Here is a 71272-nt window from a genome sequence, read left to right as displayed (position 1 = left end):
CCAGTGGGGAAGAATGGGACAGAATGTGTCCACTGTCTCCTGTCTGCCATTGGTCAAAGGTCTGCTGACCTCACCCTTCGGTGCTCTGCATATGAAGTCCATCAGCGGCATCTCATACTTCAGAGACTGCAGGTAGCCCCAAGGCAGGAAGGAGATGTGTACAGTGCAGGTGTGAAGTGAGGGCTTTGTCAGGTCATGACCCCTGGGAGCTGCCTGAGCTGCTGCTGAGTTGATCACTCAGACACGGCGGGAGCACAACCAGCAGCCAAGGGCCCCAGACCAAGTGAGGCTGAGAGGGACTGAGTGGCCGTGAGAGGGGTCTCACCCATAGTGCCTGCAGCCAGCGCTCTGAAAACATGTGAAGAGGTGTAGGGGCAATGAACAGGAATTCAATTTATTTCAGTGATAGAGCTGGATTCCCCAACAGGACAATTTCTGTAAAGTTCTTGGCCTGCTACTTAGGAAAGGTCAACACATGTCAGCCACTATTATTACTATTATCATCCATGATGTCAGCATTGCTCCATCTCTGTAACCTGGAAGAGGTGTTTCTTGGTCACCCCCGGCACTGTTTCTAACACATGGCAGGTGGTCTTTTTCCAAAGGCTGTCTCTGTCCTGCCCCATTCCACCCATGTCACTCAGGCAGTGGATTTGATTAAGGAAAGAGAATCTGGGCCTGAGGGCAGGCAGGGCGGGGCTCACAGAGTGGGGCCTCAGCTGCATTTCCCCAGATGGCTTCCTCCTGCCCTGCCCAGGTCTGCTTCTGCTTCTCTCCACTTGGTCAGCAGACGTGAACCAACGTGGTGGGCCTCCTGCCCAGCTGCTGCGGCCGGGACCTGCTGATGTACAGGGCAAGTCTGAGGGTGTAGGCCCCTCCTGAGGCTGAGCAGTTGGGGAAGCAGAAAGCTGCTGGCTGGGTTAGCGGTCAGCCAGAATCAGGTCTGGAAAATGCCAGGAGCTCCTGTCTTGGGGCAGTTGGAGCCTGCCATGAAGCATCTCTTCCACATGGCTCAGCCCTGCAGCAGACCCTTCTCCTTATTCCATCCTGGCCTTGGTCTTTCCCACTACTCTCAGTCTGGAATGAAGGCCTGCTGGCCTTTGAACAACTTGGTGGTTCCAAATTGGAGACTAAAAGCAGGGTCCGGCTTCCCCAGGAAAACAGCTCAACTTGACAGTGATGGGGAGGGGTGTCCAGGGCTGAGGCTGCATTCCTTTCTGTCCTCCCCACTTCCCCTAGGAGCAAAGAGTCCCATGGCCTTCCCCACTCTAGAAGCCCACCCAACAGCCTGCATCAAAAAACTCCTCTAGACCTGTTTTCAGAGGCCCAGGAAAAAAAAAAAAAAGTTCTGGTCAGCCTCAGGGGTGCAGCACAAGGACTTTGTGTGTGACCCAAGAATCTAGCTCATGTGTTGTGGGGCAATCGTATGTATGTCCAGTACTTCAGAGTCACAATGAGATCCCCACTGTCTGGCCTGCTGGCCTTTGAACAATTTGGTGGTTCCATATTGGAGCCTAAAAGCAGGGTCCGGCTTCCCCAGGAAAACAGCTTGACTTGAGAGTGATGGGATCCCCATTGACTCAATTTTTTGTTCATTCGTCCAGTAAATAAGTTATCAACTCTAGAAGAAGGATGATCATGAAGTCCAGCAGCAGCAGGAAGACAGTTCACAAACAAGTAACTAAAATACCAAGGGAGGAGGCGCACTCTCAGCTCACAGGGCAGGAGAGATGAGCTCTGCCTGAGGGAGCCAGGAAGGAATTGTGGAGAAGAGCTTTTTAAACTAGGTCATGAAGGATAAGTAGGAGTCTGACAAGGGGAAAAGCGGAGAGGCTGTAGACAGGGTTGGTGCATTCCAAGTAGGAGGAAAAATATGCTACGCTGTGGGGTAGGAGGAATGTGTATGTGTTCATTCTCATTCCATAAAATTTTGTTACATACCTACTATGTTCCTGGTAATTGGGTTAGGTTAGGTTCCAGGAATGCAGGAAAAAAACAAGGCAAACATAATTCTTATCTCTTTCTAGTGGAAAAGGGAAATTAAACAAACAAAAATCACGTAGGTAATTGTATATTGACAATTGTGCCAAGCCCGTGGAGGGGAAGAAGAAGGAGCTATGGAAGCATGAATGGGGTGAGAGGAGCCTGTTTGATCTGAGGATCAGGAGAGTTCTGCCTGAGGAGGAGACAGATGAGCTGCCTCCTGAGGGATGAGTGGAATCAGTCAGGCAAGGCATTCCAGGAAGAGAAAACGGCACGTGGATGGGCCTGATGTAGAAGGGACACAGAGTCCAGAGTATCTCAAAGTAGTTCAGATTTGATACAGCAGCCAGACTTCCAGGAGGCAGGGGCGGGGCGGGAGGAGGGGGATGCTGGAGGGCCAGAAGGCTTTGACCTTTATTCTAAGAGCAAGGGGAGGGATGCAATGAGATCTGCCTTATGAAGAACACCCCTCTGGCTGTTGCATGGAAAACGGAGTGAAGCAATAATGGATGTGATGAGGCCAATTAGAGCAGTGATTCTTAATCTAAGCAGCAAATTAGAATTACCTGGGGAGCTTGTAATAAGGGTGATTGGAGCCCACTCGCAGAGACTCTGCTTTACTTGGTTTGGGTATTGGTAATTTTTAAAAGTTCTGCAGGCATCTTAAATGTATATCCAGGGTTGAAAAGCCTTCAGTTAGAAGGATATTGCTTTAAAGAAAAAGAAGGAAAAAAAGGAGAAGGGGTAGGAGAAAAAGGAGGAGGAGAAGAAAAACAAGAAAAAAGGAGGAGAAAGAGAAAGAGGGAAGAAGAATAATGGTGATGTTGCTCTACCACAGGTCATAGAGGATGGTAGCCTGGCCCAGAGAAGTGGTGTTGGAGACAGAAAGCAAATGCTGGATACTTTTAGGAGCAGAATGGAGAGTAGTAACCACGAACTGCCAGATTTTGGTCTTGGGCAATTCTCTGAGAAATAAAACAATGGAGAAATACCAATTGTGAGGTGCATGACATGAATTCAAGTTTGGACATATTGGATCTAAGGTACTTATGAGCCGTCTCAGTGGATAGCAGGCAGTTGAATATATGGATCTGGAACTCAAGCCTGGCACAGTGGCTCACTTCTGTAATCCCAGCATTTTGGGAGGCTGAGGAGGGTGGATCACCTGAGGTCAGAAGTTCGAGATGAGCCTGACCAACATGGTGAAACCCTGTCTCTACTAAAAATACAAAAATGTGCTGGGCGTGGTGGCATGTGCCTGTAATCCCAGCTAATAGGGCGGCTAAGGCAGGAGAATTGCTTGAACCCAGGAGGCAGAGGTTGCAGTGAGCTGAGATCGCACCACTCCAGCCTAGGTGACAGAGTGAGACTCTGTCTTAAAAAAAGATAAAAAGAATCTAGAGTTCAAAGATGTTTGGATCAGGGCTATAAATTTGAGAGTTAAAGATGCAGATGCAGAGATATTATTTGAGATGTGGCTGAGATTGCCTAGCAAAAGCAAACTGTATATAGGGTTCAGCGGAAGGGGTGGGAGGGTAGAAGAGGGCCTAGGACCTAGTCTGAGATACCCTAGCATTGGAGGTTGGGCAGAGGAGAGGAGTTGGCAACAGGGTCTATAAAGGAGAGCCCGGGAGAGTCTTGAAGCCCAGAGCAGTCAACGTTTCAAATGGTCCTGAACATCAAAAGACCTGAGGTGTGAAACATGTTTGTTTGATTAGCAGCCTCTAGGACATTGATGACTTTGGAGACAGGTGTTTTGGTGGAGTGGTTAGGGCAAAAGCCAGACTGGAGTGGATGCAAAGGGAGGAAATGTAGAGGACACAGCAAGAGTTTGGTTGCAGAGGAAAGTCAGAGCAGGTGGCAGTTGCTGGAGGGGGATTCTGGGATCAAGGAAATGTTTGTTAAGATGGGAGAGAACTGAGTGACTTGAAAGGTTGTTGGAAAGGAGAGGAAGGGGTTGAAGATACAGAAGAAAGGAGGGATCCTTGAAAATATAAAGAGATGGGACAGGATCCAGTTGCTGGAGGAGGAACTGGGATCAGCTTTAAGGACTAGTCCTTTACTGCAATAGAAGGGAGAGATGAGTGGTTGCATGCAAATATGGATAATTTTGTCCCTTTCAAGCTGAGAGGTTAAGGGACTTCTCATCTGATAACTTTCATGTTCTTGGTGATGTCATCTCCTGGGATTGAGAAGAGAGTGTTGGGGAGGAGTCTCTGAGGGTGGGTAGTCAGAGGGCTGGAAATGTGAAGAGAGTTGATGTGATCTGCTATATTTGTTGAGGAGAGATGAAGAGTTGGGTGGCCAGAAAAGCAAAATAGAATGTGAGGCTGGATGAGAGCCCTGGAGGAAATGCTGGTCAAGAATTTAGAGTGGTGCTAAACTCTGGAGTGGTTTTCTGGTACTTAGTGAGGTTGTATTGTATTAATTATTTATTGCTATTAATTATTTATTAATCTATTGTATAGTAGATTATCCCAAAACTTGTTAAAATTACGTATGTTTATTACCTCAGTTTTGCGTCAGGAATTTGGGCACAGCTTAGCTGGGTGCCTTTGCTTCAAAGTCTATCACAAGGTTGCAGTCGGAGTGCCAGCCAGGGCTGGAGTCTCATCTGAAGGCTCAACCAGGGGAAGGTCCACTTCCAAGCTCACCCATGTTGTTGTTAGTAGGATTCAGTTTCCCACAGCCTATTGGGCTGAGACCTTAGCTCCTCACCAACTTTTGACCTGAGGTCCCCTTGGGTTCCTTGCCACATTGGCCTCTCTGTAGAGCAGGTTACAACATGGGAGCTGGCTTCCCTCAGAGCAAAGAAGGGTGAGGGAGGGTGTGCAAGATGGAAGCCATGATTTCTTTTCAACCTAATCTCAGAATTGATATCCCATGGTTTCTGCCTTACTTAAATGGCAGAAGCAAATCACCAGGCACAGTGACTCTCCAGAGGAGGGGATTATACAAGGACATGAATACCGAGAGGTGGGAGTCACTAGGGGCTGTCTCAGGCTGCCTGCCACCCTGTGTGGAGAGTGGGCTGAGGACAGGTTGTGGTCACGTTGTGAAGAGCCATGTGTGCCAAACAGAGGGATTTGAGTTTCATCCCATCAACTTTTTGGAGTCATGGGTGATTTTTAAGGCATGAGGTGCATAGATCAGTTTGAACTGTTTGGTGCTATAAAGAGGAATCAACCCACAGGAACACAGCAGTGACGTACCCTGGACAGGCACGTGGAATGCACGTCCCAGCCATCCACAGAGCTTATTCTCTCACACTCTTCAGGTCTTTGCTAAAATGCAGTCTTCTCCATGGGACCTCCTCTGACCACCTGATCCAAAATTGCACTTTCCAGCCCCACCCAGCATCCCCTATCCTCTGCTTTATTTCTCCATTACCTATCCCTATCAGGCCCATTACAAATCTTGTCACTTATTTCTTTATTTTTTATTGTTGCTCTCTCCCCACTAGAATGTAAGCTCCACAAAGGCAGGAATTTTGGATTGCTCTGTGCATGTCTGTATCCCAGCGCCTGAGCATTTAGTAGGTACTCTATGAAGATTTGCTGAATGAACTATTTAATAAGTAAAGTATATCTTGTTTCTCCAAATGCCATTTCCTTGCAGGAGTGAATATAAAAGGACGGCACCCTGTGAAGTGTGTGGGTGCAGAGAAGCATGAGGAGGCGGTGAGCAGCATGCTCTGAAGGGATGAAAATATAAGGATTCTGAATCTAGAGGGAGACCTGTAGAAAGGAAATCTTTCCTCCTCTGATCCTGATGGGTTGCAGAATTAGCTAATGCTTTGGGAATGACTACAAATAGGACTTTCTAGTAAAATAAGAAAAACCACAGATGTGGCAAACTCGATGAGACGGTATGCGTGGTGTAAGCGTTACTACTACAGGCTGACTGGGGAGGGGTTCACCGAGGCCTCTCCAGGGCGCCCCAATGGGCAAACACCTAGCCTTTTTAGGACTAAACTGAACTTCCCCCAGCCTCTTTCCCTTAGAGATGCACAGCATGCTGCCAAGGGAGGAATCTGTGGCCCAAGATGATTTTGCCCAGTGTGCCAGGAGTAGAAGTCCAGCCTGATTAGGATGCAGATGGGGCTAGGCCTGGGGTAAGGCAAACCAGGCACCTGGCTCCTAGCATTTAAGGAGGCACTCACTCTGGGGATCATGACAGGGCAGGCTCAGCACTTGCAGGAACCTAAAAATGAAAGCCTCCTTAAATCATGTTCCCTGGACACCCCATTCTTCACAGGATGCTCATTTTCAGGGCAGAAATCATTATGACTTTTGGGGGCCCTAGGCACTTTTGCCTTTGTAGATTCCTTCCTCTATCTAAAAAAATACCTATACATACACACACAAAATTGTATTTTAGAACTGCATTGATATAGAGACAAATAATTCAAGCTGGATTCGATTTCTTTTTTCTGATTATAAAATACATTAAAACATTTTCATAGGCTCTAAACCTATCATGGGGCCTGGCACTGCTACTGCAGCTGGAGGACAAATTCAACAAGGCAAAGGAGGGAGAGAGGGACTCCTCCTGTCGTTTGTACCCTAGGTGTTTCACTTGCCTCGCCCTAGTCCCAATCCTGGGCACAGGAATCTCTAAGTTAGCAAACTTCATTGAGGGAATTCATTTTCTGCACTTTTCTGAGCTTCAATGTCTTTATGTTTAAAACGGTTCTAATAAAGTAGGAGTTGTTTATCACAATATAAATAAGAAAATATAATAAAATTGGCCCGGGCGCAGTGGCTCACGTGAGCCTGTAATCCCAGCACTTGTGGGAGGCCGAGGCGGGCGGATCATGAGGTCAGGAGATGGAGACCATCCTGGCTAACACGGTGAAACCCCATCTCTACTAAAAATACAAAAAATGAGCCGGGCGTGGTGGCGGGCGCCTGTAGTCCCAGCTACTCGGGAGGCTGAGGCAGGAGAATGGCATGAACCCGGGAGGCGGAGCTTGCAGTGAGCCAAGATCACACCACTGCACTCCAGCCTGGGCGACAGAGCGAGACTCCATCTCAAAAAAACAACAAAAAAAGAAAATATAATCAAATTACCACAAGATCCAGCAATTCCACTCATAGATATATACTCGAAAGAATGAAAAGTAGAAACTCAGGCAGATATCTGGACACCAATGTGCACGGCAACATTATTCACAACAGCCAAAAGGTGGAAATGACCCAAATGTCCATTGACAGATGAATAGACAAACACAATGTAGTCTCTACATACAACGGAATATTATTCAGCCATAGGGAGGAATGAAATTCTCATACGTGCCACAACATGAATAAGCCCAACCACACATGAAAGTCCAAATATTGTGTGATTTCACATGTGAGTTACCTACGTTAGGCAAATTCAGAGAGACAGAAAGTAATTGAGTTTTCGTTTGGAAAGATGCAAAAGTTCTGGAAATGGATGGGATGATGGTTGCACAAGGTTGTGAATGTACTTAATGTCGCCAAATTTTGCACTTAAAAATAGTTAAAATGGTAAATTGTATGTATATTTTCCACATTAAAAAAGAGAATGCTGTATCGGCATAAGCGCTTTATATAGGGTAAAAAGGCATACAGCTCTAAGAAATCCTTATTGTCCCCATTGACAATTACCATATTGCAGTGGTGAACGAGTCTTCCAAAGTTCACAGACAGATTGGCAGGCATAAAACTGCTGTGTAAACACAGCCTTCTCTAGCCCAGACCTGTTGCTCACCGCCCACTATGGCCCACAGATTTAACGACCAAGTTGATGAATGGACGATAGCCAAGATTCTTGAAGCTCTGGGTGGCACAGGGCGTACACTTCTTGGAAACCTGTCATTCCTTGCTGTCTGACGGCATTCCCTTTGGGGGCCCAGAGATTATGGTTTTGGCCGAGACATCTAAGATAGTCCTGGTGTTGGTAGCATAAGGAGTGACCCACAAGAGGCCAAGTTACCCACTAGGCCCTGACAGTGCACTTTGTACTGACGTTGGCCTGATCCAGTTTCCTGGTTTGGAAAGAATGTTCTGATCTCTGAATAAACTGAAAGGGGAGCTTCATTTTGACCTGGGACAGGCACCTGTAGGCCTCAGTGTCTGAGCTACTTCTTTTGCCACTGAGCAAATCCTACTTTCAAAAATCAAGTCTTAAAAAACACACAGAAGAGGTGACGTGGTAGAGAGGGATCCCCAGGACCAAAGGACCCTTTACAAAACAATTCACTCCAGGGTTTCTTCAGTAACAAGTCTGTCTAGTGCAAGCTGGGTTTTGGGGATGCCCTGCCTCTCACAGGAGCCTGTGGACTCCCTGGAATTTGTAAGCCTATGTTGGTATTTGCGGAGAGAAAATCCACAGTTTCCATCAGGTTCTCAAAGGGATGCAAGACTCCCAAACTCCTTTAAAACCACTGTTCCCATGAATTTAAGACGCAATCGTTGCCAGTTTTCAGGGGACATATAGATTGGCCAAACCAGATACTGGACCGCACACATCTAGTGGCAGAAAAGGTTCAGTGTTTCAGTGGGGCAGGGGTCGGGGGTTACCGCTGAACCCTCCTACCTCTTCTCCTAAATGAAGTGATTCATTTTTGAACAAACTATGACCGTGAAGCTGTTATTTCACATCTGTGCAAAAATGCTGGCCCCAAGTGACAGCAAAATCTCCTTGTTGACCATGACTCCTCCTCACTCAGCCAGACTTTGGTATGTGTGTGTAAATGACACGCCCAAGTCAACAGTTCAGAACAGAGTCTGAAACAATTCCTCCTAAAAGAAAGACGCTCCAGGCCTTGCTGATCCCTTTAATAGCTCCTTGTGGTCTATGGTAAGCCCCCAAACAGAGTCTTGGTTGGTCTGCAGAGTCTTTTGGCCTGGCTGGGAAGCACCGGGCAGATGGCAGCTCGCCGGTCCCTGCAAGGGAGGTTACGTGATGAGGAGAAGGGTCATAATGAATGGGTAATTTAAAGGCTCTGAAGAATGACTCAGACATTCCAATGGAGCTTTATTTTTTCCTTTTGTTGATGTGTGAAATGTAATTGTAGTCATTTTTTCCAATGAGTTGATAAACAGTGATTATCCATGCAGCTTGTGAGCTGGGTCATCGTGAACTAGTTCACATGCCAACATTTTTCTCTCCCTCACCCCCAACACCTGAGTTAACTGCTCCAAGCCTGAGGTTGGAGGTTTCTTGATCCCAGGAATTCTAGCAAAGGTGCAGGATGCAAAAGGTCAGAGGAGGCTGTCTGGGAAGGGTGGCCATAGGGAGAACTGGAAACTTGTGAGTTCTGGCTTGACCCATTGCCCTACCAGGCAGTCCCTTTGTTACCTAGGATGAAGGTTAGAGCAGAGAAGTGATTTGTTTGGCATCAGAAAGATGGTCATCAAGAAAGGGAGAGAAGGCAATATCTGGTGAGCACCTTCTCACCACATATGGGCCGGGTGCTGTGCTAATGAACCCTTTCCACAGCCATCAATTCATGTCATGCTCAAAATAGCAAAGAAGGGGTAAACCTGAATACATACTCATACCTGATCTTTGCAATAATTCCCCTAATGAGTTATTGCCTCCTCCCCGTTTACAGATGAGGAAACTGAAGCACAAAGAATTAAGTCACATGGTCAGATAGTGGGTGGTGGGGGAAACGGGACTTCAACCCAGGTCTGTCTATTTCCAAAATCTGTTATCTCACTACCACACGAGGCTGCCTCTCACCAGACACTGACCTCGCTGGTCCTACTGGCCCTGTGAGGAGGGCGATCTTATATGCCTGGCTGTGGCAATGTGGTAGAGCCACAGGTAGTTCCTCGGCACCAGCTGCAGAGATGCAGGCTGCCACAGTGAACCTGCTCTACCCATCACCTGGGCACTGGTTAACAGACCTGCAAGGGAATGACGATAGGCAAAACTGGCTTGGGAGCTGTGTGTCATTGATGTCTCTGTCCTCCTGTAGGTGAGGGGACAGGAGTGCAGCTCCTTAGATTGGCATCACAGTTGTATTTGAGTTCTCCAGAGAAACAGAACGAATGAGGCAATTTTACACACACACACACGAGCAGATTATTATAAAAATTGGCTCATGTGGTTATGGAAGCCCAAAAGTCCCACAATCTGCCATCTACAAGCTATGGAAACAGGCATAATTCAGTGGTGTATTTCAGCTCAAGCCTGAAGGCCTAAAACCCAGGCGGCTGAAGGTGTAGAGTCTGGGTCTGAGTCTGAAAGCCTGAGAACCAGGAGTACTAGTATCCAAGAGCTGGGGAAGCCTGACGTCCCAGCTCCGGCAGAGAGAAAGAATTAGTCCTTACTCCACCTTTTTGTTCTGTTTGGGCCCTCAGTGGATAGGATGATGTGACCTCCATTGGGGAAGGCATCAGTCCGCCAATTCACCAATCCAAATGCTGATCTCTTCCAGAAACACCCTTGCAAACACACCCAGAAATAGTATTTTATCAACTACCTGGGCATTCCTTAGCCCAGTCGAGTTCATGCACAAAACTAACCATCACAGCAATGCCAGAGCACAGCCTTCACTCTGTGGGGAAATTGTCTGTGGTGGCATTCAGCAATAGCAACCCTAAGACTACTGTCCCAGGACAGGATCCTGTAGTCCAAATCTCACTGCTGGCGTTGGATAAAGGACAAAGAGGTAAGCCAGGACTGGGGTGGTTCCGTTGGGGCTGTGTAAGGGTGTCCTAGCTGCACTGCTCTCTCGAATCCACTTAGTGAGAACCCCTGACACAGTCTGGGTGTATGGGGATGAGGCCAGCCAAGGGTGGAACAGTAACAGTGGTGAGAGATAGAAGGGCTTTGGGGAAGGAAGTCTTGGTATGAAGATTGGACTGGGCAGGGCAAGGAATTAGGGAAAGCAGAAATGAAAAAGAGATCTGAGGTAGAGATTACAAAAATGGAAAGATCTTTTTCAGTTAAGTATATACTAAAAACTAGGTGAGGTTTTGACCTCCAAGCTAAAATATGAAGCAGATTCACAAGCTTGATAATCACAAATTTGAAGGGAGAATTGGGTGAAGAGGAGCAGGTAACTTAGAAGAGCCTTGGAGCCTTGCAGCAAGAACTGCCACTAACACCAGGGGCCCTGAGCTACTGTTCCTCATCATTGAACAGGGGCTGTAACTCCTCAAAGCAGTTGATGACAACATTTCTCATGTAGAAGGCACATGATACATCATCATACCCTTTCTAGTAAGGGTGGGTACATCTATAATTATTTGGATGATGTGGAAGCTGCATGTTTAAAAGACAAACTGAAAAATAAATCATTGTAAAGTCCATTTATATGAAGAAGAAGAATTGGGTGCAGGAAGAAAGGGACAGGAGGCTTCTGTAGCTTTACGGCTCAAAGTGTGGTTTGTGGAGCAGAGGCATCAGCGTCCCAGCAGCTTGCTAGGAATGCACACTTTCAGGGTCCACTCAGACCTGCTGAATCAGAATCTGCATTTTAACCAGAGCCCTATAAGAGTCACGTGCACTGCAGTTTGAGAAGCGCTTCTGCTTTACAAATTTGGTAGAGAAGAGCAAAATCACCCGAAGAGTTTTAAAAATACAGATGCCTGTGTCTCACTCCCACAGATAGGGATTTCATTGGTCTGGGCTGAGGCTTGGGCACTGAGATTTTTCTAAAGTTCCCCAGTGATTTTAATGCACAGAAGGATTGGGAACCACTCCTGTGTAGCCATCTCAGGACGAAGGGGCATCTGGCAGGGGGAGAAGCAGAAGAAATGGAGAATGGCAAAAACCTCCCAACCAGGGCAAGTCAGCCCTGGTTTTTGTTCCAAGGGCACCTTGAAGATAAAAGGAAGGAGGTTGCCCTGGGATTCTGAGTTCTAATCTCAAATTTGCCTCCCCCAACTGGCTGTGTGTCCCTGAGCCCAGTTAATGCTGGTCAAATAAGGAACAAGTCAACGAACTGTCATTCTCTGAGTCCTCAGTGTCCTCACTTAAACGTGAGGCTATTTATTTCCTCCAGCCCAAACATCCTGTTTCCCCTGCCTTTTCTGTCCCAGATTCTGCTTCGTGATCCTGCTGAAGTGGAATCATTCGCAGCTTCCGTGGGATACGCTCCTAAGGGGCATGGGGGCCTGCTTCCGTTCACATGCAGGTCAGACTCAGCTATGTGACAAGGACAGAAGAGTGGTTACTCTTTGGAGGAGTGGTTGACAGCAAGGGATACTAGGGAGCCTTCTGGGGTGTGATAGCCTTCTGTGTCTTGACCTGGGTAGTGGTTTTATGGGTATACAAATGTTAGCTGAGCTAGTCCCCCACAATTGAGCACTTTGTGTAATTTATACAACAAAGAATGAGTGGTGCTCAACAGGCCCCCAGGAGAAAGCCAGGTCCTCAGAGTGTGATGGCGGAGGTGGGGTGGGGTGCGGAGGGGGTGTCCTTGCTCCCAGAGCTCCCAAGATGGCGGCGGGCCGCTTCCAAGATGGTGGCAAGCCTTGTGTTCTCTGACCTGGGGTTCTTGGCCTCACGGACTCCAAGGAATAGAATCTTGGGCCATGCAGTGAGTGTTATAGCTCCATTAGAAAACGTGGGTCATGGAAGAGAACCGTGGAACCCAGTGACTAGTGTTCAGCTCGATTGGTCGCCGTTGCTGGCTGGAATGCCTGGGTTTATATCCCGATCATTGTCCCCTCTGCTATGTTCTCAGGCGATAGATGATTGGCGGTTTCTTTACCTCCTGTTTTTGCCTAATTAGCATTTTAATGAGCACTCTTTACTACCTGATTGGTCGGGAGTGAACTAAGTTGCAAGCCCTGTGTTTAAAGGTGGATGTGGTCACCTTCCCAGCTAGGCTTAGGGATTCTTAGTCTGCCAAGGAAATCCAGCTAGTCCTGTCTCTCACAAGTGCTGGGAGACAGGAGCTGGGACATTGGTAAGCTTGGGAGCTAACACAGAAATTGGGTAGAAGGTGAGAGAGTGACAGCCAGAGACAGACAGATGGGAACAGAAATGGAAACTCAGATAGAGAAGGTGCTATGGGACTAACTTGACCCAAATTCCAGGCAGTTGAATTAGTACTACGTGAAAAGGGTGGGGTTTGGACCAACTGTACCGGTTTGCCCTGGGGCTTTCCCCCTTCTTAGCACTAAAATTTCTGTGTCCCTTGAAACCGCTAGGCCAAGGTAAACGGGGACATCCCCCTGCTCCCAGCCCCAGGGCTATGGGTGGCATTTGGATTGCCAGGGAGGGAATGGAACAGGCCCGGGGGAAAGCCACTCACACCCAGGGCCACCAAGCTGTTCCGGAGCAGCCCACGTCGGTATAGGTGGATGGGCTCTCTCCTCTCTGGCCAGGAGTAGGCTGTGAATCCGCCAAGGGTCTGAAATGAGGCAGTGGTCCCCTGTTTCTCAGCCCTCCAGATCTTACTCCAGCCCTCCCAGACTTTCCCAGTCATGCCATCTGCCCATACAGTCTCTGCCTTCACAGTATCCATTAGGCTAGTGTGCAGTTGTTTCTTTGCTTCTGGATATTTCTATCTGACTTTGAGCCCTTTAGGGGTAGGAGTGAATTTTCCTTGGTTTTGCACACTACTGTAGTTCTACTCAGGGCTGGAGCACCATCTTCTCGGAAAATTTAATCTTAATCTTTTTTGTGCTGAGGATCTCTTTGGCAGCTTGAAGAAGTTTTAATTCCCTTCTCAGAATAATGCTTTAAATGCATAACATAAAATACAGAGAGTTGCAAAGAAAATAGAGTATGCTGAGATACAGCCACCAAAAAAATTTTAGAAACATATTTGTAAAAAAAAAGTCAGAAATATCCTTCCTTATTAAAGCTTTACCTAATGAGATCCAGCAGCAGCTATAATTTTGAGGTAGCCATGACTACAAATGACATTTCATGATACCTGCAACAAGTATACTGTGAAAATGAAAATACCTGTGATTTTTTATTAGTGACAAATTGCAGGTGCTGCAGACACCACTGCGGTTTGTTGCCTGCATTCCTACGAACAGGAAATGCTGAATTTCACTTAGTAGTTAACTAAAATATAGATGCAATTTTTTTGTCCCATCCAATGTCACATGCACCCCTGAATTCTAGGAACCCCAGGTTAAGAAATGCTGTGTAGGTAGATGGAAGATAAGAACTGTGCTTTGTAAGCTGTCGAGTGGAAAGTCCTTGTGAATACTGTTCATCCTTGAGGGATGTGGGTGCTCTTAGGATAGGTAAGGGATGTTGAGAAACAGGCTGAAACTAGATGATTAACCAGCAAACTGTGAGGTCAGAAGCAAACAGGGGACCCTAGTTCCTATGTGTCAGAGCCAGCTGCTAATCCTCAATACACTTTGTTGTAGTCAAGTAAATGATAGAGTTGGATATTTGTCCCCACCCAAATCTCCTGTTGAAATGTAATCCCCAGTGTTGGAGGTGGGGCCTACTGGGAGGTCACAGGGGCAGATCCCTAATGGTTTGGTGCTGTCCTCGCCATAGTGAGTGAGTTCTTGCAAGATCAGGTTGTTTAAGTGTGTGGCACCTCTCCCATCCACTTGCCTTCTCTTGCTTCTCTTTCACCATGTGACGCGCAAGCTTCTGCTTTGCCTTCTGCCATGAGCGAAAGCTCCCTGATGTCTCCACAGAAGCCAAGCAGATGCCAGCACCATGCCTGTACAGCCTGCAGAACTGTGAGCCAATTAAAATCTTGTTGCTTTATAAATTATCCAGTCTCAGGTATTTCTTTAGAGCAATGCAAGAATGGCCTAATACGGTAACGTCTGATGTAGCTCTGCCTTCCACACCATTCATTGGTGTGTGGGAGGATGTGCCAGCTGGCAGTGCTCGGGAACCATGGGGGGCCTGTCTCTTTGGTCTGGAAAGAAAGGTTTGGAGAACAGCGGGAAGTGCTTTTGGGTCAGCACCGGGTCTGGGGTCATAGCCTACCGTAGCCAAAGGAGAGGCTTGTAAGGCTGCTGGGGCTTTCTGCACAACCCCTGCCTGGGACAATCCTTTGGGTAAGAACTGCTGGGGCCTTGTTTTAAGATGAGAGTCCCCCTGGGAGAGGTGGTGCATTCAGACCTGAAGGTCTTGGCATGAGTGATTTTTTAAAATACTACCTTGTGCAAGAGATCAGGGGAGGAAAAACTCTGCAGGCAAGTGGCCCCATTGCTGGCGCCAGCCCAAGTGACCTTGGGCAGGAAAAGTGCCCTCTAATTAGCAATCAGGAAATCAAGGCACAGCACGGCGCCAGGCAGCATGACCCCAGCTGTAGCCTGGTGACACTTCAGCCCTCTAGATGGCATGCCCTTGCCCCTGCATGGCAGGGCTGGGACCCCGTGGGTCATTTTTTACCTGATGTCGCTATTGTTGGTTGTCTGGTGGCTGCTGCAGTGGGTGCCAGCAGCGACAAACATGCAGTGAGGGTTTCCTGTGTAGCTTCCGCCTCCTTCCCCATGCACAGTTCCCTCCCTCCTCCAGGGCTCAGCAGCAATTTGAAGGCTACCCAGAGCGTAATCCTGACCTTGGAGGAGACCAAGGACATAGTGGCCTTCCCAGGCTTGTCCCCTACACACTGACCACACAGTCTCCACCCTTGGGTGTGCCAGCCCCATTTCCTTTGCAGAGAGGTGTATTAAGCTACTTTTTCTAGTTGCCTCTCTCACACTGCCATGACTCTACTAAGTAAAAGTACTGCTTTCTAGAAAGCCAGATTCCCCAGATCAGTGGCTCTCAAACTGTTTTGACTGTGACCTACAGAAAGAAAAGTATTTTTTTTCATGACCAAGTACACACACTCATCCACATGTAGGGATGAAACAAACAAACAAAAAAAATCAGGGAATAACATTTATTCTTCCTATATCTGCTGTACTCTGATTTTTCCTTTTCTATTGTCATCCTTTCTATTTGTTTTCTTTCTTTTTAAAAAAATTCTGGTTGCAGCCCACAAATAGATTACTTTCACAACCCCATAATGAGTCATGATTTAGCTTGAAAAATACTGTGCCAGATAACTTTTCAGAATGATTTCTCTTTTCCAAATGGATGAAGGGCACTAGAGTTTATTGAGTCCTTGTGAACTAGGCACTGTCCTGGTTTTTGAGTGATATCCATCTTATTGAAAAGGAGACTGAGGCTCAGGCAGGCTGAGCCCATGTTCTTCTAGCATAGAAGTGGAGGATCAGGGATTCTAGAGGTGTGCTGCTATAGACTTGCATTGGCTCCCGTCTCATCCCAGTCCCACAAAATCAACCATGGTGGGAGCATTTACACCATGGAAATTGGCAAACACTACAAATCAGGGCTTTTTTTTTTTTTTTAAATTTCAGAGAGCTGGTTGTTACACATTCTACCAGCACACCATTTGTTCTAATTCTACTCTTTTCCAAAATCAGTGTATATTTTGAAGTCCTCTGACCTCAGCTTCCTCGTCTGTAAAGTAACATTAAAAACATCCACTTTGTAGAAAAAAGTTATACTCATTGAGCACATTCTGGTAAGTATGGGGGAACAGTGACTGGAAGGAAACCAAAATGCAAATAACTGATATGTTACCATGATGGGATTTGAAAGATGAAGTCCCTAAATTTCACTATCTTTTATAATTTCCATCATTGCTAAATGTACTTTGTGCAAAAGCGAAAACATTATGTATATGAAAACCCACACTTTCTAGAAGTGTGATGAGAATTAGAAGAAATGGAGGTACACCAGTACTCTGTACTTGGCAGCCGCCAGTAATAGAAAAGTGTGAATTCACAGTTTTCTGACTGAAAATGGCAAAGGAAATACTGCAAATGAATTGCATGTCAAAGTAGGACCTTCTATCCAGGTAAACAGACAGAAGGGAGTAGTCTAATGAATATTCTGGTTCCAAGACTATACTGATGATCATATCACACACAAATCACTAATTTTTGAAATTCTAAAATAAAGGATCTATAGCCTCAAATTTATCTAGTTGTAGGTCAGTCACAGTCCCCTCTGTCTGACAGATACCTCTAGCTAGTGGCACAGAGAGAAGACTGAGCCTTATGGGAAGGTGTGGGCTCCAACTGCTGGATGGTGGCCTCAGCCTGCCTACAACCCCTTCCATTCATTCCCTCATCCCTGTTCTCTGAGGCCATGCGGAAAAAGTCTATCATCATCATTATCACGGTTATGATGATAAAGGCTGAATTTGTTTCCTATCGTAGCTGTTAGCAAATTACCACAAACTTTGTGGTTTACAACAAATTTATTATCTTACAGTTCTGGAGGTCAGAAGTCCAAAATAGTTGTCACTAGGATAAAATCAAAGTGTTGGCAGGGCTCCATTCCTCTGGAGGCTCTAGGGAGAATCATGGCCTTGCCCTTTCCTGCTTCTAGAGGTGCCTGCATTCCTTGACTGGCAGCCTCTTTCTCTGTCTTCAAAACCAACAGCATTTCATCTTGACATCTCTCTGACTCACTCTCCTGCCTCCCTTTTTCATTATGGGGATCTTTGTGATTACATTGGGCTCAAAGATAATCCAGGAGCTCCCTAAGCCAAGGTCAGCTGATTAGCAACCTTCATTCCCCTTTGCCAATTAACATTACATATTCACAGTTCCTCAGATTAGGACATGGACATCTGTGGGGGTGGAAGACATTATTCTGTCTACCACAATGGCTAACATTTCTTTTTCTTTTCTTTTTTTTTTTTGAGATGGAGTTTCATTCTTGTTGCCCAGGCTGGAGTGCAATGGCATGATCTCAGCTCACCGCAACCTCTGCCTTCTGGGTTCAAGTGATTCTCCTGCTTCAGCCTCCCGAGTGGCTGGGATTACAGGCATGCACCACTATGCCTGGCTAATTTTGTACTTTTAGTAGATGGGGTTTCTCCATGTTGGCTGGGCTTGTCTCAAACTCCCAACCTCAGGTGATCCGCCCGGCTCGGTCTCCCAAAGTGCTGGGATTAAAGGCATGAGCGATTGTGCCCGGCCTCACAATGGCTAACATTTCTTGAGCACTTACTATATGTCTAGCAAAGTTCCAAGCATGTTACTTGTAATATGCATTTAGGTGTCACCACAACTCTATGAGTTAGGTACTTGTTTTACAAATGAGGAAAGTGAGGCATACAGAAGAAAAGCAACTTGCTTAAGGTCACACAACTAGTAAGAGGAAGGGCTGAACTACAGATCCAGGGGCCTGATCTCAGAGCCATGCTCTTAGCAACAATCACCCTTCAGTAATTTAAGGACAGATGTACAAACTGAATTCTACCTAATTTTTTTTTTTTTTTTTTTTTGAGATGGAGTCTCGCTCTGTCGCCCAGGCTGGAGTGCAGTGGCCGGATCTCAGCTCACTGCAAGCTCCGCCTCCCGGGTTCAAGCGATTCTCCTGCCTCAGCCTCCCAAGTAGCTGGGACTACAGGTGCCTGCCACTTCGCCTGGCTAGTTTTTTTTGTACTTTTTGGTAGAGACGGGGTTTCACCGTGTTCGCCAGGATGCTCTCGATCTCCTGACCTCGTGATCCGCCCGTCTCGGCCTCCCAAAGTGCTGGGATTACAGGCTTGAGCCACCGCGCCCGGCAATTCTACCTAATTTAATCCTCCTCTGACGATCCAGAAGACCTTTCCGGATATGACAGTGCCTCAGGTCCATTAACATCGACTGCCACAGGCCACCAGTTGGGCAACTTTAAGTGGGCTGACCAGTGGATTTCAGGGGCTGGGATGCCTGGTGAGCCTGCGTCCTTCCCTGAAGGCTTCTCACAATGGGCACCAGTGATTCTGAAACCTACCTTCATGAGGACCCATGAGGCACTGCTCTGTGGTGTTTGCTCTCATCTTTCTCTTTCTCTCTACTCCAGACATTCTAGCTTCATAGACATTCCTCAAAAAGATGGAGACAATCTCTACCCCAGGGCCTTTGCACTTGCTGTCTCCTCACCTGGAATCTCTTCCCAATTGACTCAAAGCTCAACTGTCATTTCAAACAACTTTCTGCCCAAGGATCCTCTCTTTAAAGAGGAGTCAGGCAGAGCTATAGACCCACCCTGATGAGAGACCTTCCTCCCTTTCCTCTCCAATCTTTGGTGGGCAGAGGCATTACAGTTCTCTTCTCCTTGCCTTTCCCCTCTCAAGGTGATGAAAAAAAGGAGGCAGACTGAAGGAGCTGAATCTTGTCTTCACGTTGAAGCTCCGTTTGTATCTGGTGTCCACAAAGGACCCAAAGCAAAAAGCAGGAGAGAGGAGGCACAGGTTAGTTCCTTAGCCACTAGACCCTCAAAAGAGAGACAGAAAACATCCTGACTTGTGACTACGGGGTGCTCAATCTGCACACCCCTATGCAGGAGTTATTAGTCTTATCTCCATTTTACAGACAAGAACACTGAGGATCCTAGACATTAAGAAAATGGCCCTACAGCACCTATGGAGGGGCTGCACAGGACTCAAATGCAAGACAACTCGAGTAACACAGCAAAGTCAGCCAGGTGCCACCCAATCCTTCTCCTTTGGGGAAAAGGAGGCAACTTGGGGTGAAGCAGGAGGGTATTGAAGCAACTGGCTAACCATGAAAAAGAATGATGAAACTTTTTTCCAAACAAATAATTATTTTGTTTAAAAGTCACATGGAGACAGTGGGTGACAGAAGTGAAGACTCATCTTGCATCACCAGGGGCTATTTTCCTATGGATATCCAATTGTTCCAGCACCATTTGTTGAAAAGACTTCCCTTCCTCCACTGAGCTGCCTTGGCACCTTTGTGAAAAATCTGTCAACCACACATCTGTGGGTCTATTTCTGGACTCTACTCTGTTCCACGGATCTATTTGTCAACCTTGATGCCAACACCACACTGTTTTGATGACTGTAGCTTTGTATTAAGTTTTTGAAACTGAGAACTGAGAGTCCTCCAACTTCATTTTCCTTTTTCAAAGTTGTTTTGGCTAGTCTGGGTTCTTTCCATCTCCATATGAGTTTCAGAATCAGATCATCAATGTCTACAAAATAGCTTGCTGAGGTTTCAAGTGTGTTAAGTCTATAGATCAGTTTGGAGAGAACTGACATTTTAACATTGAGTCTTCAGATCCATGAACATGGTAGTGCTTTCATTTACGTAGGGATTCTTCGATTTCTCTCAGCAGTGTTTTGTAGTTTTCATCGTTTTGGAGGTTTTGCATATCTTGCATCAGAGTTACTCCTAAATAGTTTATATTTTTGATGCTAATGTAAATTGCATTTTAAATGTCAATGTTCTGTTATCTTTTTTTTTTTTTTTAAGTCCTGGGATACATGTGCAGAATGTGGTTTGTTACATAGGTATACATGTGCCATGGTGGTTTGCTGCACCTGCAGCCCATCATCTAGGTTTCAAGCCCTGCATGCATTAGGTATTTGTCCTAATGCTCTCCCTCTCCTTGCCCACCACCCCCCGACAGGCCCCAGTGTGTGACGTTCCCCTCCCTGTGTCCCTGTGTTCTCATTGTTCAGCTCCCGCTTAGGAGTGAGAACATGCAGTGTTTTTTTTTTTTTTTTGTCGTTGTTACCAATATATAGAAATGCAGTCAATTTTTGAATATTGAACTTTGATCCTGCAACCATGCTAAACTCAAATTTATTAGTTCTAGTAGCTTTTTTGTGTAGATTTCATAGGATTTCCTACATAGATGATGTCATCTGCAAATAAAGACAGTTTTCTGCAGGGGTGTGTTCAAGGAGCCTGCATTCTAATAAATTCCATCTTCAGGCTGCTGGAGAAAAATAAAGGGGCAATCCATATGAGGAGGGTAAAGTCCTGCCAGTTATCCTTGGGGCAGCAGATCCGTTGATCTAGTTGTTTCACTAAGGCTAATGTTAAATTGGGTCATTATTTTGTAAATCCCGGCAGACACCTTCAGTACAAACCACTGGATTTTCTATACTTACCAAGGTTAAGGAACTCAGAAGAGGGCTGGGTGAAGTCAAAAAGGGCCTTGGGTTAGAGAAATGCCCCCAAATCCCTTCTACGAACCACTATTCTCTCACTCTGACCTCCACAAAGCCTCCTTCCTGGTCTCTAGGCTTTTCATCTTGCCCCCTCCTATCCCATCTCCATCGAGCCAGGTGGTATTAAAATGTAAAGCGGACCATGCTAGGTCCTCCCCTTAGAATGGAATCTAAACTCTCAGCCAGGACTGAGTAGCCCTCTTGCATGCTTTCCTCTTCCACCACCCCACCCCATCTGCCAATCCCTTGCCAAGCTGTTCTCCCTGTTGGAATCCCTTTCTGATGCCCCCAACTCCCCTCTGCTCCCTGCCACCTAGTACCTGGTTAACTTCTCCTTGTCACTGCTTCCAAAGACCTTCCTGACCCTCCCAACTGATGTTCACTCTTGGGGCATCCCAGTTTGATCCTGCCTTGCACGCATCATATTCGCCATTTAATTTTTCACTAAGGCAGTGCCGTGAGAGCCAGGGCTATTGCCATTTGTGACCTTGACCTCTTACCAATGCCTGCCAAGCAGTAGGTGCTTGGTAAATGCTTTACATGATAGCCTGCGCTTGCCACATGCCCACCCACTCACCCTCCAGCCTCTGTGAAGGACCTTCTGATATGTCTTGGGTTTTTCTTCCTTTAGAAGGGTAGTTTACACCTTGGCTGTGGGTTAAATCCCCCCCCAGTGAATTCGCCCCAGACAAGCCATCAGGTGAACTACATAAGGAGCCTCTCTTGGGACTCCCTCAACTCGGCCTCCTGCAGGACTTCATCTTGCTCCTGAGCTCACTCCGTTCCAACGGAACAGGAAGGGAAAAAGGAAACCAGACCAGAGTGGAAAGCATTTTCAAACTTTATTTACAACTGTCACAGTGACAAAAAGTAGTTTGGAAAAAAAAAAATGCTAGTTTCTCCCTGAGCCTCAAAAAAGAACAGACAGAAGTTACAGGAGGTTCATCTCACAACAGGCATTTTTACTGAAATACTAAGAATTTTTTCAATACAATCAGTTAGAAATACACACAAATTACTTGGGGGGGGGGGGAAGAGGAGGCCAGATAGGAGCTCAGCCACTTGTCCAAGAGCAGCTGGGTCCCCCCAGCAGGCTCCACCACTGAGGGTCCTGACATTAGCTGTCAGCCCCTGGCCTGCTCAGACTGCAAACGGTCATACAAAGTGGTCTAGGGACCAGCAAAAAGAATAAACCACCCCCATAAACAGACACATACACAAAGTAGATTTGTTACGCAGTTTACAAGCACGTTCCCATCACACAGCAAGACCGGGACAGGTGATTCAGGGGAGCAGATAAGGGAAGACACCAAAACACAGGAATTGAAAAGGCAAGACCCCCGCCTCCGTCCGCTAGGGGAGGCGAGGGAATGAGAGTACGGATGAACCTCTCTCTGCAGCCAAAACAGAACGAAGCGGGGAGCAAGAGAGAGGAAAGCCCCTCCCGGTGCAGGCTGCAGGCCTCTCCCACTTCTGCGAGGAGTTGGAGGAAGTTATTGCCATTGATGTGTGTCACACAGGCAGACAACAGAGGGAGGAAGCAGGGGGTGCCGGGACCATCGGCTTCCCAGAACAGAATCCCGCAGACTGCTGTGTCCACAGCACACCCTCGTCCTCCTGCCCCGGCATCCCCAGAGCCACAATGACCTTGAGGTATTAAATACAGCTATATACACATGTCCAGAACTGAGGGTCAACCTGGACTGACTGGAGACCTGAGGGGACAAGCTGCATGCCTTGGTTGGCCGAGTTTAGCTCAAGGAAGGCTCTGAGTCCACCTCTTGGCCACATGGTACTGCTCTCGGGTGGACTGAAGCGTTTGTCCTGCAACCTGCTGCTTCAGATGGCTCTTAGCTACGACAAGAAATGCTAAGTCCAAAGGCCAACTTTCTCATACAACTGGTGCCCTTGCAGGAAGCAGTGGGAGGTGGGGAGGGATGAGGACCACTGTTGAGTAAGGACAGTGCAGGTCCCTTGCCATGCCTCTCTTCTGCCCTTGTCCAGGAACAACATGGGGAGAAGCCAGGGACCTCATGGCATCCTTTAGTCTCAAACTCGACCCCAAGGCTGCCACGAGAGCCTTGTCCCCACCATGCAAGTCACCTCCCCAACGAGACACAGAAAAAGCCACGTCTGCTCTCCACTTGGCAACCACAAGAAAAACAGACCAAGAGCCCCCATGAGTGTGAGTACTGCAGCTGGGCAGACTGGCGGGAATCCGCAGCTGAGCTGGGGACCCATGTGCCCACGGCTGCTGTGGCTGGGGCAGGGAAGGTGGCGTTGAGGAGGAGGAAGGGCCGGCCTGGGAGAGCACACCCACTCCACCTTGGGAGCAAGTCTTGGGAGGGCAGCAGTTGAGGGAGAGACCTTCATGCCAAGTGTCCACCCTGGGGCTTCCAACAAGGGCAGGAAGTGCTCTCACTACTCCTAAAAAGTGCTGGGAAGCAAAATGGATATATCAGGGAGAAAAGCTGAAAAGCACTGCCTCTTAAAAACCGATCACCTTGGCTATGTGAGCCTACCACAGCTGGGAGCAGACAGGCCATGGAGAAGAATGGGGTGACCTTGCCTTTCCTGCACATCACCTCCAGCTGGCTTTGCAGGCAGCCAATTGCTCCTGCTCTCCTTTCCTCTCCTCCCTGTCATAGACCAACACACCTGAAATGAAAGCAAAGGGTGGGTGGGTGAAACTGGAGAGAGAGATGAAGACCTTGTTTTCTGATGCACCAGCAGCCGGAGTGAATGTCTGCTGAGCGCATCCTGGCTGCAGTTCTCTGCTCAACGTTTTCTTAAAAACGTGTATTTTTTTCTTTTGCCTCATGTTTGTTTTCTTACCCCAAATGTTCCTCGCTTGCTTTGCACATGCCCCACCTCCCACCCACCAAGACCCATTGGAATCCCACCACTGCCTCTACTAGGCTGCCTGAGTTCAGATAATGATCTCAAAAACAGCACTCACTCCCCCCACCCCCTAACCCCCTGGCTCTAAGCAGCTTCCTTTCTCAGAGGGCCTTGCAAATTGTCAGAGGGCTCCACTGCTCGGCAAGTTTCAAAAAAAAAAAAAAAAAAAAAAGGACAAGAAAAGAAAAGAAAACCAACTCGGTGATCTGCAGCTGCAAAACAGAAGCCTCGTTTGACATTTTCAGAACGATTGTGGCTCACTCTCTTCTTCCGTCACGATGGGAAAAACACAGTTCAGGAACAGATGCTGGCTGGTATGACCCATGGGAGTCCACAGGGACTCTACTGCTCTTTATTTTCTTTCGCTGTCTCTTCGCAGTTGTCTTGCTCATCCTCCTGGACCAGGAACTCCTCAGGGGGCCACCGGAGCTCCCCGCTCTCCACCTCCCCTTCTGTGGGTTCCACCACTATGGAGGGGAGGCGGTCCTTCAGTTTGCAGCAGCGGTCAAAGTCTGACGGGTCTGGGAAGATCTGAAAGAAAAGCAGAGCAGGTGCCTGGTCATGTAGATATTTGAAAACAGAAATTCCATTCCTTCGTTGCACATCCGTGTGGCATACTGGGTGCATGCCGTAGGCCAGGGACTGTGCTTTGCACTTGGGAGGCTGTGGGGTATATAAGGCGGGAGCCACGGGAGAATATTCTGGGGCAACATAGGAAACTGTCCCTCAGTCAGACTCTGATTCTAATCCTGAAGCTGCAAGTTTGGGGGCAGTGCCACTGAGTTTAAAGGTTGATGTGACTCTGTTTGGACTCTGTATTTTATTTTCAGATAAAATAATCCCAAACCATGTTATCCACAGTAAGTCTGGTCTCTCTCTGCAGGAAGTATTTTACGCCAGCAGTGCAAAGAATACAATAGGTGCCATAGCATTAAGTACCTCCCGGAATAATTATTGGCACTAAGTGAGCAGGCTACCAGGTGCTATACATATATTACTTCCAACCCACACAGTCATACTGAAAAATAGGTGTTGCTAATGCTGGCTTAAAGAATCTCAGGCTTGGAAGAGTAGGTGGTCCAAGATTAGACAGCCTAAAAATGAGTGAGGGATGGGATGAGATTGAAAACTGGGTCTGGGCTGCGCACGGTGGCTCACAACTGTAATCCCAGCACTTTGGGAGGCCGAGGTGGGCGGATCAAGAAGTCAGGAGATCAAGATCATCCTGGCTAACACGGTGAAAACCCTAACATAGTGAACTACTAAAAATACAAAAAAAAAAAAAAAAATTAGCTGGGCGTGGTGGCGGGTGCCTGTAGTTCCAGCTGCTCGGAAGGCTGAGGCAGGAGAATGGCCTGAACCCGGGAGGCGGAGCTTGTAGTGAGCTGAGATCACGCCACTGCACTGCAGCCTGGGCAACAGAGCGAGACTCCATCTCAAAACAAAAACAAAAACAAAAACTGGGTCCGTTCGATTCCCCTGCCCCAACACCAGCCTGTCCCTCAAGTAGATGGGTCCTGATCCCATTGCAACTGTAAAGTCAAAGCCAAATCCTGATGAAAGGCATGGCCCCCAGTCACAGGTGGGCTGGAAACAAAATCCAAGGATCCTTTCTTTTTCACCTGTGAACATTCCTGGCTTCTTGCCAGCTCTACACCTGAAGGACTCTACTTCTTCTTCCAGAGTCCCGTCAACCAGGCTTTGTTTTTTAATGCCTACTCTGTGTCCTGCCCAGAGCTGGCAGAAACCCCAAACCTGGTTATAAAATCAGGGTCAAATCTGGCTCTGCAGATTCCCTTTGCACACACTGCCCTGTGACTACAGCTGACCCAATTCTTTGTCCAGCAGTTTAAGTACTTAATCCGCTGGGCTGCTGGTCCCTGCCATTCACAGCCCTCAGTGACACACCCCAGAGCTAGAGAGAAGAGCTTCTGTCTGCGATGCTGGGCTCACAGAATCAGGCGCTTGGCACCTTCACGGCCATCTCTTCCCACCTCTCCATGTGGTAGATGAGCAAACCAAGGCGCCAGAGGGGTCAGGAGACCTGCTCAAAGTCATACAGTGTGTTCATGGTGCAAGAAAGGAAAGCAAAGCTTTCAGTGGGTGAAGACACATTCCAAGAGATCTAGGGGGCTGCCTGCTCCTGCCTGCACCTTGATCCAGATGGGGACAGGCCCATGGCAGCAGACAGGAGTCCTCCATTACCAGGACATGGAAGAAAGGCCCTTTTACAAACTCAGGCCTTCCCAATTCTGTGGTGCTCTGAGGGTGCCCGGTCTTAACTGCAACCCAGACCCAAGCAGTGCTGCCCCAGCCAAGTCACGCTCTCACCACATCACAGGCCACGTGGGGCTTCCAGGAATCATAGGCCTCAACGAAGCCTTCCCAATCCCTGCAGACGAGTGATTATTAACCATTTATCCAATAAGGCCTATTGCTGGGGATTAAGCCTTAAGCCAGCTGTACAACCAGGCATCATTAAAGACTTAACGAGGCTCATAAAAGGTATCATAATGGCAGCCAGGAGGAAAACAAGCCCAGGGACGGGCTGGGCCAGTGTGGGTCACGGAGGCAGGGGGACAAGGACCCCAACTCTGGGCTTTGTCTTCCTGACCTGGGCGGCCTAGAAGTCCTGCCCTCGGACGGTGCTGTGCCCGGACGCGCATGTGCCGAGCGAGGAGTGGCCACGTGGGCTTTTTGGGGGTTTCCTCATTTCTTGGGTGAAGTCAGAGCCCCCCACGGGCTGTGAGTACACAAGGCACCCTCCAAGCATGAGCTTTGGGAGTGGGTGTGAGGGACCCTGATGGAGGGAAGTCCACTACAGGTAACAAAGCTCTTTCAGACGTCACCTCGTTCAGGGCTCACTGTCACCCTAGGAATAGTAAGACCTGGGACTCTGCAGGTCACATGGCAGAGCCAGGATTCAAACCTACATCTGCTGTTTTCAGTGCCCGAGCCTTCTGGAAAATGGATTAGGCTGGGCCTTGACTGCCCAGGCAGCTGTCAGGGCCCCAGCCCAGGAGGTGAGCTTCCCAGTCCCGATGCTTGTTCTAAACCTTCAGGATCCAAGACAGCACCATAAGCTGTCAAGAGGAGAGGGGCACCTGCCCTGTGCAGAGCCTGGCCCTGCCTCCACCCTCTGACCTCACTGCCAGGATTGTGCCTGCCTGTGCCAGGGCCACATTGCCAGGGCTGGGAGAGTGAAAACCCAATTCTAACTATGATGGCCAAGGAAAAGCAAAAGGCAAGACAAGCAGGGCAGGGCCAGCAAAAGGAGGAAGGGGAGAAGGGGGAGGAGGAGGAGGAAGAGGAAGAGAAAGAGGAGGAGGAGAAAGATAGGAAGAGGAGGAGGAGGAGAAGGAGAGGGGTGGGAAGCATTGGATTTCATTTCAAGCTGGAAATAGGTCTTTCATTAAAATAAGGAGAAAAATCTAATGATGATGATGATGGATGAAATTTTTGCTGAGCAGAATCTCAGACCTCAAAATAGTTCTAGTCACCACCCCCAACTTATCCACAGTTTTGCTTTCAGTTACCCATAGTCAACTGCAATCCCAAGATAGGTAGGTACAGTGCAGTAAGATACTGTGAGAGACAGAGACCACATTCACATAGCTTTTGTTGCAGTATGGTGTTATAATTGTTCTATTTTATTGTTAGCTATCATTGTTAATCTCACATTAAGTCTAATTTATAAATTAACCTTTATCACAGGTATGGATGTATAGGATAAAAAAAACATAGCATATGTGGGTTTGGTATTATCTGGGGTTTCAGGCAACCACTGTGTGTCTTGGAACGTATCCCCCAGAGATAACGGGGACTACTGTAACCCTATTTTGTGGATAAGAAACCTGAAGCACAGAGAGGGTGTGTGACTTGCTCAAAGCCACGCACCTGGGAAGCGGCTGAACTGGGATCCAAACTCAGACCTGTAGGACTTCAAATGAAGCATTCACTTGATAACAAGGGTAAGCCACACAACCCAGGCGCTCACTATGTCCTTGACCACCATTGTATAACTCTAGTCAAGTCCTCTCAACCCCAAACGCCTCAGTTTCTCCTTTCGAGATGTGAGGTGACCTTCTTGTCTCACTAGATGGGTACAAGTTCTTGGCAAATATAAAGATGATAAAATACTTTGAGGACAGAAGCGAAATTGAAACTATAATGTCCTCTTTGGAGCAGTTTCAACAGAACTACAGTAAGCATCCAATCTCCAAGCAAGAGGCAGTCATACATACACAGTAATTAAAATAATTCCAAACAGCGCCATTCATACCGAGAGCTCCACAATTAAGTCTTTAAAGTCCTTGGAAGAAGTCTGAGAATTGAACTTTTCTGATAGTGCTTACTGCCAGAGGACTTTGCTCCCTGAATTGCTTGAAGCAAGCACTGTTTAAAAAAAAAAAAATTTTTTTTTAACAAAGCCTGTTAATTGTATTTTTAAAAATTACTATAATAATCAAACCCTTCCATCAGAGATCTTATTTTATTATCAGATTATACCCATTTGGGCCTCAAAATTGTAGCTCTCTCCAAACACAAAAAGTACCCAGAACCAACAGCTTCTGGTTTCCTTACAGACAGACAGAAAGTCTTGCAAAGTGCTGCTGAGTAATTTGCCAGCACAATCTTATCTCTGACAGCTGCTTCAGAGGCTGACCCCGAGGAGGTCAACATTTTTCCACTAAGTCATGCTTTTTAATCATCTAGGCAGCAGAAAAATGAGAGGTTGCAACTGCAATTTGACGGGTGGGGAAGGCAGTGGAAAAAAGGACTTGAGTCAGACTTGCCAAGCACATGACAGGTAGGGTTGAGGCGGCAGGCCAGCCCGGCATGCTGCCTGCCTGCAGGAACTGTCAGGGAGTAAAGAACTGCCCCTGTTCCCAAAAGAAACTGCTTCTGGTTAAACCTCTTACCCCAAAGTGCTCCTTCTCTCTGTACTACAGAAAGGCAAAAACAAACACAAATCATTGTCCCTTCTCTCTGCGGCGCTCAGAGCCATTTCCCACCCTCAGCCCAGGCTAGGGCAGGTCTAGAAGCATCCACCGCCAGCTGTGATTCTCCCACCCCTACAGCTTCCTCCCTCTGCCAGCCCTGGACTCCACACCCAGCAGCCACATTGAGCTGCCAAAGCTGATGGCTGAAATGAATCGAATGGACACCAAGTGTTATTAGTCCATTCTCATGCTGCTATGAAGAAATCCCCAAGATTGGGTACTTTATAAAGAGGTTTTTTTTTTTTTTTTTGAGACGGAGTCTCGCTCTGTCACCCAGGCTGGAGTGCAGTGGCACCATCTCAGCTCACTGCAAGCTCCGCCTCCCGGGCTCACACCATTCTCCTGCCTTAGCCTCCTGAGTAGCTGGGATTACAGGCACCCACCACCAAGCCCGGCTAATTTTTCGTATTCTTTAGTAGAGACGGGGTTTCACCATGTTAGCCAGGATGGTCTCGATCTCCTGACCTTGTGATCCTCCCGCCTTGGCCTCCCAAAGTGCTGGGATTGCAGGCATGAACCACTGCGCCCAGCCTAAAGGAAAGAGGTTTAATTGCCTCACAGTTCCACATGGCTAGGAAGGCCTCAGGAAACTTACAATCATGGCGGAAGGGGAAGCAAACACATCCTTCTTCACAAGGTGGCAGGAAAGAGAAATGCCGAGCACAGGGAGAAAAGCCCCTTATAAAACCATCAGATCTCATGAGATCTCACTTACTATCATGATGAGAACAGTATGAGGGTAACTGCCCCCATGATTCAGTTACCTCCGATCAGGTCTCTCCCACAACACGAGGGGATTACGGGAACTAAAATTCAAGATGAGATCTGGGTGGGGACACAGCCAACCCATATCACCAAGTTCCATCCTTTGCAAATGGAATGAAGCCTCGACGTTCACACACACCATGAACCTTCCCAGGTCTTGCATGCCCCACAATGTAGAAAAGTAAGCACCATTCTTGTCTCCTTAAGCTCACCCTCAGGCCCAGGATTCTCTGCTCCAACAGCCTCTGCTGTTGGTGGGTCAAACAAATGCCCTGGGCTTCCCTGGACCATCCTGCTGCCTTCACCACCCTCATACTAAATCATCAATCCAACAAGGCAACCACTCACCACAAAGGGCCAAAGTTACTTAAATTGATGTTTATATTATATCACATATAAATTTCTGTTAATAAAAATTAAATAAAAAGGTTAGCTACCTTTCTTATTTTTTATTAGTTTTTTTTTTTTTTCTTGAGATAGGGTCTTGTTTTGTCACCCAGACTGAAGGGCAACGGCACAATCTCGGCTCTTTGCAGCCTCAACCTTTCAGGCTCAAGTGATCCTCCCACCTCAGCCTCCCAAAGTGCTGGGATTACAGGCATGAGTGCCTGGCCATGGTGAGGGTGAATTTTACAGGGGATACCTCTTCGGAGGCATCCTTTGCCTGGTGGCCGCCAGTCCCAACAAGCCCCGGCATTTGGGGAACTCAGATGAATTCACTTGAAAGGTCAAGGGAGCTTCAAGACTTTGTAGCAGGAAGAGATGGTCTGTAAGATAGTGGATTTTCTGGCTGTATAGATCAGTGCTGTCCAATAGAATGTTCTACGTATGGAAATGCTATCTGCGCTGTCCAAGACAGTAGCCACTTGCCATGTGCGACTATGGAGCACTTGAAAGGTGGCTAAAATTGGCCAGGCACAGGTGGCTCATGTCTGTAATCCTAGTACTTTGGGGGGCTGAGGTGGGAGAACTGCCTAAGCCTGGAAGGTTAAGGCTGCAACGAGCAGAGGCTGTGTGACTGCACTCCAGCCTGAGTGACGAAACAAGACCCTACCTCAAAAAAAAAAAAAAAAAAAAAAAAAATTCTACTGACAATAAAAAACAAGAATGTTGGCTAGAAGTTTATATTTTATTTAATTTTTATTAATAGAAATTTATATGTGATATAATATAAATATCAATTTAATGTAACCTTAACTGGCCCCGTGTGGCGAGTGGCTGCCTTGTTGGATAGATGATTTAGTACGCGGACTACGAAGGCAGCAGGATGTTCCAGGGAAGTCCAGGGCGTTTGTTTGACGGACTAACAGTGGAGGCTGTTGGACCAGAGAATCCTGGGCCTGAGGGTAAGCTTCTGGAGACCAGGAATTCCTCAGCAGGCTTCTTGCTTAGGCATAAAAGTTGCCAGTGAGCCAGTTCTCACCCAGTTCCTGTTTCGCCCATGGAGGAGAACTGAAAGGCAACACCAGGGCTTCAAAGGCCCCAAATTTGGGGAGCTGGCTATCAACTGTCTGCCTGCACGCCAGGTGACCTAAACCTGCCTGCCCCTGGGGTGGGAGAGGAGAGAGATGCCTGGCACCTGGCATGGAAAATGTGAGCAATTCTGGTCAGAGCCGCCCTCCCCTGAGTGTGCATCTCTCAGCCATCATCTCTGACAAACAACCTGAGCTGGCCACAAAGAGGCCGAGGGCTCTGCAAAGAGCCGAGAGATGCTAATAGGGAAAGCGGACACCAGCAGGTGGAGGAGATGAAAGGTGGTTAACAGGACACAAAGGGCTAATTACCAGCTCTGCAAGCTGAGACCTCCGGAGCCTGGACGTCTTGCTCTTTTTCTCAAGGGTGGAAAGAGGAAAGAGGAGGGCCGGGGGTGGAGAGGGAGGGGAGAGAGAGGGGAGAGAGCCCGAGATACATAACCAAGCTAGCTCCCTAAGGCACTGTGGACAAAACCACACAGTAAGCCTCTACCCTCTCTTGTTGCAGAGAAATAAGAAAAATCAGCCCAAACCCACTCAGGAAAATTGCTCTTCCCACAGGCAGACCACAGAGTCTGCAGGATCTGGCTTTTTCCTCGCCTCCATCTCTTATTATCTCTATGACCCTGGTCACATCATTTTATTGCCTCTGAGCCTCAGCTGCCTCCCGAGTAAAATGAGAAAACCGTTTCCACTTTACGATATGGTTGGCATGGTCACAGTGCTGTGCCTTGAGAGCCAACACAGTGCCTGACAGGCTCATCGAAGCGGTGGCCCATTCTCCTCCTCTATAATTTGGGTCAGTGCTAATGCTGATCTTGCAGGGCTTTGAGAGAATCAAATACAGGTATGTGTGAACATGCCCTGTAAACTCTACCTTCCTAATGATGGTTCTTACTAGGTAAAGCTGGGGTGGAGCATTTAGAGTGAAGAACCAAGGGGTCAACAGCTGTAGCTTGGGACAGGAGCAAATAGGCAGCACTCCTGAGCTTGTGCCCACAAATCCTAGGCCAAGTTCTTTGGAGAAATGGCTGCAACTTCATCACTTCCCTCCCCGTGCCTCTGTTTCCCCAGGGCATGGATTAGGCCTGCCAGAATGAAAACCATGCCCTTGTCACCACCCCACCCCTCACCAGAGGCCTTCCTCTTCTTCTACCTCTTCCTTCTACTTACTCCAGGGGCCTGCCCCTCAGCTTCCCAAAGTCTGGATTTCTTCTCCTGGAGAACAACAATGAACTGCCTTGTGTGTTCCTTCCTTCCTACGAGGGGCTGGCTTATAACAATGGGCAGATCTCTACCAGCATCCTGCTCTGCCAAGGGATGAATGAACAAGCAGCAGCTAATTCAAATAAAAAACACACCTGTTCTTTGCCCCCTAATAATGTGTGAAGGCAAGAAATTCAGTTTTTGAAATACTTGCCTCCTGCTATTTTATTATCATCATTATTATTATTTGCATTTTACTGGCTTTTCCACGTGGAATGTGGCTAATAAGAACAGAAAGAATTGTAGCAAAGGGCAGCAGGGCTACTAACTAGATGCAGGGAAGGAAGAATATTCTCAAGTCTCTACTCAGAGACTTGTCCACTCACTGTCCATCTTTAAGACTCTCATCTTCCTTAAATCTCCCCTGCACTGGGGTTACAGAACATCCACCTCACTCTATTCTGTCTTGTCCTGGTGCCTCTAATCCTATAGAGGACTTAAGCGAAGATTTAGGGCTTATAACAACTGCTGGACCTCCTTCCTTTGGATCAAAGATGCTTAAGCCTCCAGCCTTGAAACTTGAAAGAAAAGGAAATCCTTTGGATAAACACCATCTTTCATAAACATCTCTCGAACACACACCCATCCTGCGAGTCAGGAGTTCCAAATTCTAATTAATTGCACTAATTTCTCCTGCTAACTCTGGGCCCAGTGGAATGAGGAAGCTTCTGGAATGTTAGAGAATTTTTTCAAAGTTCTCTGGGGCAGTGAGAAAAGACTTGTTATCAGGCACAGATAACAAAAGACAGTTTTCAGGCACAGATGACTTCAAATATTCATGACTTTTTGACAGTATCATCACTACCTTCTTGAAAAAAGATTGGCCCCCTGTCACCTCCAGGCATCTGTGGGTGGCACATCCCTCTCTCTATCCTCCCTCCACTGGTACTACCCAAATGTCCCATGGTCACACCTCTCTCAGCTGCCATTTCTAACTATCCCCTCATTCTTTGTTTTGGAAACACAAATCTTGAATATTTAGCCTGTCCCATTGCCTTCCTTCCGTTTCTTGTCTGGTTCTCTTTCTAACCCCCACCACGTAGCTTCCAGAAACATCCCTGAGTGGAAACAAATCTCGAAGGCCTTCCTTGCAGTCCTGCCCCATGGCCTTCGCTCCACTTCCATTCCGTCTCTACCCATTCTGCAGTGCACTACCAGGACAACTCACTTTGTCCCCCCGACCCCCAAAATTTTTTTGCCCCACACAAGAAGTCTTGCTTGATAGTAGCTCTCATAAAAGAAGCTTGGAGATTTTAGTTGATCACAACTGCATCACTGAGGCTAACAACTGAAGCAAACAGGGCTATATTCCTAGAGGTATATGCCTTTCAATGAAACCATCCACGCTAACAGAGGAGCTGATGGCCCTGCTACCCTCTCATCAGGCATATCTATTTAGCCTAGGGCAGCCATTCTCCAAGCTCAATTGCCAAGATCCTTTCCGGAGCCTCCACGGAGGTAACATATTTGCATAGTACTACTAAAGATGTCCTTTGCCTTTTCCACAGTGTTAACACTTGCACTGAGGGTACAGAAAGCAACAGTGGAAGAAACTGCTGGCAGTTTGGCGAGAATTAACATAGTGGCAGCAAACCATACTTGGCATCATCAGTTGTTCCCCAGCTCACCCTCATGATTAAAAATGAAAGCAAGCAAACAAAAACAATTAATGCCCTTGACGAAGCAGTAAAAAGTAATTTGTATTAAATATTGACTCCACCACATGTCACTTATATATGTGGCACAGTGAAATGGACAGTCGGCCCACAACATTTCTGCTGCTGACGGAAGTACAAGAGCGGTCGCGAGGAAAGCGGTCATGTGACGGAGTTGCCAGCTGAACTAGCCACTCGTGCCATGGAGCACCATTCTTCTTGAAAGAATGACCAACAAATTGTAGTTATTCCAACTTGGGTATTTGGCAGACATTTTCTCAAAAATGGACAAAGTGAGCCTGTCAGTTAGAGGAAAATGGCTGACAGTATTCATCATCAATGATAAAAATAGAGCTTTCAAGTGAAAATTAGAATTTTGGAAAAGTTGTATCAGCCACCACAAGCTTGACAGCTTCCTAATGCTTGAGATCAGTGGAGACATTAAGAAATGTGATTTTATGATATCATATAATGAAACGAGTCAACATTTTGAAGACCTGCATAACTCAGTGAACCCATATTTTCCAAATGATCAGAGCATTACACTAAGCATGGGTAAAAGATGCACTCAAAGTGCAAAATAGACTAATTAATTTTAGTGTACAAAAAGGTCACTGATAAGATTTCAGATATCACATTGCCACTAACATTTAAGAAACTACCACTTGTTGGCTGGGCACAGTGTTTCATGTCTATAATCCCAGCACTTTGGGAGGCTGAGGTGGAAGGACTGCTTGAGGCCAGGATTTCAAGACAAGCCTGGGCAACAGAGTGAGACCCTATCTCTACAATTAAAAAAAAAAAAATAGCCAGGCATGGTTGCACATATCTATAGTCATAGGTACTTGGGGAGGCTGAGGCAGGAGAATTGCTTGAGTCCAGGAGTTGGAGGCTGCAGTGAGCTATGATCATGCCATTGCGCTTTAGCCTAGGTGACAGAACAAAACACTGTCAAAAAAAAGGAAGGAAGGAAGGAAGGAAACAAACTACTACTTGACTACTACTTGTTGAATTTTATGAAGTACCAAAGAAACAAATCTGCATAGACTAGATATCCTTCATTGACTTCAACCAACACATACTGCAACAGATTGACTGGAGAAGCACATGAAAGTCTAGCCTAGTCTTCTATTAAACTAGACATTAAACAGACATGCAAAAATGTAGAACAATGCCTCTCTTCTCACCAAACAATTTCTGTTTTGGAAAATATATTTTTTATTAAAAACTTTTATTTATATTAACATGTAACAGTTTTGTTACTCTAAATGAATAAATAAAAAATTTTGAAAATTCTGTTTTAATTTCTGAAACAGTAAATATCAAAAGATATAATCAAAACAAAAGACATAATCATGAACAAAAGCTCTTTGGGTGGTCCTAAATAACTTTTAAGAGTGTAAAAGGGACTGAGACCAAAAGGTTTGAGAATAGTTGGCCTGGAGAAATAATCCTCTCAGTAAGACGACTATGGGCCAGGTGCGGTGGCTCACGCCTGTAATCCTGGCACTTTAAGAGGTAAGGCGGGCAGATCACTTGAGGTCAAGAGTTTGAGACCAGCCTGGCCAACATGGTGAAACCTCGTCTCTACTAAAAATATGAAAATTAGCCAGGCATAGTGGTGCACGCTTTTGATTCCAGCTACTTGGGAGGCTGAGGCACAAGAATCCCTTGAACCTGGGATGCAGAGGTTGCAGTGAGCTGGGATCGTACCACTGCACTCCAGCCTGGGTGACGGAGTAAGATTCTGTCTCAAGAAAAAAAAAAAAAAGACTATGTAAGTCAAGGTTGAAAAACAACATATTTTAAAACTGGTAAAGATTTGACGGGAACATAAAAGGTGCCTTCTGATATCTGAAAGGCTGATAGGTAGGGAAAGAACAGGTTTTTGCTTTTGTTTTTTAAACTCCAACGGGCACATCTTAGGATGAGGATGGTGGATTTCATGTCATTATTCAGCTTCTAATAAACACAGTAAGGATTAGCTCTTTCACTTACAGACATGGAAATCAGGCCCAAGTAGGTGATGTGAGTTGCCTGAGATGACACAGGTAGCAGCAAACCAAGATTAGAAACCAGTTATCCGGATTCTTAGTCTGTAATCCCTCTGTGCTGAGAGGTTCTGGGCTCTGTGTCACAGTGTCCAAAGAATACCTGCGTGACCCGATGTCAGGCTACTGTAGAGACATTCCTTATCAAGGTGATAGGACCAAGCTCAAAGCTGCCCTCCCTTCTGAGGAGCTACAGTGCTATCGCTTTGATTCTAAAGAAAGTATACATATCCGTGGTTTCCAAACTTTTAGTGTAGTCCCCAACAGAATTCTGAACAACTCTGTCTCCTTTCACATCTTCTAAAACCCTGATATATTATAAATATTAACATTTTAAAACCAAATATACATCCCACTCTTTTAAACGTACTCAGTGGATTACAAATACCGTAAGAATTTAACAGCAACCATGACCTATTAAAAAACTCAAGAACAAGCTCTTAAGTCAAATCTTGTATTCTTACCTTCTCTACGTAAAACTGTATTTCCATTGTACTTCTCCACACAATTTTTTCTTAATGTCATATATTTTTATGTTTGAAAGTTTTTCATCATTAGCTTTTCATACTTCTCTACAATAAAAAGATGTATTTATGCATATACGTTGACATTTAAAAAAATGTCCTATGACCTTAAGGCTTTGTTAATTTACAAATTCTGGATTGGTTTATTGTAGCTATTAGTATATAACTGATCAACCAACATAGCACAAATAATTATTAAACACAAAGGTAAATTTTTATTGAGGTTTCTTTTATTTTCTGTTTGTTTGAGACAGGATCACACTTTTACCCAGGCTACAGTGTAGTGATGCGATCTTAGCTCACTGCAGCCTCCACCTCCTAGGCTCCAGCGATCCTCCCAACCCAGTCCCTCAAGTAGCTGGGACTACAGGTGCACGCCACCATGCCTGGCTTTTTTTTTTTTTTTTTGTATTTTTTTTGTAGAGATGGGGTTTCCCTGTGTTGCTCAGGCTGGTCTCAAACTCCTGAGCTCAAGCAATCCGCCCACCTCAGCCTCTCAAAGTGCTGGGATTATAAGTGTGAGCCACACATCCAGCTTTAATGAAGGTTTCTTACTGTGATAGTGAGTTGAATTGCGACAGGTTCTCTTGTAAAGGGGAAGAAGGGCAGTTTTGAAGGAAAGGTAGGACAAGGAAGCAGGTGAAGCTAGTCTTCAGGAAATGCAATTTGCAAAAAGCAAGAGAAGAAGGCTTAAGATGTGGAAATGGATTTCCTGAAAACCCTCCCTGCTGTCATGTCCTTTGGAAAGTGTCCGTGAACCCCAGGGGCAGCTGTCCTCCCATTTTAACATTTTGTTAAAATGTGAGGTAGTACAAGCATTATTAAGAAGTAATTTGGCATACAAATCTCTAACACTCAACTGCCAATAAAAACAGTCAGGAAGGTTCCTGATGCTTCAACTGTCATACCTGAGGGGCACATGACCAAAGAGATACAGATTTTAGAGGATCCTAAAAGGATTGTGCTGTGGAATTTCACACTCATTTGAGCTGGTATGTCTCAGCCTCATGACACCGCCTTCATCATTCCTGTTGTGTCCACATACATGTCTTAGTTTTCCTTCACTCATTTGTTTAAAACATCCTTGTTTAAAAATCTACCACTACATAATGGAAAACTCGTCTTACATTTTTCAAGCTGTCTGTATAACACCTAAATGAACTTTGTAAACCATCAGGAGTATGTGGACCCTGCCGGAGCCCTGGCCTGGGCTATGTGTTGTAAATCACCTAGACTCTTGGACAGTTGTTGGGTAGAAGGCCCTTCGACACTGGGTCCAAGACTTCCATTATGTTAAGATCTACTTTTAAGAGTCCAGCCCAGGCCAGGCATGGTGGCTCATGCCTATAATTCCAGCAATTTTGGGAGGCTGAGGCAGGTGGATCGATTGAGGTCAGGAGTTCGAAACCAGCCTGGCCAACATGGAGAAACCTGTCTCTACTAAAAATGCAAAAACTAGTCAGGCATGCAGTGGGTGCCTGTAATCCCAGCTACTCAGGGGACCGAGGCAGGAAAATCACTTGAACCAGGGAGGCAGAGGTTGCAGTGAGTCGAGATCGTGTCACTGCACTCAAGCCCGGGCGACAGAGCAAGACTCCATCTCAAAAAAAAAAAAAAAAAAAAAAAGAGTCCAACCCATCCTTAATTCCAGGGAAGGAGTATTCCTCAACCATGAGTTATCCATGAGCCAGATCTGGAACCCCAGGAAAGCCAAGTTGGTTCAGAGACAAGGCATGCATCTGGTGAACCTTCTTGGGTCTCCAGAACAATGTAATTTTACATGGTTTACACAATGCTCAATGTCATTAATAGAATAAAGGAGACAAGCTGAGCAATTGCTGACCCACGTACATTTTTAATCCACAGAGGGGCCGGGCGCGGTGGCTCAAGCCTGTAATCCCAGCACTTTGGGAGGCCGAGACGGGCAGATCATGAGGTCAGGAGATCGAGACCATCCTGGCTAACACGGTGAAACCCCGTCTCTACTAAAAAATACAAAACCTAGCCGGGCGAGGTGGCAGGCGCCTGTAGTCCCAGCTACTCGGGAGGCTGAGGCAGGAGAATGGCGTAAACCCGGGAGGCGGAGCTTGCAGTGAGCTGAGATCCGGCCACTGACTCCAGCCTGGGCGACAGAGAGAGACTCCGTCTCAAAAAAAAAAAAAAAAATCCACAGAGGGTGTCAGTGTACCTACTATGGGACAAGAATATGATCACGAGCTATTTTGCAATGCTGGCTAAATGTTGCTTGAACATCATCAACCGTTATCATCACGCTTGAAGTAAGTTATTAACAAACAATAGGAAGATGTACAATATCTCCTAAACACTTTAAAATAGCCAAATATCTTTCTGACTCTATCCAAAAAGCTCTACCATTATCCCGTCTTTATAGATGTTCTACCCTGGAGATTCTATTTGCTAGAGCTTTCGATGCTGGGAGTTTATATTTTGATAAACTCTTTGATGTTTTCTGTTTTTAAGGTAACATATAATCAGGAGGCTTAATGATGCTGAATCTCTTTGAATCAGTAATTCTACTTCCAGGAACTTATGCCAAAGAAACGAATCAGACCTGTGCAGAGATTTCTGTAAAATGATGTTCAGAATAGTGTTCTTTGTAAGAACATAATATGCCACAACGTAAATATTCAGCATTAAGAAATGTTACATAACAGAATTTTACAAAGAAAACCAAATGACAAGAACACAGTCACGATATTATATTAAGTGAAAAAGGGATCCACTACAGCATGTACAGTACGGTCTCAATTTTATTTTTTAACTATAAGTGCATAGAAAAATACTGAAAGTAAACATACCAAAATGTTTCAGTGGTAGAAATATGGGTGTGGATTTTTTTCTCTTCACATGTCTCTGTATTTTCCTAAATTTCTATAAAGAATAAATATTGGCCAGGCGTGGTGGCTCACGCCTGTAATCCCAGCACTTCGGAGGCTGAGGCGGGCGGATCACTTGAGGTCAGGAGTTTGAGACCAGCCTGGCCAACATGGCAAAACCTCGTCTCTACTAAAAATACAAAAACTAGCCGGGCGTCGTGGCACATGACTATAATCTCAGCTACTCGGGAGGCTGAGGCAGGAGAATCACTTGAACCCGGGAGGCAGAGGTTGCAGTGAGCCGAGATTGCACCACTGTACTCCAGCCCGGGCCACAGAGTGAGACTCCATCTCAAAAAAAAAAAAAGAACAAATATTACCTTTATAATAATAACATACATGTAACAGTATATATACACAATCATACTTTTACCTTTTTTCAAGAAATCCTATTCCACAGACTCGATTCTAAGGAAACAGTATAAAGTATGAACAAAGATTTATAAAAAATTGTATATAAATTTTTATATACATATTTGCATATTTATAAGAGAAAATATATGTAACCTAAACATTTCAACAATTGAATGATAAATTATGTTTTAACTTTATGATATATTATACAGTTATTAAAAATGATAGCTTGGAATATTTTTAAGATAAATTATCATGATATAGTGCTAATGACTTAGATGCCATTAAGTAAAGCAGCAAAATACAACAATGTGTGATCCTGGCTACATAAAAACGTAAGTGCACTGGGAAAGAAGGCAAAGATGCTAAATTGTTAACCATTGTGATTTATGCATGGTGAAATTGTGGTGACTGTAAAACAAAAAAGTTTAAGAAAGAAAATAGGTCGGGTGCGGTGGCTCCTGCCTGTAATCCTGGCACTTTGGGAGGCTGAGGCGGGAGGATCACTTGAGGGCAGGAATTCGAGACCAGCCTGGCCAACATTGTGAAACCCCATCTCTACTCATAAAAATACAAAAATTAGCCCAACATGGTGGCACACACTTGTAGTCCCACCTACTCGAGAGGCTGAGGCAGGAGATTCCCTTGAACCTGGGAGGTGGAGGTTGCAGTGAGTGGAGATTGCGCCATTGTATTTCAGCCTGGGCAACAAGAGCAAAATTCCATCTCAAAAAAAAAAAAAAAAAAAGAAAGAAAGAAAGGAAGAAAATAAAAACAAAAATTCCATAATGAGTATATGTTTCTTTTAAAATTGGAAAAGTAAGCATAAAAAGAATAAAATACATATTTTATCAATAAAAATATGAAATTGCCAACAAAGAGGGAAAGGGAAGGAAAAATTTCCTATAATTAAAACGCTAATCTAAAACAACCACTTATTAGCCCCCATCTGCCCTTACAGTTGTGTGTGTGAATGTGTGTGTTGGTGGATGTGGGCTGGCACCACTGCCTATATCCATGGGGATAAGTGGCTGACCTCAAGGCCACCTACTAAATTAGGGCTTGTATGCAGGGCTACATCTAGTGAAAATGCTGAGAAATTGGGAAAGCCAAGGATAGCTCTTAAATCCAGTTTGAACAAGTGCTTTAAGCTCTCCTAAGAAAAGGTGGAAGATGAATTCATGATATATTTTAAATTCTGTTTGGGAACCACCAAATCAAGTTAGGAGAAAGTCAGGCTTAGACACCAACTATATCTGTACTGAAATTTATGAGTGCCCTCTTTGCTCAGACCAATTCTATTTTATGTGAGAAATCCAGAACTTTCCTTCCCATTGGTTCAAATAAAATTCCTGGCTGAGAGGCAAGGAGTGGATGAGTTTCAGCTAAATGCTTGGGGTCTCTTCCACACAGTTTACCTAAATAAGCTACTGCCGGTGCGAGGCAATTAAGTCCACCAGAAAGGGGGCTTCAGGGGGCTCCCAAAGTTTCCTTGAGGTTAAAATGCTAGCTTGAAAACAGTTTGGAGAAAGCTTTGGGTAAATTTAAATTGTTTTTCAAGATGGGCCTGTGTAATAAGGGGCCCTCCCTCAGCCCAGGAAGGAAGCAGAGGATTTGATGTGCTGATAACAACGCCTTCCTGAGCTGCGCTTGAGGACAAGGGAAGGGCAGGTGGCGAGGTGAGAGGCAGGCAGAGGCAGCACAGAAGCTACTAGACTGGGAAGGAATGAAGCCCCAGCAAGTCTAAGCCCTGTGTGAATGAGGGCCTGTCTTCATATCCTCTGAGGATTACTTCAGGACTCAGGCCTGCAAGATCATTTCAGGACATTTACTAGACACCCAGGAATAGCTCTTGGCTACAGTCACAACATTCGCCACCCAAACTCATCCCTTTCCCTAACAGTACCATCCTTTCTGTCCAACGTGGGAGACCGGGCCTACTGAGAGAAAATGCTGATCCTATAAAAACTGGCTTCCTGAGACTGCCAAGATAAAAGGATTCTCAGTGCAGGACGGGGAGAGAGGAAGGGCCGATCCATCATCCAGGCTCATTCAGCAACTATTTGTAGGACACTGTGCCCAGCGTCTTAGAAACAAAGAGCAGTCTAAGACACAGCACCTGGCTCAGCAGAGAGATGAACACATAACCTCTTGGAGAGAGAGGTATCAGGCCCAACACAGGCCCCTTGAGAGGAGGCTGGGATGTATGGCTCTAGTATGCAACGTGTTGGCTGGGAAAGTGAAGAAAGCTTGTTCTCTCCCTGGCCAGGCTACAGACTCACTGTTGTGACCAGGGGGCTCATGGGGGCCAGGAGGAAAGCCCCATGGGTGTAATTCCAGCCGTCTGCAGGGTAGTGTAAGAGGAAAGGTGATGGATCCTCACACAAAGTAGACTTGCTCTGAACAAGGTGAACAATGACTCACATAGAGGCAGAATGTGCAGACACGGGCCCAGTGCCACCCAGAGAAATATATGATTTGTGCTTTTGAGACCAGTGGCCCTAACTGCCTGTCCTACATCCCATTCCTACGATTTTTATCAAGGAGAGAGGCGGGTGGAGGGAGTAGGGATAGGAGAAAAGAAAGTTGTTGCAATTCCAGGAACATGTGTCCGTGGCTGGATGCCTCCTGCCAAATGTTTTGGAATTTTAGCTCTATGTCTCTCCAGGGACTACTGAGGCCTTTTAAGTCTGACATTGTGAAAGATGTTTCCTGGCGACCATGGGACTTGCGTGTAGCTGCTCAGCAGCGCCTCCCAAACTCTTGAGGACATGTGGGGTACTACAGCTGGGAGTAACCAATGAGACAGAGGTAATGAGGAGGCAGATAGAGTGGACGCGTTATGCCCAGAATGGCCTCGTGAGCTGGTGGGGGACAGAGGCCACAGACCAGAAACCTTCTCAAGGGCTTAACCCGCCACCTGTTTCCACACACACATTCCACCCAGGTAGAACCGGTAGAGTGAAGCCAGGCTCAGGAGGTCTCCATCAAGAGAGGCTCAGCAGAGATGTGAGCAAAGAGAAGGGGTTTCCGAGCTACCGCCTAACTTCAGCGATGAAATTGAGCCTGTTCTTTGAGAGACGAGTTGCTGCTTCTGACAAAGAGTGGGAAGGGCCAACATGGAGAGACCTCGTCTCTACTAAAAATACAAAAAATTAGCCGGGCGTGGTGGCACACTCCTGTAGTCCCAGCTACTCGGGAGGCTGAGGCAGGAGAATCGCTTGAACCCAGGAGGTGGAGGTTGTAGTGAGCAGAGATCGCGCCACTGCACTCCAGCCTGGGCGACAGAGCAAGACTCCATCTCAAAAAAAAAAAAAAAAAAAAAAAAAAAAAGAGTGGGGAGGAGGGAGGAGTGAGAGAAATGAGGTGGCTATTTCTGGACCTGAGAGATAAAGGGGCAAGAGATCCTGTGCCGGGAGAGGCTGGCCGTCCACCCTCAGTGGTCCTTCAGACCACTCCTCAATGCAGGGCCATAGCTGAGGCTCTCAAACTGCACGAGGCAAATACTAAGGCTGAGGCAAGAGAGATCAGCCCCCTAGCCTGCTCTTCCCTACCACAGAAAGCACCAGGACATCACTCCCTCCCACGTGGGAATGCAGGAAGCTCTCAGCTCTGTTTATCAAAGGGAATGAGTGGTGCACACCAGCACTGTGCTGTGTGAAGAAATCGCTCCTCCTGGCTTCCTCCCTCCCAGAGCATCCTCCCTCGCTGCCCTGAGGAGGGGAGCCCGATGCTTGCCTGACTGACGGATGTCAAATGGAGGGGGATGTGACCAAGAATAAAAGCAGAAGGAATCAAAGGGCAGCCAGGAAGGGATGTTGCTGATTAAAGAAGCTTAAAGAGCCTGGGGAGGGATAATGTGCTCAGACTTTGGTCCAGGTGCTTTAGAAGGAACAGTTTTAAATGAAAACCAAGGAGCCACATCTGTATCTAGACCTTAGCTGGGGTGATGAAACTCTAGAAGCCTTGGCTGCTGTGCTGAGGAAGTTAGAGTAGCAAGGCCAGGGTCCCAGTGCCCTCGGGTGGAGGCAGTGTGGGTGCTCACAGGTAAACTCCCAGGACCCTTCCCCAGACAAAGCCCAGGCCAATTCGGGCACAGCATTGAAGGAGACCCAGTTGCAGAGGCATTCCCCAACACCATATTTTTAAGAGTCCCTGGAGACAAGGAAGCAGCCGCTGACTTGCTTCCTTGAATTAGGGTGAGGAAGAAGGCACCGGGGCAGCAGAAATTCCTGTTCCACAGGCTGGATGGAGGTGGGGAGGGAGCTGCTGCCATCAGGGAAATCAACATCCTGCTGGAGAGCCTCCCACTCAGCTGGTTAGCTGGCCGCCACCCACAGCCCGCCTGCCCAAAATGTACTCACACTTTCTAGTAACCATTTACTCACCCACCCCACAGGGTGTCACAATTCATGTCAAGTGAATGTGCACACGTGGATTTCCCTTACTGAACTGCCTCTCCAAACGAATGTTACTACAAAACAAGGCACCAGCCCGCAACACAGCCCTAACTGCCCCAGGACAGCAGCTAGGGCTTCCTTGAATCTTTCAGGGGAATAAAAGGGCATCTCTCTGAAACCTTGGTAGGCATGAGCCTGAGCAGGCCCTTTCCAGAAGCTAAGGCAGAAGAGAAGGTGGCCAGCTTTAGAATCACGAGACTCCACTTTATGGAAATAATCACCGCCCACTTATAGCATTTAGGCACCTTGGGTGGGGGTGGGGTACAAAGATGAAGATAAGTCCTCCCTTGCCTTCGAGGACCTAGGCAAAGAGAAGGTAAAGCAGAACCCATATCCTTGAAGCAGCGCGGCATCATTGGTAAGTATAGAATGCCACAGGCATTAAAAGAAAGGTCACATCTGGTACAGAGAAATCAGGAAAGCTTCATTCTCGGTAGATCTGCAAGGTAGGGAAGTGACTGACGAAGTCCAACGTGCCATTTATTTGATGACTTTGTTTTCAAGGTCAAATCACAAGCCTGAGATCCTATTTCATCTGCCAAGTCTGGACTGATGTCTCCTTCCCATTCTCAGTTCCTTAGAAAAGCAGGTCTCCGTAAAAGTCACGTACTATTATTATCCTTAGGAGGAACGCCAAGAACAGAGCTCCGAGATCTGCCCCCAGCCCTGAGCTGAGCCGGAAAAGGCACAGGGAAGGGGCTCCAGCCAAGTGCCAGTCCCAGCCAATCCTCAGAGCTCTGGTGGGAATGTGTCTAATTGGATGGCACTAGCTTTGAGTGGGCGCAGAGAATATCTGTCACACAGCAATTGTCAGACCAGCTCACTGCACAGCCCTGCCCCCGGCATAAACAGGGGCGAGCCCAGGGGTGTCTGAAGGTATAAGAACATTACCTTAGAGATGGAGCTGCCCTCTCAAAGTCCTAATTTTCTTTCAAAGCCCAGCCCCAGTCTGCCCTCCCTCTGATTCTGTCAGTTGGATTTCATTGTTGCTGTCAATGCCTGGACTCACTGTAGCTTCTGTATGTCCCACACCTGGACTGACTGCACCACCTGTGTTCCAGATGTTTATGTAGATGCTGGGTTCTTACAAGGGTCCTGGACCCTGGGCACGGAGGCCAGCACAGCAGGTTGCACAGGGAAAGTGCCCCTAAATATTGCAAGGTTAAATACTACAATCTCCCTTTCCTCTTCACCAGGCAACCATGAGACCTTTCTGAAATCAGAAAAGTTGTGAAAAATTGTGACCAGAGTGCTTTGAAGTTCCAAGTAAGATATTTTGGAACTGGGGAGTGGTCCCCATTAAGGCAGCAGACACATTTCCTGGGAGGGGGCTCTGAGAACTGGGCCCTCAGTCCAGCACCACGAGGGAAGATTTGAGGATCCTTTGCTCAGGCATTGCCAAGATGTGTCAGGCACCCAGAGGCGATTTTATTTTCCTCCTGCCCTTGCAGCCCCAGTGTGGCCTTCCTCCCCCAGCTCCTTCCTCCCTCATCACCTGCCCTGAGTCTCAGGTCCTGCAGAATGGCCTGAAGGACTTGAAGCATTGAGAAAACTGCCCTATAGGGCCTGGCCGTTTATCCTGGGATGTGTTTAAAAGGAAAATATGAAAAGTACACACAAGACGAACAGATGACTGCATTTGGAAAGGTTCTGTGATGGAAATCTAAAAACCCAGAACCGAAAGACAACCTCACCTGTAACCACAGAGATTCAGTCTGACTCAGGGGCTTGGAAACTGCTACCCAAAACCCCCTGGCTGGGCCAGGAAACTTCTACCCCTCCCACCAGGTTGGGGGGCCCTCAATTGTATTCCTCAGATCCACTCTGGGGGAGGAGGGTAGAAAAGTCAAACGGTAGGAAAGAGAGTTCCCCCTTGCCCCATACACCCCCTTCAGGCTAATGGCTACTTATTTCCAGTCAGCAAGACTGCCAACACAGACAAAACAAAGGGGCCTCCTTAGTCTCCCAAGTGTGTCTGAAGTCATGTGAGCCTGCCTGAGCTTTTAGCTTGGTTCTATCTGATTACTCTCCCTCCATGGCACCCACTCTGGCTCCCTGGCTTTCTATTTGTTTTGTTTTGTTTTTTTAATTTACAAAATAAATGTCCCTGGAATAGTTCTCAGGAATGACCAGCCAGAGTCAACCTAGACCCTAGTGGAACCAAGCCATGGTGTGGATAAACAATACATCAGAAGGACAAGGCTCTGGGGTTAGACAGACTCCAGTCACTGACTCAGGCTGAGCCATTTCCTCATCTGTGAACAGGGTGAGGATCCCCACCTGGGAGCCGTTGTGAGGTGTGAGCAAGGTAGCGTCTGTAGAGTACTTGGTGTGCAGTGGCCATACCTTCATGTCTGTAGCATGGACCCATCACACTCCCTTTCGACTTCCCTGGGCTGGCCATCCTACACAACTTCCCTAGCCCCAAGGTCTTCCTTAAGAACAGACTCCTCCCTCTCCCCAGTTTAACAACATAGGAACTCTCCTCCAAAGCCCTAAACCAGCTCATAGCCCAGAGGGAACTGCAGGTGCTCCACGGCCCCGCCCCCCCATCCCAGGGGCAGTAGAGAGGCAGCAGGGCAAGCCACAGAAGAGGGCTGGGGTGAGAGTCCAGAGGGCTCACTCCGGTCCCTTTTTGTGGTCCTTGTGCATTTTGGATCCACCAGACAGGATGATCTCCAAGCAAGATCCCAGCAATAACATCCCTGAGCTAGCCTCCCTTTGGGAAAATCTCTTCCTCTCTAAGTGGTTTGAATGTTAACTCTGAATCAACAGGTCAACAATCAGCCCAAGGAAGAAAGCAGCATTGGACATGGCTATCCCCACCAGACCACCCTTCTGCAGAAGCCCCCGACAGCAATGCTTCTACTACCCCAGGCATGGCTGGGAAGGAAAGTTCTGGTCTCAATCGACTACACAAATCACTTGCTCCTTTGCTGCGGTGAATGGGAAAGTTCACAGAGCCAGTAGGGTTAATTCATCACAATGGCTAATGCTTCCTGAGCCCTTATCTGTCCCAGACTACGAATGCCTTCTACACATCCACTGGTCACCGTCATGGTGAATCTTTACCGCAATCTTAGGAGATAAGAACGATGTCGTCCCATTTTACAGATGAAGAAACTGAGGCTTACTGGCATTAGGGGACTCTGCCACAGTCCATGGCTCTTACAAGTGACACTGGGATGCAAAACCAAGTCTGTCCCCACCCCCAACAAAAGCCACTAGGCTCTAAAGAGTCAAGAGGGAAGCCAGGACTTACTCACCTGGTAGGAAAGTCCATCCTTGCGGGGGCTGAGGCCGATCTCCTCCATGGGCTGGGTGTTCATCATCACCTCAGTCATCTCGGCCGATCTCAGATAGTCGGGGCTGCCAAGAAACCCAGACCAAAAGTCAACAAACATATGCACTTTCACATTCCTAACTCTTCATGCATTCACTGCTATGGGATCAGGGGACTGTCTGGAGACAGGAAGAGAGGTGTTCAAAACAGAACTTGCAGAAAAACAAGCTCACACCCTGAGGAAGTGCCTTGCAAGCCCACAGCCCCAGGGCTCAGCCCCAACAGACAAAGCTCATTGTCTGCAGACCTCTCAGGCAAACCTCTTCTCTCCTCTCTTATACTCTAGTCCCCACTGGCACAGAGGGACCCCGAATGTTTCTTCAAATGACAGAACTAGAGAAACCAAAACAATAGGTAGCTGAGTCCATCTGTCTATATTAAAACCAATTCAACCACATCTCCCTTCACCTCTCCAACTAAGAATAAAAATAATCCTCACATGAATTTTCCAAAGGGGAACTCTATATATTATTATTACATAATAGCAATAACAGGTCAACTGGAGGGAAACAAAGTCCAATCATACAGCTTTCCTAAATTTCTGTCTCTCTGGTGCTCCTTTTGGCAAAATGCTCCACTTAAAGCCCCAAGGGGTCAGCTTTTCTGCAAGTTTCACATCTGCCATCCAACCCCTTTCTCTAGCCCCAGACACAGCAGCTGCTTGCTCGCAGCTTGAAAAACATCCCCTGGATTAAAAGCCTTAAGGATACCCGACTCTGATTGCAAAGGAAATTTCCAGAGGGGCCAAGTTGGCCCACCGATGGCTGACATGTAAAAGTGCCTTGTACTCTCTAAGCAGGATACGAATATTCCGTTATCCTTGCACAAGCTCTGGGCACATATAGGATCCTGTGCACATAATGCTGAACATAAGCACCAAATCCAGGTACCTGCTACACAGCAGCCAATGCTTTCCAGCACCGTGCCTGTGCACACGGTTTAAAACAAAAATGTTTTTTTGTTTTGAGGGGGGATATCTAAGGAAACAGGGGTACCAGATTCCTCTTCAATTGTATGGTTAGAAACAGAAACAATAGGTTCTAGGCTCTGCCCCTCAAGAGCTGTGTGATCTTGAACAAGTCCTGTAACTTCTCTGAGCCACAAGTGTCCTGTTTGTCTGTTACTCTGATGCTAACAGTGCATACTTCACAGTTAGGTTAAGGGTTAATGTCTGCACAAAAGCATTGCAAGCTACAAAGTGCTAATCGATGAAATAATCTTAAATCTTAATTTCCCATAATACTTCTAATGGGCCCAAGCACCCACCTTGGTAAATTTTGAGCAGCCAAAGGCACAAAGCCTCTAACAGCCTTTAAAGCCTCACGTATAATAAGGCACCTAGGGAGAGGCAAGGGAGGGGCACCCACAAGAAGGGTACACAAGCCTCGGGGTGGGGGAACTTGAACTGTTGAGAGAGGGAAGTTCAGTCCCCTCTCTAAACACTGACAGGCTGGGATGGGGGCGGGGAGACTAAGAAGATGCGGGGCTTTGGGGCCAAGTTTAGGTTCGGGAGCTGGCCCCTGCAAAGGCAGTTTCCTCCCGGGTCCTGGAAAGGCTGTTGGCGACCTCCAAAGAAAGGAGCCAGAAGAGCGCCCACAGGGCGAAGAGCCTGACGTAGGGGCGGCTCTTCTTCGCTCGGGGCTGTGGCGCCGGCCCGAAAAGTTGAAGCGAGAAGCATGAACTTTCCGCTTCCTGAGCCAGGCCGGACCCCGCCGAGGCTTGCGCCGGGTTTCCCTTCGCTCAGCGCCTGCCAGAGACATGGGGCCGAGCTCCCCACGTCCGCACCTGAGAGCGCGCTCCGGGGCCGCCAGCGCTCGCCCCCGGCCGCTTCTCGTCTAACCCAGCGCAGGAAGGAAGAAACCGCCGGCAAGGAAGTCCCAGCAGCCAGGGGCCTGCCTCTCTCTGCAGCCCTCCCGGCTCCGATCCCTAGTCCGGGGCAAACCTCCGACGCCCCGCGCCCGTCCCGGGCTCCTTCCCCCACAGCACGGCGAAGGCGGCTCCTCCCAGTCCCGATCCCCACCACTGTGCGTCGGTTTTTAGAGGCCACGGAGAGGGCAGGGGTTGAGAGGCTGCAGTGTGTGCCCTGCTGCTTGTGGCTTTAGTGGGGTTATGTGTGGGGAGAGCGTTTCCCGCCCCCCACCCCCCGGAGCTCTGCAAACCCGGCGGCTGCACCAGCTCAGCCCCGCTGCAGCCGGCCTCGACGTTGAGACTTGCATGCAAACAAAAAGAAAAAGAGGAGGGGCCCGGGAAGAGCAGGAGCCCCCCTGCGCCAAGCGGGGCGCGCGCCTCCTGCAGCTCTCCGCATAGGGGGGTTTCACCGGGGGGGGGATTCACACGTGACCCCTGGCTCCCCCGCCAACCAATACAAACCCTCCGGCCGTCACTTGGGTGAGGGCTCCGAGTTCACGTCCTTTGTCTGGATGTTCTCAGCACCCCCTCCCCCCACCCCCACCTTTGCAACCTTGATGTTGACTCCTGCGCGGGCTCGGGCGGCGGGTTAGCGCTGAGCGACCGCGCCGCCGGCTACCCTCGCACCCGGAGCCGGCACGAAGCAGGCGCCCGGACCCGCAGCCACCGCCGCCAGACGGACGCCCGCCGCAGGCGCAGGGTACTCACCAGTGAATGGGGAAATATATAGACATGAAGTCCTAGGGCAGGCTGACACACGCCCCTGTGATTTAAAAACGGTCCCTGCGTCCCGAGTGAGGATGACACGGGCGCAGACAGGCACGGCAGGCGGCCTAGTGCGGGCACCTGGCGCTCGCCGTCCGCCTTCCCAGGACAGCCCCACGGCCAGCAGCGTCTGCAAGGCGCACACAACTCCCCGCTCTCCACCGAGCTCTCAACCCCACAAAGAACCCGGGAAGCCGTATTTATAGGGGCCGGGGCGGGGCTTGGCCCCGAGAGGCCCCGCCCTCCCTCGCCCACTCCTGGAATAACGTCACCAAAATCATGAATGGCTTCAGCGCTGGCGGCGGCTCGGGGGCGCGCTCGGCTCTGCTCCCGGGGCCGTGGTTCGCTGCGGCTCCGAGCCCGGCCCCCTCCCGCGGCTCTCCCACGCGCACACGGGCTCACTCACACCAGCCCGGACTCCGCGTCCGCACCAGCCCGGACTCCGCGTACGCGCCGCTGCCCCCTCACAACCCCCTCCGCGTACATCCCGGACTCTAGCGCGGCGGAGTGGGCGCGAGGAGGGCGCGGGGGCAGCTCCGGACGTGACCGCTTGGCGGCCGCGCTGCGCCGGGGTAGGGCGCCCGCCACTCCTCCACCCCGGCCACCGGCGCCAGCGTCCTCCTTCCCATCCACTGGTTGTCCCCCAGCCCGCACCTCGGGACCCCTCTGAAGCGTTTGTTCCCCCGACTAGGCCTCTCCCTGGAATCCTCGCCCCCAGCCTTGCGATCAGCGCGGGTAAACAAGAGCATGGTTAAAGAAGAAGCGGTGGGAAGGTGGGAGAGACGCGGAGCCGGGGGATCGAGTGCCCACGGGGCGCGTTGGCTTGCGAAGGGCTGGTCTGCAGCCCTGAGTTCTGTGGAAGGTTTTATTTGTGGGAGCAAGGATGTGGTGTCGTCCTGGGTAGGGTTTTTCCATTGCAGATACACACACACGTACGCACGGTCCGCAGCGGGGGCAGAGGGTGCGGGCGGGCGGTGTGCGCGCCGTCCCCCATCCTTGACTCCCACGTCTCCTCCGAGGAGTCGCTCATGACAGCAGAAACAAAGAGCTTTAGCCGAACGCCTCCCACACTGCCCAGGAATTGCAGCTCCGGGCGTCTGTCCAGGAAGGCAAAGCTGCGCAGCCCCCCAGAGCCACATGATGGGAGTCTCACTCCGGACCCAGCGCTGCCCCTCTGTGGCCTTCCGCTTCAATTACGCCTGTAAAATGGCTTTAGAACCCTGACCTACCCGTGTATAGGGGCTAGGGAAAGGGGGCGCGGGGCGATCAAAAACTAAGCAAAATTAAATCGGCTTTGAAGTTAATCAGCTCTTTAAAAGAAAGGCAGTGAGTGTACTGAATCCCTATATAGGTGCTTGAAAGTGGAAACGCATAGCTTATCTCAGGCAAAAGAATGACAGAATTAATGGTGAGGGTTCAAGAGGGGTAGGACCCTGAAGGAAGCCAGGAGAGAAGACCCTCATAATTTTCATCAGTCCCCTCAAAACCAACCCAAACAAAAATTATAAGAATTGATGAGAATAATTTATTTAAAAATAACTGGGCTATTTTCAATCACGTATATGCTTATATGTACAGCCTGAGTAAAAATAGTGTGCTTCCTATGAAAACACAGCTTCATGACAAGCCCCTGGCTGCCTGCTCCAACCAGAGAAATTCCCCCACCTCCCAAGCTAACCGCATTCTCTTCCTCTGGGGGTGGTGCCTGATGGAGGTGCTAATCGGGAGATGCTGCAGGACAGGGGTTATTGTTGGTGTCCTGCACAGAGGGTGGGGAAGCTTCTCAGTGTCACTGGCCAGGTGGGACACATTGTCATCTAGGCAGCCACAAGAGAAGCCAGTGCTTCGAGAGCTAGTTTCCAGGCTGAGACTTCCTGGCACTTGGAGGAAAATGTCTGGACTAGACCCCGGGTGGGCAGGATGGAGCCTTCTGCCATTTCTTCCCAGTAGCAATCTCTGGTGAGGCTGGGATCAAGGACTGTCTCGGCATTTTTACACATAACACACATACTTTACGTGTTTATGATTATTGCCATGTGAAGCTTTCAAAACTCGGAAAGCTATTTCCCCCCCTCCCCATTTCCCAAATATCTAAATGTTGAAATGGCCTTATTTTGGAGAAGAGGGTGGGGAGTAAGGCCTCCACCAGCTGTTATGTGGCCTCTGGAAAAATCCTGTATATTGGAGTGCATTGAGGGAATTACCTGAGGCCTACGCTTTGGGAAACTTATTAATGCCCATTTTAGCTAAAGTTCATCTCTGTCAGTAAGTTAAAGTAGAAAATAAGCCTGGAGTTGTGATCCCAGGTCTACATTTTCTGTTTCTCCTCTGGAATCACAGTGACACATCCATTCATTTGAAAATATGGCAGGCAGCTGGGCATGGTGGCTCACACCTGGTAATCCCAGCACTTTGGGAGGCCGAGGCAGGTGAATCACCTGAGGTCAGGAGTTGGAGACCAACCTGGCCAACATGGTGAAACCCCGTCTCTACTAAAAATACAAAAATTAGCTGGGCATGGTGGCAGGGGCCTATAATCCCAGCTACTTGGGAGTCTGAGGCAGGAGAATCGCTTGATCCTGGGAGGCAGAGGTTGCAGTGAGCTGCAATTGTGCACTCCAGCCTGGGCGACAAAAGTGAGACTCCGTCTCAAAAAAAAACAAAAGAAAAGAAAATATGGGACGCATGGTGCTAAGCTTTGATGCAACCATGACTAGCATGCCGTTTCTCAATTATTCTAGTCTATATGATGCCTTGCATGTTTGTTGTTGTTGTTGTTGTTGTTGTTTTTGAAGCATTTCATTGTCTTGGCTTTCAAAAGAATGTATTAAAGTTAACATAGCACAATTTACGGTCCTCAGTTCACAGATATGTAAACTGAGGCCAAAATAAATTAGGAGGCTTGCCAAAGATCACACAGCCAGAAAGACGTTGAGCTGGGCCTGGAAGTCAGAGGTTGTAGGCATACTCAGCTTCCCCCTCTGTTAACATAGCTCTGGCTGGACTGCCTTTCCTTCATATCTCTAAAGATACAGAGTATTTCAACATGCACACTGACCATTTCTTCCCAATACCCTTTGAGATAGGTTTCTGTCCCTACTGCCTTTCAATAAATGAAGAAACAGAAACACAAACGAATGAAGTTACTTACAGCCCCAGAACCTTAGAGCTGAACGAGACCTTCCAAATCACCTTGTCCCAGTCTCCTCGTTTTACAGGTGAGAAGACACCTAAGAGATTAAATGGCATGTCCAAGGTCGGCAGGCTATTAAGTGGTATAGATGGAACCTAATGCAGTCTTCAGACTGCTGGTCAGATGTTCTTTCCACTTTAACACTGCATCTTGCACTGCATTTGCCAAGAAGTCAGCAGCAAAGGTCAAACACAATGTCTGGACTCAGTAAACCACCACAGTCCATCACCAACATTTACTGAACATCTACTAGATGCAGATCAGTGAACTAATTACCCAGTCAGAGCCCTCTGCGTTCCTTCCCTTCTCCTGTCTTTGTCTTTGGAGACTAAAGAGTTGAATTGCAATTTTGCTTCAATAGAAATCCAGGTGTAATCAGAATTGCCTTGCTTTCTGACATTACATACATCCATTTTGCCAGCACCTTCTCTTACCTACCTAAAATATAAATTAAAAAAAAAAGAATAAAGGCAATGAACTTAAGATCTTATTAGAGTTACCTCAGCTGCAAGGATGCTGTGTATGCAGGATAGGTAGCAAGTTCATTCATCTAGTTAAAAAAAAGTCTCCATCTAAATTCATTTAGCAGCTGGGTGCAGTGGCTCATACCTGTAATCCCAGCACTTCGGAGGGCTGAGGCAGAAGGATTACTTGAGCCCAGGAGTTTGAGAGCAGCCTGGGCAACATGGTGAAATCCTGTCTCTACAAGAACTAAAAAATTAGCCAGGCGTGGCAGCGCACACTTGTAGTCCCAGCTTCTCAGGAGGCTGAGGTGGGAGGATCGCTTGAGCCCCGGGAGGTGGAGGTTGTAGTGAGTCATGATCGCACCACTGCACTCCAGTCTGGGCAACAGAGCAAGACTCTGTCTCAGAGAAAAAGATCATTAAGCAACACATTCCCACTTCTCATCTCCCTCTGGGTTGCAAAAAGACAGTATTGCATTTATTTTGCCTAATGGTGGTGAAGCTGGTATTTTGGTTACTAATAAAGGACTTTACCTTGGGGAGGAACATAGGAGAAGGGAAGGGGCAACACGTGCTGAGGTACACTGGTATTTCTTACTACACCTATGCCTCACAACAATCTTAGACAGAGGCACTATTGCCCCCACTTCACAGACCAAGCAACAGAAGCTCTGAGAAGTTAACTACCTTGGCCATGGCCACATGGCTCTCAAATGGCTGAACCAAAATGTGACTCTGGGCAGGGTGTGGTGGCTCATGCCTGTAATCCCAGCACTTTGGGAGGCCTAGGTGGGCAGATCACTTGAGGTCAGGAGTTCGAGACCAGCCTGGCCAACATGGTAAAATGCCACCTCTACTAAAAATACAGAAATTAGCCGGGCGTCGTGGTGGGTGCCTGTAATGCCAACTACTTGGGAGGCTGAGAGGCAGGAGAATCGCTTGAACCCAGGAGACAGAGGTTGCAGTGAGCTGAGATCGCGCCATTACATTCCAGCCTGGGGGACAGAGTGAGATTCCATCTAAAAAAAAAAAAAAAAGAACCCAAAATGTGACTCTGAGGCTTGCTGTTTCCAAAGCTGATGTTTTCCCCACCATACCACACTTACCATGCCTCTGTGGTTTTGCTTGTTTTCACAGCTACACTATGAACTGAATACAAAACCGCTGGTTCCAATAGCAAAGACCTGGACCACTGGGATCCATCCAGGAGGGCAGGGCTGGCAGGATAAACAACTTTCTCACCCTGGGAATCTGGGAGCTTCTTAAAGAAGCTTGGGGTTAAAAAAAAAAATAGTGAGTAGGAGAAGGGAAGTTTCTAGCCAATTTTTCGGTGAAACTCATTTGCGTACATAAGAAATCTAAAAGGCAAGAATGTGTGTGGGTTGAAGTGAGAATGAAATGAGATAATGTTATGAAAACACTTGGTAAATTGGAAAGCACTGAGCAGACGTAGGGCTTGTTTTTAAGGTGTTTGAGAAAAAGAGGGGGTTTAGCAGAGCTGATTTCATCTGCTTCAGTTTTTTACTCATTGCCATCACAAACTGCCCCATTTTCCTCCTGGAGTCCCTTGATTGACATGTCTAGCTTTTAGGGAGCAGACTTTAGAGGCAAGTAGTGATGCTGTACCTGGTGGCCACTCTTGCAGTCGCAGAGTCCAAGCATCTTCTCTCACCGTCATGAGTTCCTCTGTCTTTGGTGCCTCCCAGGAAGTACCTAGCTGGGTACTGGCCACACAGAGAATGAATGAGGCCCGAGAGTGTGAACCTCCTATTTTGGTCATCAGTGAGTTAGCAGTCAACAACACAAAGCAACCCGAACCCACCAGACAAAATCCTCCAGCCTTTGACTTACTTTGCTATAAGTCCTCAGGCAAGTGGGTTGACCTCTCTGGGTCTGAGACTTGGAAAGCAATAAAAGCAGGCAATAGAAGTCTCTCTTTTAGGCCTCAGGGTCTAGTAGGGCTGAGATAAGTTGCTTCTATAAAGCGTCAAGAAAAAAGTGCTTTATGTCCTTACCATCGGGGCTCTGCAGCCCACCCTAAAGCCAGTGGCCCCTCTTCCCATGTGGCAGCACAGGAGGTGCCTTCATCTTTCAGTCCAGAATCCTTTCATTGCCCCCGAAAGAAGCCTGAGATCTGGCAGCTCATAAACTCTTGCCTTCCCAAATATCAAAGAAATTCAGTCCTGGCTTTTTCTTTATTTCTATCAAGGGGCCTTTGAACCAAAGGGATTTTTCTGACAAAGAAAACTGTATGAAATCTTTAGGGTCCAGGCCCTAAAAGAAAACACTCCAACTGGAATCAGTTCAAGGCTCTCATGTCCAATTAAGGACATACTTACATTCCTGTCCTAGCCCTGGCTGTATCTTGCTTTCTCTCTTTCCACATCTGCACAGGAATGCACTTCAACAGCCAGAAAAGCGAGGTTACTATCACCAGGATGCAGATCGTATAGCAGAGTCCTCCTTGGGGTAGGCTGATACCTTCCCTGAGTTAGACAAACAGCACGGACCACAGCCCAGCACAAACTCGCTTCATACCACTTTGTCCATGTCTCCTGCTATTTTACCCACAACTCTGGACCAGGGAAACTCCATCACACCTGGGGCGGTGGGGAATGGGGGAGGGTTTATGAAAAAAGAGGGAAACACAACAGTTTCTTGTGAAGAGAAATACTTTCGGTTTTCTTTTCAAGTACACAGGATGCTACTAGCTTCCTCCAGGGGCAGCTGTGTTGTTGCTCTTCTTGGAGGAGCGAGCTGCGTGTTATGTACCAGAGAGCAGCCTGAACACTCCGCCAGCTCCCTAACTGTAACCCGAGCTAGCACTTGCTGGCTGGAGCCCCTGGTGTACTTCACACCCACATGGCACCCAGCCTCAGGATCAGATAGCTGGATCCATGTTACACCCTCCTGCCCTCTCAACCACAGTTCTAACGGGCATTAGTACCCACTGTGCGCCAGACAGGTGCTGGCATTTCCAAGGAATCAGTTTAGGAGACCTTTAGTTTTCTTCTGTCTCCATAACTCCCTGTAACCATCCCAGATAACCACAGTCTGTGTGATGGTAGTATGCCTGCAAAGTCACTGTAGCTGTAAGACAAATTCCCTAAACTGCATTAGTGATCCCCTCAAAGAATCACAAAATGAAGGCTAGGCATGGTGGTTCACGCCTGTAATCCCAGCACTTTGGGAGGCAGAGGTGGGCGGATCACCTGAAGTCAGGAGTTCGAGATCAGCCTGGCCAACATGGCGAAACCCCGTCTCTACTAAAAATACAAAACTTAGCCAGGCGTGGTAGTGGGCGCCTGTAATCCCAGCTATTCTGGGAGGCTGAGGCAGGGAGAATCGCTTGAACCCGGGAGGCAGAGGTTGCAGTGAGCTGAGATCACACCATTGCACTCCAGCCTGGGTAGTGGAGCAAGACTCTGTCCCAGAAAAAAAAAAAAAAAAAAAAAATCACAAAACTAAGTGGAACTGTCACACATGCTAGCAAGTGCATTTTGAGGTAAGTCCCCTAGCCTCTGCCCTTCCTATGCAAATTGCTACCCCTGAGTTTCTTTTTTAAAGAAATGAGAGACTGCCTCTGGTGCTTGGCAAAGGCGTCAGGCACTGGGGAACCAGGGAACCTACATGCCACTCTCTCTAATACCATCCAATGACTGCTGCGGTAGACTCACTTGAGCATGGGAGATGATATGATTGGTTCGGTCCTGGGCAAAGGGACTGGGAGAGGGGTGCTGACTGACAGAAGAGAAGCTCTCAAGGGCAAGGAGTGGGTCTGTTTTGTGTATTACTGTGTCACCACCACTGGAAGAGTTCCTGGCATCTAGCAGGCACTCAGGGAATATCTGTTGAAAGAATGGTAGGAGGAATAGCTAAAGGGAAGGGATGGCAACTGAGCTGGACTCAAAGGATGGGGAGAAGCTAGAGAAGGGCAGTCCTGCCAGCAGAACACCATTGGCCAAGGTGTAGGGGTCAGAAAGGGCCAGGTGCATCCCAGGAACTAGGGGTGGGCAGCAGCAGTATCTATTCTAGACCTTGGGAGAGGCACTCCCGTGACTCCAAGTCTACATGCTGAAGGGAATAACTCTTTGTGAGTAAAAGGCCTCATGCTCTGTGGAAGGGACTGTGCACACAATTTCTAGCAGAAAGAAAAGTCTGTTACTTCCATTAGCCAAATCAATCCAGGTTCCCTCACCTCTATGTTATTTGAGCTAATATCAGCATTTCTCTTCCAGCCAGGTGGGGCCTCAGCAGAAGTGTTAAGTAGGTCAAATTTCATGTATGTGAAATTTGTCTTTTGAGACTTCCCCTTTCTAACCCCACTTGTTTCACACTTCTCTTCAGTGGGCCCCAGGCACCCACTGAACTCAGGAAGCCCCACACTCCCTTCATAACAGCCTCCAAAGCCCCAAAACCACTCTGCTTTTCCACTGAAACTTCCATCCTGCAGCTCTCTAAGCCCAGGCAGCTGCCAGGCAAGAGAACTTGATCTGACAAATGAATTCACACTATTGTGAGAATGACATGCAGGCAGCACCTCAAAGGCCTCAGTTTCACAGTGCCCCTGCAGACAGGGTAAGTGGGTAACAGGAAAGTCTGTGGTCCTGGAGGCAGATTGATGGTTGATGGTAGAAGCCTGAGCGGAAACCATGTCATGATGAGAGAGAGAAAGGGGGAACCACCTGGAAGGGCTGGGGTGGGTGCATCCAGTGGGCACACTGAGGTGACTTTCCTTGTCCATCACAGTTCTTCTGGAGGGATCTGATTGGAATTATTGTCCCTAGATCTAATGTGATCATAGCACTTTTAGCGGTTTAACTCCACTGATCTATGGAAGAGGGAAAAAAGATCTGGGCATACCATTTCCTTCCTTCCTTCCTTCCTTCCTTCCTTCCTCCCTTCCTCCCTTCCTCCCTTCCTCCCTTCCTCCCTTCCTCCTTCCCTCCCTCCCTCCCTCCCTCCCTCCCTTCCTTCCTTCCTTCCTTCCTTCCTTCCTTCCGACAGAGCTTTAGACCAAAGAGACCCTGGGCACTCAGCACCCCTGCCCAGGGGTGTAAGTCCTGTATGAGTCTCAGCAAAAGCCAGGACAAGTCATGACAGCAGAAAGACCTTTCCACATGCTTCCTGAGGCTGCAGGGGTGGTTTACATGCAGGGTTTCAGAGCCCAGTGAGCAGCCAGTGTGGCACATTTTGGCCTCAGGCAGAGCCGGTGGCCCTACTGCCCCCAAGTGCTGAAGATGGTGGGGCAACTGGCCACCCACACCTCCCACCCTCACCAAGGGCCCTGGGTGGGTGATTTCAGAGGCACAGCCAGGTAGGAGCCTTGGCTTGCACTTTCCTGAGTGAGTGCCTGGCTTTCTTGTTCATTCTCGTCCAGGCCTCCTCTTAGAAAGGAACACGAGAAAGACAGAAGGTGATGCACCTGAAGCTGTTTTCTAATCTTCTTCTTTAATGCCCATGATATTATTACTGCAAAAAGCTAGAATGTTCTGTGTGTTTGAGTCTTCCCAGCGGTGGGGGGCGGGGGCTACCAATGACAAACAGGTGGGAATGATGCCACCTGATTATTTCATCTGGGATGGTTGCAGGTTGTACCAATAAAAGCGTTGACCCACTCGGCTTCCACTTCCACCCTAGAGAGGGCACCTTCACACCCACTCACCAACGTTATTTTATTGACTTCATCTCCAGGACCCCAATCCTCCATGATGCTTAGTAATTTCTCCATTTAAAAAGAAGAAAGTAAATGGATTACACACCAGATATGAGGCTGCCAGGCATTCTTAATAAGAGAACCACCAATTCCTTTCACTTATTGGGGCTCAGTTTGCTTCTCTGTAAAATGGACCTGATATTTCCGGCCCTCCACTTATGGCGCAGTAAGTATTGTGCAACCATGACAAGCATTCAGCTTCCTTGACAGAAGAGTGCAGTAGTAAATTATCCTCTATTGGGCCTACTTGAAGAATAGTAAAAAGAAGAGAAAGGGAAACCCAAATTAATGATTTCATGTTGTTGCTGGTTAACAGGAAAACATAGCGAAGGCAGCAAAGCCCTTTCTTGGTTTCTGAGAGGCCAAGCCTGTTCTCTTAGTAGAGAATGATGCCAAAGAGAATGGTTGATATTCCATCCCTCCCTCTTTCCAGCACATTTTAGAGTATTTGTTGACACCTTGCTGACACCTTGGCTACACGTACACAGCTGTGGCATTTGTGTGGCCTAATGGGGAGGTTATACTAGTCCTCTTTCGACTAGAATGTATGGTGCCCCACCTTCGCAGCTTGCCCTCTGTACATAGGGAAGCGGGCATTTCATTCAGCATTTTACAGCTATTTGTTCAACAGGAACATTAAGAAACACCTGGGTATCAAGTGCCAGCAAGTTGCCCAGCTCTTCTTTTGTTCTTGAGACCTCCACATGTCCGTACAAGCACATTCACTTACGTGCCAGGGGCATCTCCTCAGTTGAACAAGTGCTCTGTTTTCTGGGTCTATGCTAAGGAAATAACACTGACCTCAATCCAAACAGAAGCAGAAAGTTCTCATCCAATTCACATTGTTTTACCACCTTTTGTTTGTGTTTGGGTATTTCTAACAAGTAGCAACGAACACCTCCCAATGACTCCGGGGAAACAGGTGTGACTCCAATATGTCATTCCTTCCTTCCACAGAGCAGTGACCCATATGGTGGGGAGTGCCAGCGGGAATCACAGTGACAGGACCTGCACCAGGGGTGAGCATCTTATAATAAGGAGGGAGGGGTCCTCGTGGGGTTGCTGCAGTAGCCCATGAGGGAGGTGGTGTATGCAAAGACAGAGTTTCAAAACTTAGCAACTGTTTAGATGTAGGAGCAGAAGGGAAAGGAACTTGGGAAAGGCTTGGAGATCTTGAGCTTGAGTGGCTGGAAAACTGGCATCATCCGCTGGAAAAACAAAGTCAAGAGGGGGCTGGTTTGGGGAGAAGAGGGTCATGTCCCTTTCCCATGTGATGAACGGCCACTGAGTAGCAGCTCTGGCCAGCGGTGCTGGCAGACCATCCATGCTGGTTGTTTCTCTAGCTCTTGGGTCCACGGTGGCTCAGGTGTTTGTTCCAAAGATCATAGGCGAGGCAAGTCTTTGTGCTTGGCCTCTGTTGCAGATTGGGTTCTTCAGAAGCAGATGCCAAGACAGGTTTTGGGACCAACACCTGTGCAAAGAAGAAGGAAGAAGCTGGCTTGGGTAGAATAAAAACCCTAAAAGAAAACCTAGGCAGTACCATTCAGGACATAGGCATGGGCAAGGACTTCATGTCTAAAACACCAAAAGCAATGGCAACAAAAGCCAAAATTGACAAATGGGATCTAATTAAACTAAAGAGCTTTTGCACAGCAAAAGAAACTACCATCAGAGTGAACAGGCAACCTACAGAATGGGAGAAAATTTTTGCAATCTACTCGTCTGACAAAGGGCTAATATCCAGAACCTACAAAGAACTCAAACAAATTTACAAGAAAAAATCAAACAATCCCATCAAAGAGTGGGCAAAGGATATGAACAGACACTTCTTAAAAGAAGACATTTATGCAGCCAACAGACACATGAAAAAATGCTCATCATCACTGGCCATCAGAGAAATGCAAATCAAAACCACAATGAGATACCATCTCACACCAGTTAGAATGGCGATCATTAAAAAGTCAGGAAACAACAGATGCTGGAGAGGATGTGGAGAAATAGGAACACTTTTACACTGTTGCTGGGACTGTAAACTAGTTCAACCATTGTGGAAGACAGTGTGGTGATTCCTCAAGGATCTAGAACTAGAAATACCATTTGACCCAGCCATCCCGTTACTGAGTGTATACCCAAAGGATTATAAATCATGCTGCTATAAAGACACATGCAAACGTTTGTTTATTGCAGCACTGTTCACAATAGCAAAGACTTGGAACCAACCCAAATGTCCATCAATGATAGACTGGATTAAGAAAATGTGGCACATATACACCATGGAATACTATGCAGCCATTAAAAAGGATGAGTTTATGTCCCTTGTAGGGACATGGATGCAGCTGGAAACCATCATTCTCAGCAAACTGTCACAAGAACAGAAAACCAAACACCACATGTTCTCACTCATAGGTGAGAATTGAACAATGAGAACACCTGGACACAGGAAGGGGAACATCACACACTGGGGCCTGTCGTGGGGTGGGGGGAGGAATAGCATTAGGAGATATACCTAATGTAAATGACGAGTTAATGGTTGCAGCACACCAACATGGCACATGTATACATATGTAACAAACCTGCAAGTTGTGCACATGTACCCTAGAACATAAAGTATAATTAAAAAAAAAAAAGAAAGAAAGAAAGAAAGAAAAAGAAGTCTAACTGAAATGCAGGCTCAACAAATCTTGGCCAATTCCGTGAGGAGTTTTGGAGCTAATATTACCTCTCAGAGTGATCTGCACAGGGACAAAGTGGCTGGGCCTTTATTCCCCTGCTGCACTCAATCCACAGCATGGGCTATCCTGGGAGGGCATGATCTTGGGGGAGGCAGCTCTCTGCAGCCGTGGCAGACTTTGAAGGAACAAACAGCTGGAGGCAGGCTGCTGGTTCCGCACCCGCAGCTGGGCAGCAGGCCCTCCGTAGAAGGGGGATCTGGGTGACACATTTCATGTCTTCCACAGACCCCAACCCTTCCAGCCCTGCTTCATTGCCTGTCTTCAGCTTGCCATGCACTGAAGAGCTCTGCAACCAGGAGGATCCTCGGGAAAAGGACAGATCAGATAGTAGCTCGTCTGCTCCACTTTACAGGCGATAGAACTAAGGCCCACAGAAAGGAGTTGTCTTTCCCAAGTTCCCACAGTCAGTGACTGGTGAACCCAGGACCAGCACTTAGTCCCTCTTTCTCCTTGGCCTCGCTTGACCGGAGACTACTCTGTGGCCAGAGGTTGCGATGGGAAGACCATGGGCCTGGCCTGTGCATGGGCTATGTGCTGTGCCTCTGTCTTCAATGACTCCAGCTTTGCTGGAAACCCTAAGGACTCCCGTCCCAAAGCAAAGAGCAAAACTGGCACAAGACCTGGGGAGAAGCCTGAATTCAGATTCCCAGAGAGGCAGGGCCCCTCAGATTCCCAAAGCAGCTTCTTTCCTCTGATTTTTGAGCTCAGCAGAGGTCATTCTGGAGTCTCCCATAATTGTTCTCGCTGGACCAGGCATTGGCATGGCCAGTAGCCTGCACTGGGATGTCATAGGAACCATCTCAGGAAACTCCAGCCCAGGAAACTCCCTGTGGTGTACGGTAGGGCTGTTGCTGTAAAGATGTAAAATGTAAAGAACAAAATTACATATGTCTTCTTTGGAGGCCTTCAGTTTGTCTTGGGACTTGGTGCTGTATTTTCTTCTGTGCAATAACTTCCCAGGGATGGAGTTGCCGTGGACTTCCAGGAGGGTCCAAATCTGGCCTCCCCACACTGCAGTACAAATCATGGCAATACAAATCATGCAGCCACAAATCATGGCTGCATCTTGGCACCACCAGGAATGAGGTTGCAATGTTAATGGGGCCCTGGAGCAGCCTGACTTGTTGAGTGGTCACCAAAATTCAGGTCTTTCAAGGGCCTGGAGGGAGAGTCTCACATTGTCCTCACGTTTTCCTGATGATAATGAGTGGCCAGGGTCAGCCAGTCAGGCCGCCTCCCTCCTTGTGATCCAGACATGACTCAAGTTTGTACATGGAAGCTGCCTGGGTTTTGCAAGGACACACCACAGTTCTTCAAGGTATTTAAATACCTCCAGGTGGGTCAGTCTGGTTATAATTGCCTTCACTTTGATGTTTCCACGAGCTGGGGCTTTTTTGTTTTTGTTGTTCTCCTGGAGTTCTGAATGGCCTTTACGAGGCATTCTTTCCAAGCTGACACATCAAAGCAGCTCCTCCTGGTATTAATAACTTTCTCCAACTGCATGTCCTAGGGGTGAACACATCAGCACCAGAGGGATCTGAAAACCAGTCTTGTCCCCCTTTTGGGGGAACTCTCTTCTGAAGAGAGGACCTCCTAGGCCAAACGTTGATAACCAGGATTTCTGAATTCCTGAGCTTGGCCCTGACAATGTACAGACGAAATTACTCATTTCCAGGTGCCAAGAGGGCCGATCACCACCAGCAGATAACGCCCGTCTCTACCACAGGCGTTTATTATCTTTTGTCTTTGGGTTATTTCAGATCACTGTGAAAGGAGGGAAGGTAGCAAGGAAATCTTTTGGAAATTACACATATAATGCATGAATTAACCTCTCTTAGCTTCAATTTCCTTGCCAGCCAAAGGGTGGGGGCGGGGCGGGGATAATAACACCCACCTTGCAGACTTGGTGTAAAGAGTTACATGAGATGATAGCAAACATCTGGTACAGCACCTGCACCCTGCGTCAGTGCTCCTTAATCAGTAACTATTTTGACTGTGTAAAATGCATACCATCATCTGAGCATTAAGACTTTGCAAATTCAGAGAGTGGTCCACAGACCAGCACCCCCGGCATCACCAGCCGCTTGTTAGAAAGGCAATTTTCTCAGCCATCCCAACCTGCTGAATCAGAACCTGCATTTTAATGGCATTCCCTGGGTGACCTAGTAACACATGACAGTTTGAGAACCCTAGATTTAAGGGACAGGAATTTTACCTTTGAATTTGGTGGTGATGGCATTTCCCTTGGCAACAAACAGACAGTGAGTCCATCAATCAAGTTAGGGCAATATTTACCTAACACAGCGTGCTCCTGGGCCCGGGGCTCACCTTGCTCACCTGCTCTGCTCACCTGCCTCCCGCGGTCACCTGCTCAGTGGCCAAGACTCCTGGGAGATTGCAGGCTCCTTGTTTACCAGGCAAGCACAGATAAGGTTTCTCACAGCCCCACCTGAGCTCCTGTGCCAAGGTAAACGTGCTGTCCAGAATGGCTCCCTGACTGGAAAATGTGTCAGTCTATTTATTTCTCACTCCCACTGGAAAAAAGGTGGGGTGGGGGAGTGATTGGTCATGATGTCATTCTTTCCACGGAACTTCTCAAAGGCATTGCATTTCTCGGTGACTTCCAGGCGCTGCCTGTGTGTCTGCACAGTACGGAGCACAACTGGCCAAGAACGGAGTTTCTCTTCCTTCTCCCACCATGCTGCCCCTCCTCCTCCTGCTGCTGGGGCTTTTATTCCCTGTGGGCCTTGCAGGCAGCACTAAAAAGGAACCTGGAAGCCATGAGGTGTGGGAAAGTTTTCCTGACATTTCTCCCAGAGGTAAACTGCAGAGAATTGGGAACAAAGAGTGAGATGATCCTTCTAAAAGCCATACAAAGAATCGACGACAGTTGCATTCATCAAAATTCTTGCTTACATTTCTCTGGAGAAAAGCTAAGATTTTCTCATTGGGTTTCTGGCTCCCCGAATTGATGGGAAATAGTAGCAGATAGCACTGGAGGAAATCTGGGCTCACTCAGAAATCTGGGCTTAATCAATGATTTCTGCCATTCATCCTTCTTACCAAGAGGCTCCTACAGTTCCACATTGCTTCCATCCCAAGTCAGAGGTACTTTTTGAAGATACAAAAGTTAATAAATTAAGAGAGGGGCCTTGCGCAGGCCAGTACAGAGAATTTTCATGAACGAAGAAATAGAAACCCAGTCCAATTTAAAAGTATTACAATTTTTTTTTGGTAATATTTCAACATGTAGATAAAATCAGAGACTGATCCAGTGAATAGGAGTGGACCCATTTTCCAGCTGTATTCTCTAGGGTAGACTTGCAGTAACAAACAACCCCCAAACCTCAGTGGCTGACAGTACTCGTCTCCCATTCATCCTCCCATCCTCCTAGGGTTGCCTGGGGGTGTCATGCTTGCTCAGGGACTGGGGAGGACAGAAGCTTTGTCTCTGGGCTGCCATGTTGGCCAAAGTTTTTGTGCACTGGCTCAGGAGGCCAGAAACACAAGTCAATTCCAGTCACATTTCATTGGCCAAGGCAAATCTCTAAGCTGCTCCTTATTCAAAGTGGTTGGGGAAATGGAATCCTACGATGGGCCTGGTAGGCAGAGAGCCATAAGTATTTGGTGGGTAGCACGAATGATGGCCACATCAGCTTTAGCAAATATTAACACATTGCCTTATTTGCTTCATGTCTTTTTACTTCAAAGAAAGTAAATACCAGCGAAACAATTGAGTTCCTCTCTGTACACCTCCCTCATCCCATTTTCTTCCCTCATTTCCCAGAGCTAAGCACTGTTTTGAGATCAGTGTTAATCATCTTCATGCATGTTTTTATACTTTTACTATTTTTACTACATTTTTTATGTATCACAAACATTGCAAAGTATTATTATGCAGGCTTTTAAACTTTATATAGTGTATAATCATATCTATAGTATCATTATCTTCTGCAATGTTCATTTCTCCTTTAGCATTACAATTGTGAGATTTTTATCTATGCTGACACATACTGTGTTGTATTCCATTGTATAACTATAATACAGTTTAATTATCTATTCTCTTGTTGATGGACATTTAAGTTGTTTCCAGTACTGCAGTGAACATCTTAATACATGTCTTCTTGACTATATGCCTAGGAGTGGAATTTCTGGACATGATCATCTTCAACTGTATTAGTTGTTGCCAAATTGCTCTCTGGAGTACTTGGATCAACTTACAGTTCCACTAGCAGTGAATGAGACTTCATGATTTAACATCTTTCCCAACACTTGGCATTGACATATACTTTTGCTATCTGGTGGGTGTGAATGGTGTCTCGTTGTTTGGATTTGTATTTCTTTAATAGTGAGAGTAAGCGTCTTTTTATATTTTTATTGACCTTCTGGAGTTCTTCTGTGAATTGCTAGTTTTGCCCATTTTCCCCCATATGTTGTCTTTTTCTTAATAATTTGAGAGATTGCTTTACATATTGTATTCATTGCAAGTATTATCTTCCAGCCTATGGCTTGTTCTTCACTTTGTTCTCATGGCCTTTGTTGTACAAAAGTGAATTTTAATGTACTAGTCAACATACCACTTTTAAAATTAAACTAACCACAAGTTTTTATTTGCAGTGTTTTTAAATGAACTCTTCATCTTAAAGTCACAAAGAATTTTTCTATCTCTTCATCTTCTGTTTTAAAGTTGTGCTTTTTTTTAAGTTCTTTAATTCAGCCAGGACTGATCCGATGTAGAAATCTACTTTTGTATTTTCCATATGGATAAAAGTTGCTCCTAGCACTCATTTATCAGATAGAACACCCTTTCCCCACTGGCGTGTAACATCATCTCTGCCCTGTCTTGTTTCCAAACATGGGCAGGCCAGTGACTGGGCCCTCTATTCTGCTCCCTTACTTATCCCTGTGCCCAGACTATATTGTCTTCTTCACTAAATATTTTGATAATAGATCTTGATATCTGGTAGGGCAAGTTCTTCCACCTTGTACTTTTTCAAAATTGTTTCTCAGTTATTCTTGGCCCTTTGCTCTTCCAAGGGAATTTTGAGATCAGATTATCTAGTTCAGCACAAAACAGAACAAAACCAAACACAATCCAAACCCAACCAAAAAAAAAAAAAAAAAAAAAAAAAGGTTGTGTTGGACTTCAGCTGAAATTCTATAATTGATTTGGGAAGAATTGACATCTTTATGATTTTACATCTTCCTTTTTATTTGTTTCCTTTTATCTGGCGTGTGCTTATGATTTCCAAGCCCTCCATAAGATCCCAAATTTTTTCCGCTTCTTTCCTCTCTAACTCTTCTTACTTTGACCCAAACATGACTTCCTTTCTATTTCTTGTTTTGGCTTCAGTATCTTTCTTTACAATACCATCCATCTCTTTCAAAAGTCTCCTAATTCTTCTAACTCTTTTCAGATGTGCAAAAGGTAAAGCCCGGACACACGTCGTAATGATAGGAGGGGAAGGGAGTTCTGGCAGCCTCCTCTGAGGAGATAGGAAGGCATAATTCCACATGGGGGGTGCACAATAATCTCTCTGAGCTTCAGGATGTAGTATGTGCAGTGGTTAACAGCCCAGCGTGCTCGGTTTGAATTCCAGCTCTATCGTTTACCAACTCTGATCTTGGGTAAATTATATAACCTCAGCATGCCTCAGTTTTCCCTTCTATAATGCAGGGATGAAAATGTTAATTCTCTCATTGGGTAACTGTGAAAAATAAATGAGCCAAAGTATGTAAAGTACTGGCTGGGCACGGTGGCTCATGCCTGTAATCCCAGCACTTTGGGAGACCGAGGAAGGCGAATCACGAGGTCTGGAGTTCGAGACCAGCCTGACCAACATGGTGAAACCCCATCTCAACTAAAAATTCAAAAACTTAGTCTGACATGGTGGGGCAGGGGAGTGCCTGTAATCCCAGCTACTCGGGAGGCTGAGGCAGGAGAATTGCTTGAACCCAGGAGGCACAAGTTGCAGTGAGCCGAGATCGTGCCACTGTACTCCAGCCCAGGTGACAGTGTGAGACTCTGTCTCAAAAAAAGTATGTAAAGTACTTGGGACAGTGCCTGACACATTGTAGGTGTCTCATATGTATTAACTATGATTATCATTACTGAGATACCCAAGGTGCACTGGAAATATGGTTAGTTTGAATGTTCAACTTAGATAATGTCAGAGTAGCTCACTAATCTCAACGCCACAAATAGAACTTGCTGGTTAGTGTTGTATCTTCTCATTAAGCAGAAGGGCACCATGGTATGGTGGATGATTTAATCATTAGTGATCCCCAGTGGTGCTCAACTGTGTTGTAAATTTCACAGAATTAATGAATTCAGGGTTGGATGGTGGCCAAGATAATCTAATCCAATTTCCTAACTCATGTGTAAAACCTCTTCCAATAAAGCTTCTACAGAAAAGGCAGATTTTTATGAGAGAAGATCAGAAAGGCAGGAATAGTGAAAGAACATCAGACCTATTGAAAAATGAAATTGAAGAGATGGTAGAAAATAGCATGAATTGATAACGGTTCAAAGGTTGCTGGGAGTAACCATTAAGAGAGACTGAAAGTGAGGGGGTGTTTCTGGAGAGCTGATAGCCTACATCCAGGAGAGAGAGACTTATCCAGGAAAAAGTCTGTGCCTGGGGAGCTAGGGAGTATTTCTTGAGATTCTATATGACTGCCTAAGTGGGCCATTTGAGGGGCTTGGAACATATCTCTCCCACCTCCCTGCCACCAGGTTGCCAGGGAACGGTGCCCGCTTTGGGTTAAGACTTCAGTTGCTGGGCACGGTGGCTCATGCCTATAACCTCAGCACTTTGGGAAGCCGAGGTGGGAGGATCACCTGAGGTCGGGAGTTCAAGACCAGCCTGACCAACATGGAGAAGCCCCGTCTCTACTAAAAATACAAAATTAGCCTGGCGTGGTGGCACATGCCTGTAATCCCAGCTACTGGGGAGGCTGAAGCAGGAGAATAGCTTGAACCTGGGAGATGGAGGTTGTGGTGAGCAGAGATCATGCCATTGCACTCCAGCCTGGGTAACAAGAGCGAAACTCCGTCTCAAAAAAAAAAAAAAAAAAACCCAAAAGACTTCAGATGCCCCTATTGAAAGGAAATATGTATAACTTATAAGCAGTGAGACTCCTACAGGGCAGGATCTCCTTAAGGGGTTGCAGCCCCAGTAGAGGTCATGGGCCTGGGTATGACACAGCACAGTCATGAAGCTGGGCTCCTGCCCTGGCTCCACAGCACCTCCTACTCCAGCCCTGTGGCCACCTCCACTTTTCCATTCTCTTAGTTCTTTCATTCGTTTAGCACACAGTGGGTACTGATGCCCCAGGAGTATAGAGACAAAACAGCATTCTATCCCTGCCTTTCACGGTGTGGTAGAGGGAGGCCATAGCCAAACAGACAAGGGCAGCAAAGCTGACCCTTCTCAGAGCAGGTGGGTAGTGTAGTGGTTAGGAGGGCTGAATTTGGAGCCAGAAGGGGAAAGCAGATAGTAAAGGGAGGCTATATTTGGAGGTGAAATGACTGAGAATTTTTTGGAAATAAAGAAAATATAGAATTTCAGATTGAAAAATAAGCCAAGTGTTAAACAAGACAAATACAAAAAGGAACTCTCACCTAGATATACTGTAGTGAAATCTAAGAACATTAATGACAAACAGAACATTCTCAAAACATGTATTAAAAAAACTAGATCAACTAAAAGAGAAAAACAATTAGAATGACAAAAAACCTCAATAACAAAACTGGATACAAGAAGACAATGACATTGGCCAGGCATGGTGGCTCATGCCTGTAATTCCAGCACTTTGGGAGGCCAAGGTGGGAGGACTGCTTGAGCCCAGGACTTTGAGACCAGCCTGAGGAACATAGCATGACCTCATCTCTACTAAAAACAAAAACAAAAACAAAAAAAAAAGAAGAAGAAGACAGCAAAGTAATATTTTAAAGTGTCGATGGGAAAGAACTTCAACTAACTATCATTTAAATAAAAGTAAAATAAAAATAGTATCAGGTATATAAGGCTTCAGATGGCTTATTCCTGAATCACTTTTGAAACATTCTTGAAGCTAATTTTTCAGTAGAGAAATCTGGAAAAAAGGAAAATATATTCATGAGGTCAGAAATGTGAGAAATAGTGTATATCAACAAAAAGATATTGACCAAGTTGGTTTTTTGAAAAGGTTAACAAAATATATAAATGTCTGATGAGACCAGTGGAGAAAAAAAGAGAAGATAAAACCACGCATTAAATACCGAAAGCCACCGGCCATGAAAAGTTTGAGACTAATGCTATTATGAAGAATTATAACTTGGAGGCCTACTAAAATTGATACAATTCTGGAAAAAATATAAAATTCCAAGACTGGAACAAGAATAAATGGCAAACTGTTCTGTCAAAAATTCAATTAAGAATTACAATATAATCAAAAACCTTTCTGAAAAGCCCTAGGCTCAGATAGTTTTATAGATAAGCTCCACCCAGTTTTAAGGATGAGATGGGGCCGGGCATGGTAGCTCACGCCTGTAATCCCAGCACTTTGGGAGGCCAAGGCGGGTGGATCACAAGGTCAGGAGTTCAAGACCAGCCTGGCCAACATAGTGAAACCCTGTCTCTACTAAAAATACAAAAATTAGCCGGGTGTAGTGGCCCGCGCCTGTAATCCCAGCTACTCGGGAGGCTGAGGCAGGAGAATCACTTGAACCCAGGAGGTGGAGGTTGCAATGAGCTGAGATTGTGCCATTGCACTCCAGCCTGGGTGACAGAGTGAGACTCTGCCTCAAAAAAAAAAAAAAAAAAAAAGATAATCTCTTGACATACATAAATTACCCCAGAAAATAGAAATGAGTTCCTCCTTTGCTATAAGACTGCTCTAACCTTTATTACAAAGTCAGAT

General features: G+C 47.1%; 1 protein-coding gene and 1 pseudogene across 3 annotated transcripts; both read right to left on the bottom strand.

Moving 5' to 3' along the window:
• Window positions 1-21722: 21722 nt before the first annotated feature.
• On the bottom strand, window positions 21723-22541 carry LOC108581592 (annotated as a pseudogene). Its single transcript, XR_001893962.3, has one exon. The product of XR_001893962.3 is annotated as an uncharacterized LOC108581592 (transcript).
• On the bottom strand, window positions 21723-50507 carry LBH (LBH regulator of WNT signaling pathway). 2 transcript variants are annotated; one of them, XM_021924706.2, is made up of 4 exons: window positions 50207-50464; window positions 47514-47616; window positions 39807-39841; window positions 36973-37202 (listed from the first exon to the last, which is right to left on the bottom strand). In XM_021924706.2, the coding sequence occupies exons 1-4, from the start codon at window positions 50230-50232 to the stop codon at window positions 37088-37090; spliced, it is 279 nt and encodes a 92-aa protein (XP_021780398.2). In that variant the 5' UTR covers window positions 50233-50464; the 3' UTR covers window positions 36973-37087. The 2 variants fall into 2 exon arrangements, with proteins under 2 accessions (XP_003908514.1, XP_021780398.2); XM_003908465.3 differs by lacking the exons at window positions 36973-37202; window positions 39807-39841 and adding an exon at window positions 21723-24331 and having other exon boundaries at window positions 50207-50507.
• Window positions 50508-71272: the final 20765 nt, after the last annotated feature.

The sequence above is a fragment of the Papio anubis genome, chromosome 14 (genome assembly GCF_008728515.1).
Source record: "Papio anubis isolate 15944 chromosome 14, Panubis1.0, whole genome shotgun sequence".
NCBI classification, from domain to species: Eukaryota; Metazoa; Chordata; class Mammalia; order Primates; family Cercopithecidae; genus Papio; species Papio anubis.
This window is presented reverse-complemented; position numbering and strand designations above follow the sequence as displayed.

Coding starts and splice junctions, on each gene's coding strand:
- LBH (XM_003908465.3), bottom strand. CDS start 50,232: ATGTCTATATATTTCCCCATTCACTG. Junction 47,617..50,206: donor ATATATTTCCCCATTCACTG/GTGAGTACCCTG, acceptor GTTTCTTGGCAG/CCCCGACTATCTGAGATCGG. Junction 24,332..47,513: donor AGGATGGACTTTCCTACCAG/GTGAGTAAGTCC, acceptor CTTTTCTTTCAG/ATCTTCCCAGACCCGTCAGA.